Source organism: Vigna unguiculata, chromosome 7 (genome assembly GCF_037176805.1).
Source record: "Vigna unguiculata cultivar grain cowpea cultivar isolate G323 ecotype 2 chromosome 7, ASM3717680v1, whole genome shotgun sequence".
Taxonomy (NCBI): Eukaryota; Viridiplantae; Streptophyta; class Magnoliopsida; order Fabales; family Fabaceae; genus Vigna; species Vigna unguiculata.
This window is the reverse complement of record NC_140798.1, coordinates 31,390,693-31,457,284: the sequence shown is the minus strand read 5'-3', so window position 1 is coordinate 31,457,284 and position 66,592 is coordinate 31,390,693. Positions and strand designations below refer to the sequence as shown.

At 30.7% G+C, this 66,592-nt stretch overlaps 3 protein-coding genes across 3 annotated transcripts in view; 1 reads left to right on the top strand and 2 right to left on the bottom strand.

The window, feature by feature from the left end:
* Positions 1-2,432, bottom strand: part of LOC114190052 (ABC transporter B family member 11-like) — a 6,044-nt gene extending 3,612 nt beyond the window's left edge. Inside the window, exons 1-7 of the mRNA XM_028078807.2 lie at positions 2,064-2,432; positions 1,406-1,738; positions 1,254-1,308; positions 991-1,166; positions 696-917; positions 348-586; positions 1-200 (exon numbers count right to left, since the gene is read on the bottom strand). The exon at positions 1-200 is cut by the window's left edge and continues 326 nt beyond it. Coding sequence (XP_027934608.1) covers positions 1-200; positions 348-586; positions 696-917; positions 991-1,166; positions 1,254-1,308; positions 1,406-1,711 — 1,198 coding nt within the window. The 5' untranslated portion in view covers positions 1,712-1,738; positions 2,064-2,432. The remainder of the gene's footprint in view (positions 201-347; positions 587-695; positions 918-990; positions 1,167-1,253; positions 1,309-1,405; positions 1,739-2,063) is intronic.
* A 19,942-nt stretch (positions 2,433-22,374) lies between these two features.
* Positions 22,375-34,444, bottom strand: LOC114190121 (ABC transporter B family member 4-like). Its single transcript, XM_028078893.2, has 12 exons — positions 34,073-34,444; positions 33,480-33,534; positions 27,435-27,610; positions 27,125-27,346; positions 26,797-27,035; positions 26,183-26,708; positions 25,616-25,889; positions 24,463-25,328; positions 24,126-24,392; positions 23,764-24,027; positions 23,402-23,695; positions 22,375-23,322 (listed from the first exon to the last, which is right to left on the bottom strand). The coding sequence occupies exons 1-12, from the start codon at positions 34,352-34,354 to the stop codon at positions 22,966-22,968; spliced, it is 3,822 nt and encodes a 1,273-aa protein (XP_027934694.2). The 5' UTR covers positions 34,355-34,444; the 3' UTR covers positions 22,375-22,965.
* An 18,182-nt stretch (positions 34,445-52,626) lies between these two features.
* On the top strand, positions 52,627-54,903 carry LOC114189710 (calcium/calcium/calmodulin-dependent Serine/Threonine-kinase). The gene is made up of 4 exons (XM_028078365.2): positions 52,627-52,988; positions 53,172-53,746; positions 53,863-54,378; positions 54,477-54,903. The coding sequence occupies exons 1-4, from the start codon at positions 52,772-52,774 to the stop codon at positions 54,639-54,641; spliced, it is 1,473 nt and encodes a 490-aa protein (XP_027934166.2). The 5' UTR covers positions 52,627-52,771; the 3' UTR covers positions 54,642-54,903.
* Positions 54,904-66,592: the final 11,689 nt, after the last annotated feature.

Below are 66,592 nucleotides of genomic sequence, written 5' to 3'. Positions count from 1 at the left end.
ATATCAGTTCCTCAGGTCTTGCTGGATAACTGAAGTAAACATCCCTCAAATCTATTTCGCCTTGAATATCCTCTAGTATTTTTCCATTTGGATCATAGGCATCTATCTCTGGCTTCCTTTCAATTGTCTGAAACATTTTATAAGCTGCAGCTTGACCTGCAGCAAAAGCACTCATGCTTGGGGATGCTTGTCCAAGAGACCTATGATTTGAAAAATATAAGAATCATGTAAATAAGTTATGGATCAATTTATTTCTATATGTGGCTACTTTCTGGTTTTGTTTAAAAAAAAATGGACTCCCAAACTTCCTTAGCAGAGGAAATACTTTAAAATAAAATGCTACTTACATCGAAGCAGTTAGGAAGGAAATAATCACATTAATCACCGTGCCGCCATTATATCCTTTTTCCATTATCATCTTTGCGCCAAACCATACAGCCAAAGCATAACCACCAAAAACCACGAACATAACCATGCCTAGACCCACACCAGCTATGGAACCTTCACTCACTCCTGACTTGTAAGCATCAACAAGAAGTTTGCTATAATTATTTACAGCTTGCTTTTCCCCAGTAAAGGATGCAACCTGGAAATTATACAATGTCAAGACGTAAGAAACAAGAAATCAGTACATTTAACCGAGAAATTATAGAATTCCGCAGATATCTTCTCAGGCTTTTAACAAAACCACATACGGTTCTTATTGAGCCAATTGTCTGTTCGACTACATGTGAAGCTTTTGCATAAGCCGTTTGACCTCGAGAAGCCATCCTTCCTATGATTAATGCCACAGACGCTCCTGATAAAACTAGAAGTGGAAGAGTGGCCAACATGACACAAGTAAGAAGCCACCCTTTGACAAATGCTACAGTAAATCCCCCAACGAAAGTTGCTATTAGCTGCAGAAATTTCCCAACCTGTTCAAAGGCACAAATGTTGAGCATATTCAAAATTAACTATCTTTTGCAGGTTGCAGCATATGATAGGTACCTTCTCACCCATGGCATCTTGAATGAGAACTGTGTCACCTGACATCCTCCCTACCACCTCTCCGGTGCTTGTTTCCTTATCAAAGAAAGCAATATCTTGTCTCAGAATTGTTTTCAGATACAGTCCCCTAATTCGTGCTGCCTGTCTCTCCCCCGTGACCATCCAACTTGTCACCTCTGAAAAATGAAATGGTTCTCTCAACTTCAGCGTCTAGAGAAGTCAAATGGTCCAACACAAACCAAAGTGAAAGAAAATACACTTACGGAGAAACGCTGCCATCCCAGATCCTACTGCCAAGTATACAAATTTTAGAGAAACCTGTAGTTTTATCAATCAAACAAAGATCTCATTATAACTTGTAACAAGGCTTCAAAAGTCGATTTGCAAAATCAAAAAGAAACTTTTTGTGTTTTACCTTGGATACTGCTTCCACCACGTTAGCATTTTGCTGGTTACTACCGAAGGTATCAATCATTTGACCAAACAGCAACGTCATAATAGGCAAACCCATCCCGTTTCCAATGGCACCAATAGTCCCAACAACCATCAAAAGAATGTCAGTGGAGTCTGCAAAAGCGAACAGCTTGAAAAATGGAACTGTCTCGGGTTTTTCTTTCTGTTTACTCTTTTCTTCTCTTTCCCCATTCGTGCTGCTTTCTGCACGATTCTCTGACGTGCTACCGTCATCATGCTTCCTTTCTTCATCATTCTCCACACCCATGTCAGATCAGTGCTTTCTACTCTCCAACTACGCAAAATTAACGAACAAAATAAATTCAAAAATCACAACTCCGAAAACCTTAACACCTCAAAGCGTTACAAACCAAATAATTTGTAATTGACAACGTAGATTACGGACACGGTGATAGATTGGAATAAAAAAAAACGAAAATGATCGTTTTGACAAACATTTGGAAAAGTTGACAAAGTTACCATAATTTTTCATTTGTTTATGGAAATTACAAAATTAAATAAAGTAATAAAATTTTAGGAGTTGTTTACTAAAATGGTTGTTTGCGACTATCATTCATTTCCAAAAAAAAAATAAAAAACTAAACAACACACTTAAAGACCTTCTATTTTCCTTCTTGGAAAGAAACTAATTTCATTCTAAAGGAAGAATCTTGATCTATTTCAATGCAAATCAAGTTGCAGGAGCCAGCTAGCGTTCACCAAATGAAACTTCAAGAACGCGGAGACGTGAAGCAATCGTTTGCTTCCAAAGCGAGATTCATTCAGACTATCGCAAACAGAGCACTGAATGTAAACAAGAGAGTATGTGTTGATATTGATAACTCGAACAAAAGTTTCAAGGCAAATATATTGCTTCTGCAAACGCGCCGTTTCGGTAGTTTGAAGAAAGAAGAACGCACGCTTGAATTCGCGGATCCAGACAAGAAACAAAGGATGAATAACTCATTTCATTTTGTCACCTACCACAGTGCAAAAAAAAAAAAAAGAAAAACTCACATTCTCTTCTCCCTGAAAAGTTATAGTAGGTAACCGTTAAAGGGCGAAAGAAGAAAAATGGTGCATTAAGTCAAAGTTTCCCACCATATCATATGCTTCACTATTACAACACACACATGAGTAGCGTTTCCGGTTTCAAGTTTCAACGCATGAGTATGAACAGACAAAAAAAAACTGTGTAGAGAAAGAGAGAGAGGAAAAAAGAAAGGAAAAAGTTTATTGTATTTTTACCTTTGGAAAGAAAAGTGGAAGAGAGAAGCGTCTTTGTGTGTGTATATATATATATATATATATATATATATATATATATATATATATATATATATATATATATATATATTGTAAGGTGTGAAGAAAAGGAGTGTAGGATGGTTCCTACTGAGATCTGGCAAGTGTATTATTAAGAAGATTGTGCGTTGGAGGGTGGTTATGTAGACATGTTCACATTAATGCATATATAATATATGCCATTGCTTAAACACCAAGCATCATCATCTTCTTCTTCTTCCGTGACGCGCAAGGACAAGTAAGAATGAATAGATTTTAGGCTAGAAATTCAAATGTGAATCTATGTTAATGAGAAACTAATGTATTATATAACAATAAAAATTTATAAATTTATTATTTTAAAATTTTGAATTAAAAATAATGTTAATGTTTTAAAGTTTTCATTGATATTATATTTCTCCGATTAAAGTTTCTCTTCAAACCTAACATTCACGTGTATATATATATATATATATATATATATATATATATATATATATATATATATATATATATATATATATATATATATATATATATATATATATATATATATATATATATATATATACTCATATACCACAACAAATCATTTTATTTGTGTGACAACAATTAGGATCACCCGTATCCGTTTTGACTGAACCCCCACTTGGTCAACTATAATCAAACAAATACATGTTGCATGTTCAGAAAGAGATTGGTTAGTCAGCCGTTGCTTCTAATAAAGATTTTAAGAGTAAATTAGGTTTTAAATTGTTAATTAATTAGTCTCTTAAGATGTATAAATTAATTAAATTATTATCTTTATATTTATTGTTTTTATGGAACCAAAAATATATTGTAAAATTTTCATAAAAAGATTTATTTTTTTCTCTCCATGGTCAAGATTTTCTCTAGTTCATATATCATCTCAATACAAGAGTCAAGATTAGATTTGTCCCAAAAAATACTTTCAAGTGATACTTGTGTTAGATGATAATAAATATTGTAACAATAATTATGTCTAAATTGTGTAAGGTTATGTTAATACATTATAACTTTTAACCTCTTAATTATAGTTTATTTTTGCATCGTAATGTTCTTGTTAATATGATGTGGTCCTGTCTTAAAGATCTCACTCTTACACAATACAATTATAACTTTTATATATATATATATATATATATATATATAAAAGTATGTTTTAAATGTTCAATTAATGAAAATTTTTATTTTTATAAATAAAAAAGTATTTATTTGTCTCAATTAATAGTTCAATTAATTATTTAATAGTTTTAACGTTAAATTATAATTAGTATGATTGAAATTTAACTTATAATTAATGATTTACGTTATCATGTTATTCTTATTTAAATTTTACGTCTCTCATAACTTATTTTTGTATTTTGAATTGAACTTTTATTAAAAAAAATTCTATACATTGGTACTAAAAGTTTTTATATTTTTTGACTGAGGTTCTGCTGTTTAATTTTTTTAATTAATCGGATGTAATGATTAAAATAACAATACTATGCTTAATAGATATGTGATAAAGAATATTATTTAACATTAATTGTAATATTACTTTAAATTAATTATAAAATTACATAATTTTTAATACAGAAAATAAGATGATGAAACAAAATAACTTAATTACAAAAAATTATTAAATATTAAAAATTTAACTAAAGAATATAAAAATTGAAGTACTCCATAGATAACCAAATTTAATATACATTTAATTGAAAATATACATTTAATTGAAAATATACAAAATTACTAAGGACTTAAAATTTAAGTAAACCTTTAAATAATATTAATAAAAGTGTTAATGTTTTAAATACTTTTACTTTAATTTAAAAATATGATACATGGAGTTATATTAACTCACCATGGTCCCACATTCTTTTATCTTTATACGTCTTATAATACTTTTTGAGTTACTTCTTTTTAACGCATTTTTCCTATGCTATCCCTTGTTAGTTAAAATTGATTAACATGTAACTAAATAATAAATTTTGTTTAATAATACATAGCGCATTCAATTTCATGAATTGATTTTTTTAATAGGTGTTATTAGTATTTTTTATAAAGCTGTCGGATAATTCAACTTGCCTTGACCCATTACGGGTTGATCATCTAGTGAGCCAATTCAATGCGGCTTACTTTTTAGCGAGCCAAAAAAATTCAAATCTGGCTCAGCTTACCACGGGTTGGCAGGTTAAATAGGTTGGCTCACGGGTCCACTTAATTAAACAAAATACAACTTTTTTTATTTTTGTTTTGTCAAAACTAAATTATAATTCTAATTAAAATCTAAATAGACTTTAATACAATCAAAATACAAACCAAAATAAAAAAATACAAATTATTTATGTTTTGGCTAAAAAAACAACCTAACATAACCCAAATATAAAGTCCAACTTAATAAAAAATACTTGTGTGACCCTTTTATCTGCGGGTTGGCTCACCAACCCGGTTTATCACGGGTTCAACCCGGATGAGTCGGGTTCTAAATGAGCCGGGTCGAAAATCAACTCGTATTAAAATTTGTAAAAAAATTTCAACCTAACCCGACCCGAACTCGTGATGAGCCGAGTTGGCTCGCGGGTTCCAACCCATTTTGACAGCTGTAATTTTCTATAGTTTTATATTCTTCTCTTTCTACTATTTTTTTAACCATTTCTAATTATGTTCTTTAGAATTCGAAATTTTTAGTCAAAGAGATCAACTCTTACACTTGGGAATACCAATTTATCGTTTTTATTTAATTTACTAGATTTTAAAACAAAAGGACTAGTTAATTTAATTAGAAAGATTAAATTCATTTTATACACTTTAAAATATTTTTAACACTAATAAACATACCTTTACTCTCTTTTTTTAATGAATATTTAATTCTTTTAATATGTTTCGTCATTATTATATTTTTGCTTCATTTGTTATTTGCTGTGCAATTTTTCTTCTTTGGAGAATTGTTTTTATAATGGAGTGACAAAAGGAATTTTCAAAATATACCTCGTATAAATATACTCAGACATTGACAATTTTGACCAATAACATTAAAAACTAAAATAATATACTCAATATATATATATATATATATATATATATATATTATATTTTATATGAACATAATATTGTTATATAATATGATTATAATTGCAAAATAAAGTTAAATATACCTTTATGATTTTTTTATAAAGAAAAAGTATTTAATATTTTTAAATATAATAAATTATTTAAATTTTATTTAGTTTTTTTCTTAAATATTATATTGTTTTCCAGAAGGACTTGTAGAATATATAACATCAATTACACATACCTTTACCTTTTTATTCTTCTCTTCCAATGATATCTCAAAAATATATATAAAAAGACATAACTACTTCTAATCTCTCTTAAAACAAATAAAATTATGTTCTATTTTTTTTTTTCCAAAATATTCGAGCTTGAAAAGGTGTTTTCTTCTCGTATGTGGCATTTTTTTTTTTTTAATTATTGAACATAATATAAAGTTAAGATTATATTATTTGGAGTGATGTAATTTGGTAGAGGAAAAGAAAAGGAGGTCACGAACTTATTTGAATGAATTAATTTAAAAGGATTTGTGCAAATATAGATTTGAGGGGTGAGTTTGAGTCCTCTCATCCACGTAGAGATTAAAAAAAAAAATCACAATTACAAAAATAATTTTATATCTTTTTATTTTTTCACGGTCCAAATAATATATTTGCAGTTTCATATTTAATATAATTTTGTCAATTATTTTTTTCTTATCTCAAACTATCTCCCCTTCATCTATATTTTGTTTCTCTCAATTTCATTCGAATTTTTACTTTCTTAAATCCATCTTTCAAAACAAAAGAGACCCTAAATTTTCCAGAAACTAAACTAATTTACTAACATTACTTACTTCGAGTCAATGGAAATCAATTGAAGTAAACTCCTAAATTCAATAGTTTTCAAATACACAATCATTATAAGGAGAAAAGACACCTGTAAAAAAAAAAGCTAATAAATACTTTACAGATGTGTCATGATAAAGGGAAAATAATTCAACAAATTTATAAATATAACATCTCTTTTGTTAAAAAGAGTGACAGATTGCTTCTACCATTCCATTTCTAATTTCTTATCAACTTTCTTTTATGTATATAAATTTAGTTAAACTATATTTATAGGCTATCATCTAACATTAAACCCAACGTCTTTCAATAATTAATGAAATAGAATCTTTTTATGTTTAACATAGATATTAATGTAATAACTAATGAAGAATAAGAAAAAAATTGAAATAAGAACTTAATGTAAATCTAAAAATGAACAAAAGTTGAACACGGATTATCCTGGTTAAGAGAAATATTATTATATTTGGTAACCTTATTTATTGAGTTAATAATATCTTGGAGTGCAAGTCTTACAGTACTTACAACCGAATATCATCATTAAAAATATAAAAGACGATAAGGACTAATCTCACGTCAAATAATTTTTTCAAAATTTTAGTTTTATTTATTATTAAAATATGTAAATTTAGTTTTTTAATTAAATATTTTATTGAAATTATTTGACGTTTTAAATGTATTTTATAATAATATTTTAGTTAATATTAAAATAAAAATATATTAATCGATATAAACAATTTAAATATTATTATGAAACATATTTAAAACATTAAATAAATTTAAAAAAATTGATTAAAAAATTAAATTAAGTTAAAATTTTGAACAATGACTATTTCTAATTTTTATTTGAAATCAAATGACCAAATACATATTTAATTCTACGTAGATGATTAACTATATTTTTTAACGTATTACGTATATGTACTGATACATAGAATAATATAAATTTACTTAATTACAAGTTATATAGTATGACTATGAAATATTATTTTATATAATTATTTTTTTCAAAATTAGTTACTCAACAATATTTTTCCTTATTTCAAAATTTAGTCTCTAGAATTCTGTTTTATTAGAGCAAGAAACAATAATGATCCATCAAGATTATGAATTTCTCTATTTTATAGCAGAGAAAAAAAATTAATGCACACAATTTGTTCGGTGATTAGAATTGAACTATATTTTTTTTCACACTTTCCACGTAGATCGCTTCTATAGCGCCATTCCATTGTTAATGTAAATATTTATACAATATTGAAACATAAATTAGAGTGAGAGACGACAAATAAATTCATTTCAGTAAGAATTGATTGGGTATAAGTATGTTTATAGGTATAGAAAATCTCATACTTTTTGAATTTGATATGGGGATAGGTATAGGAATGTAGATATTCTTGCCATAATACTCGTTTAAATTATTAAATTATTCACAATTAATTAAGTAACCCTATATATGTATATACATGCTTTCTATTCTTTATTTCTTCTAATTATTTGGTTTGTCATCAAACTTATTCATATCTCCAATATATTTTTCATCTTATCATAACATTTATGTAACTATGTTAAAATGATGTATGTCAATTAAACAAATTTTATGTCTTACATTTGAATATTTATATTATTTTTTAATATTTTTATTTATTGTATATTTTTGTTTCCCATGATAATGTTTAATACTCTCAATTTAAGTATTTAAGATCATAAATCATTCATTTACTATGTAATATAAAAAAAAAATCTTTACTTATTATATTAATTTTTGTTTCATTTGATTAACTCTTTTGTTTCGCTAAAATAATTTTTGTTATTTTTCAACCACTATTGAGTATATATGTTAATATTTGAAAAGTTTTCTTAGATCTCTAAGGTATTTTTCATCTTATCATACTCCTAATTATACATTTGTTTTTTTTTTGTCCGATTTCTTTCAATAGTCTCTCAAATTATTTATAAGACACACATTCTTAATTTTTTAATATATTTATTTGTTGTTTATTTTCATTATGTAGAATACTATTTCGATATATTTTATCTAATTATTTTTTATTTTTTAACTTATTATCAATCATACTATAATTTTTTTACTATAATTGTATAAATAAATTTTATTTACCACAATATAAAAATTTAATATAATTCTCATGAATATTTTTTTTATCACCATCCAACATATATAGTTCAAAAGATACAAGATCTACGTTAACATTTAATTATTATGTTTATTATTTTTTTTTGCGTCATTTTGATCAAGTGATGTATTATAACTTTTATTAATGTATAAAAAAGAAATTCATTAGAATTTAAAATATCGAAGTAAACAAACATTTAAAATACATTTTAATTTTAATTTTTTTTCCTTTTATATTTTTTTAAAATATTTTTAAATTTTATCAACTAAGTTTCATTAATGTTTGCAAATTTAATAAATGTTTTGGTTCTCATGAAATTTTATTTGGTATTCTAATCTAAAATGTAAACAATTATAATTTTTCAAAGTATTTGATATCGAAGAAACAACCATCCTCCTAATATTGAATATTTGGTAATATTATGTTTCTTTTACCATAATTTTTTATTATTTATAAAAATTAATTAAAATTAATATTGAAGTAGTAAGAAAACGAGTACGAATATGGGTACGAGATTATACCTGCTACTTGGTGGGGATGGGGATGAGACAAAAGTTTGATACCCATTGGATTTGGATACAGGGATGGGGATTAATTTTTTTCTATAGGGATGTATATGAGATAATGAAACTCGTCTCGCCCCGCCCTGTTGCCATCACTCGAATTAAAATATATTACAATATAAGGTTGATTTAATTATAATTTACAATATAAATTTTTTATTTTAAGAGTTAAATATGTTTTTGATCCCTTAAATTTTAGTGAATTTTGGAATTAATCCATTTCGAAACTTTAAACCAATTTTGTCCTTCATCATTTGAAATACGTGAATTTAGTCATTTTCATCAAATTTTGTTAGGTTAATTTAATGTTTCGTAGGCATCTACTGTTTGACACATTTTTTTGCTTTAATGTTAAGTCGAATACTGTTATGAAACGCACTTAAAATATCAAATAAACTTAATAAAATTTGATTAAAAGAACTAAATTAAATTTACGTATTTCGAAAGATGGAGAACTAAATTGGTCTAAAGTTTCGAAATGGACTAATTTCAAAATTCATTGAAAATTAAGAGACAAAAACATATTTAACCCTTATTTTAATTATTATTTTAAACCTTATATTTAAAATAAATTGAAAGTGATAATCGATATACAACATCTCTTCAAATTAAAATCTTGCATCTTTTTTTATAAAGTGAGACAATAATTGTACATAGAAATTAAAGTGTTGGAGAAAAAAAAATGCAAGCACGTCCAATCAAGTATATTTATTTAAAAAACGAAAAAAATTATAACAAATGTATTTATCAATTATTTGAAATCAATAATATATATTTATTAAATAAATAGATAATCTGTTAAATATAATCAGTACTAACATATTTATTTTTTAATATAATAAAAAAATATAAATTTTATATAAATTTTTTTTAATCTTGTAATTGTATTTATTTAAATTTCATGAATAGTCGATGATAATATATTTTAAAATGTGTAATATCTCATCTAATAGTGTGATTACTAAATAAAGAAGTCCATAATTAATAACATAAACGGATAAATACACATACTTATATGGTATATTGATACTATATTGATTAAGTTATCTAAAAGGGATCTAACTATACAAACATGAGAAGAAACTTAAGGATTTAAATCACTAAAGATTTCTATCAAAATTTTACACATTTTTATTCAACTAACTCAAGCCTCAAGCTGAAGACTTCTTCACATCCACTGATGTATCGAGGTCTGGATCATTCCCTACTCACACCGCATTGGTGATCATAGCATAAGAAAACAAAGAATAAGATGATATAGATGCATTATAAAACAATATATATATATATATATATATATATATATATATATATATATATATATATATATATATATATATATATATATATATATACATATATATATATATATATATATATATACATACATATATATATATATACATACATATATATATATATATACATATATATATATATGTACATATATATATATATATGTACATATATATATATATATATGTACATATATATATATATGTACATATATATATATATATGTATGTATATATATATATATATATATATATATATATATATATATATATATATATATATATATATATATATATATGTATAAATTTCCATATTCAATGTATATAACACAATCATATTATAAATCAAACTCTTCTACCCTCAATATTATCCGAATACGTGCACTTGTGTCAAACTAGTGAAGTCTATGGTGATATAACCTGCTCTGCCGAATTGCTCTACCAAGCTACCACATACAAGGTTAATCCCTTTCACAATCATACGAATAATGGAATCATCCTTATGACAAGATTTCCTACTACTTTCACCACCTAACTATTATCCTCTACATGAGTATGAATAGCTAATAAAGTTTAGGATAGCCTCACAAACAATGAAACAATATTGACTGTCAAGACACACCCTAGTGAAACACATAATCAATGGAATTTTGTCCTCGGGAAATACCCTACAACCACTCAAACATACCTTTGTTTCATGATACAAACCAATCATACACTTTATTCATAATTTCACAATATTCAAAGAAAGAAAAACAATTAAACAGTGAAATCCATAAAAACATGCATTTGACGCTCAGCGCTAGTACTCAAGGTCTTTTGCCTCGTAAAAACGAACACTCAGCACCAATATACAACGCTCAGCATTAGGGAACTAAATTTCACAGTGCTCTACTTTCTCATTTCTGGCCAATGTGGGACTTAGACTCACAACTTAGATTCCTAACAACCATATTGGTACACTCTTTACCTGACAGTCACTTTACCTGACCCACACTGTTAGGAAGACTTTCGATACTAGGACTATACTGCACTCATCTGAGCCGGTTTTAACCATCGGCTCTGATACCAGTTGTCAGGTTTTACAGAGGGGGTTTCATTGGGGAGAACAACACCAATGAGATCTGAGCCTAACCACATAAGACATTGACACCACTTTCAACCCAAAACCTTAAGGCAATGGGTTTATGGGCCTTGATCCTTATATGGTGCTCTACTTTTTCATTTCTGGCCAATGTGGGACTTAGACTCACACTTAGATTCCTAATATCCAGTGTCAATGCCACTTGGCCAGGGCTCAATGCCAATCAACTCGTAAAAATGGTAAAAATGAATGCTCAACTTTGTATCAAATATCAACAAAAACAAATTTATAGTTTTGTGCAATCTAGACATGTTTCATAGCTCAAATTGGTACTCCCCCCCTTTGGTATTGTCTTAAAATAGTCTTTGAACCATAAAGTTGGTATAAATTTGATCAATAACTTAAATCCTACATTTCCCAATTACCTCCAAATAAATCAACACCATACAACAAAAATTACACTTCAAAGTAAACACAAAAATCAACCAGTAAAAATTCATACCAATTCAAACTTTAACAATCCAAGAAATTTCACAAACCAGAAGTCACTCAATTTAAACACAAATTTAAGGCTAACTTCCTTTATGGGATGAAATTTGCTCAACTGACTCTAAAAATGCCAAAACCTTCCCTAAGGCACAGGGTAATTTATCTACACATAGAAATACTACAAAAATGATCAAATCATATTCTCATGATCATTGATCAACAAAGAACCAAAGATAAAAACTAAAGGACTACATGCGACCTCAAATAAAGACGCATGCAAAGATTAACAATATTACAAAAAGGAAGAACTAAAAACAACTTACTCAATTTAACAAATTGATCATATGAATTTGAAGACCTCACTCACGCAAGGATCACACGGGCGGTCTCCGATCTTACAAAAATTGAACACAGGATGAGAAATCCTTGAGAGAAGTGAGAGAAATGATGTGTTTATAATAATGAAACTCGTTATAAAATTTCTATTTATACTTTAATATCTTAATATAAAAATTATCGAATATCATTATTTTAAATACTCTATCAATTCTAAAATATCATTTTTTTTAGGTCTTTACGAAATGAGTTAGGTTGTTTTTCTTATTATAAATTTAGGATTTTTAATGATTTTTTTAGTGTTAATTACAAATTAATTTATTTTTAACCATACATGTTAACATATACACCTCTAAGTTATATTATACAAATACTTCAATTTGAATCACATATACATGTCTGATACATATTTGTTTCTAATACTTTATAATACCTACAATATTTATCAATTAAATATTTACTTTATAAAATAGTAATACTTTTATAATAATAATAATAATTTATACTTTTTTTATGTTAATAATTTTAATAAATATGATTTTAATTTGGGTTTAGATAATAACAATTATATATTTATTATAAATTTAAAAATTATTATATAATTTTTAATATAAATATATCATATATCGAATTTTAGTATTTTTAGAATATAGACTTATCACATATGTATCATATTCGATACAAATATCTTATATCGTAGTTTCTAAGTAACAAAAGATCATTCAATAAAACATCATTCAATAGGGGATAATGATCGCTCTTATGAAACCAACTTCATGTATAACGTTCAAAAACAACTAAGCTAAATGTAAAAGAAAATCTCCTTAAAACCAGGATGACAACTGCATAAAAAACGTTATTTATTTTGTTAACAAGCTGGTCACTTGATTTGGTGATTCCGATTGAAATAATTTTTGGATAGAAAATATATTTTCGTGTTTCCAACTTTTGTATTTGAAATCTTGGTCTAAGCGATCATCGATTTATTTTTTCATCAATTATTAAATCAATAAATATGAACTCATACGTGCATATCTTCTCGATTAGACAACGGCATTTCGTTTATTTTATATAATAATAAATAAATAAAAATATAGAAAAGACAACTTCGAGGTAGATTCTTTGGATTCCTTGATCATAATTGTTTTACAAACATTTTTATCAAAGTATAAATATTTTAAAGATTTTTTTTATTAAAATGGACACTAACATAGATGAAAAATTCTAATTTTGTAATCGTTTTTCCCAATGGAGATAATGTATTAATGTAACACAAAATTTAACCCCAAACTCCATTATATATATTACTCGATTCTGGATTTACAGATCTGAAAGTATATACATATGCATCCCACAAGTTATAAAATAAATTACTATTATACTTATAATATATAATAAATAAAGGGTAAGTAATGGAAATAAAGATTATTATTACAATTCGAATCGGATATTAGTAAATATAACTATAAAATATTACTTATATATGTAAGATGGTAAATAAATGTGTTCCGTAAGAATTGTTTGAATTCATTTTTGAGAGAATTTTTTTTTCCATTAATTAGAAATACCATAATGAATTTTAATTTATAAATTAATCCAATTCATTACAGGTTCAAATTAAGTTAGATTGAAAAAAATTTACATTTTAATTTGAGAATAAATTGAACTAAACCCGGATTTGAGTTAGATTTAAGATAAATTGACTCACATAATTTATTAACAATTTTTTTATTTTAATTATTTAATATTTTTAATTATATATGTTTACAATTTCATATTTTTAAATATTAAAATATTATTTTATAATATTTAAATAACTTAAATATTTGATTTATTTATTGGTGAACTTATATACATTAATACTATAATCTTTAATTATTATTTTTATAATAATATTATAAAGATAATTCTATATAAAAAAAGCTAATCAAAACTTAAGAGAGAACGAGAATAAGAAGGTTTTCGTCTTTTTTTACTATACCAAATATAAATAATTAAATGACGTGTTACCGTATATATACCAAAATAAAACTTATTTTATAAAAGCAGCTAGCAAATTAATTTGTAAAATATATTGAAAAAACAATTGTTTCTTCATAAATTGTACACGTTTTTTTTATTGTCACATTCTTCGTTGACCTTTTTGATACATGGCGATCCTTTTTCTGGTACAGACTGTTCTATCACGTTTCAGCGTTTGCAAGTTTACTTATCTTTACTTTTTATATTAATAACTAAATAGAATTAACTTCACATATGTACTACTATATTTTATTTTCAATAAATGACCGCTTGCGTCTTCCTACCAGATTCAGTTATACCCGACTTTTCTGTGTACAATACTTGACTTCTTATTTCTCTTTAAAAGGTTAAGACTAAATATCTGTCACATGGTTTTATCATAAATTTTGTAATATATAAATTACATTACATTATTCTGAAAAGTAACTTTAACCTCTACAATTATAAAAATAACTATTTTGAACGGTTAGATTAAAAAAATTACTTTTAAAATAATTTCATGTCTCTTATTATATGCGTAGAATTGCTAATTTACTCAAAAGCCCAACAACTATTTTTTCAATAATAAATTTAATTTAGAGATATTATTCTAATTAAAAAAAAAACTATTTTTGTATCTCTTCTCTACACCTTGTTGGAAAAAACTTTCAAGAACCAATTTATTAATAGATAAATAAAAAATAAACACAAGGAAACACATAAACAATTTTCTCATGTCAAAACTCACAAAGCTTTTATTATAAGAATAATTAAGAAGAGTCAAATACAAACTTGAAGTGTCTTTGACTCGGGACGAGGAACATCATAGACTTAAAGCTCATTATATAGTCACTAACACCCACCCCCTTTGTTGTCCTAGGCGATATGAGATTTTTCAAGACATGTTATTTTCATCACCTCAATATTCTCCACCCTGATTAAAATAAACACATCTTCATTATCTATACCAACAATCATACTCCACCATAAGGGGATCACTTGGAATCAAGTCGTCCCAATAATTTTCACCTGAAACCTAACTATCCCAAGAATTTCAACTTGAATCAAATCATTCCAAGAATTTCCACTTGGAATCAAACCATCCTAAGAATTTCCATTTGGAATCAAACTATCCCAAGAATTTCCAGTCGGAATCAAACCATCCCAAGAATTTTCACTCAGAATTAAACCATTCAAAGAATTTTCACTTGGAATCAAACCATCCAAAGAATTTCCACTTGAAATCAAACTATCCAAAGAATTTTCACTTGAAATTAAACCATCACAAGAATTTCCACTTGAAATTAAACCATTCCAAGAATTTCCACTTGGAATCAAACCATCCCAAGAATTTCCACTTCGAATTAAGTCATCCCAAGAATTTCCATGCACCCTACATCAATGCTAACCAATGTCTGTGTATAATCACCACACACCCTTGCATACATATTAGCCAATACTCGCGCATAAACACCATACACCCTTCGTCGAAACCATGTTGCAACCCACAACGCAAAACCACAGAACATTGCGAAAGCCACAGATCGAACATCTGCACTTCGCAGCCACCGTGTCGTTTGACTCCTTCGTCGAAGACGCAACAACTGTCGATGTAGCACCTCCATTGACTCTTGTCGAAGCATATCTGTAAACCATAGAGCACTTCCTTACGCACATGCCATAAATTGTGACACACAAATCAGATCTCCATCGTGCATCACTCATTGGACCATGTGAGAACCAACTACGACGTCCTTCGCAGATCCAGAAGCATCTCGCCACACGCGAACTCCACCGTAAATCTAGCACGACTCACATTTCTTGCACCTCCACAAACCCAACTGCAGATTCACCGCGTCAACACAACACTGACATTAATCTTTCCATCAAATTTCTCATTGCAACTTCAGCTACCAAGGATGATTCTCCAACAACAAGGAATGAAATTAACTTTTGCTGATGTGGAAGATCAAACTAAGTTGCAACCATAGAAGAAACCAAGGATGATTCTAAAACAACAAGGAATAAAATTAATCTTTTCTGATTGGAAGATCAGACTAAGCTGCAACCATAGAGCATACTAAAAAAAAAAAAATCCTACCGAACCATAGCTCTTGATACCACTATTGGGAAAAACCTCTGAGAATCACTTTATTAGTAGAGAAATAAAATAATCACAAAGAAACACCTAGCTCTCTCATGCCCTTTGATCCCGAGTACTCACACTTTCCAAAACAATAATTTAACACAAATTCTCACAAATAACGCTCTTATTACAAGAGTATAAAAGATAAGAAGAGTCGAGGTGAGGAACATCATGGACTTAGAACCCATTATATAGTCATTAATACTCACCCTCTTGGTTGTCCTAGACGATGTGAAACTTTTCAAGATATTATTTTCATTAGTCCAACACACCTCACATTCTTTCTCTTCAATCCCAATACCGATCCATGGAAAATGTCTTATTTGGTATTCTACCGATTCTCGCATACTAAAAGAAATATAACCAATATGATAAATTTTGATAGCGTTAAAATAATATCAAGCTACCAGAAATCACACAAACTATTGAGTACAATTAATCTTTTCTTTGCTGATTTGAGATAATATTTTTTCAAAAATCAAATTTATTAAAAATTTTACATCGAAATAATATAAATTTACATTATATAATAAAATGCAAATCTTATTTTATAAACTAATTTAAAGTTCATATCATAAGCATCCAAATTCTATCTTAACCATATTTATTAATATTGAACCTTTCATATTATCTATTATAAGATCTAAACTTTCATTCACGTCTACTTCACATTCAAATAAAACAAATTTACTCAAATTTCATAAGAATTAATTTTTTAAATTGAAACAATTTTATAATAAAATCACACGCTTTTTGAAATCAAATTCTCTGAATTTTAAGAGGTTAAACAACAATCGTTGCAGAGTTTTCCACGTTTAGTCGTACAAAACCTTTTATTGGTTTAACAGTAGTGCCAATTCATTAAAGAAAGGAAGGAAACTATTAGGAAGAGAAAATGTAAAAAAAAAAATGAAGATTCGACTTCAAGCATAATGTTTCTTGCGTACAGTAAGAAGAAAAAGACGGAAAGAACAAAATTGTTGAAAGCTCAGGAATCGGTAGAGCATGGAAGATGCGAATATCATGTGATCTCCTTTTTCTTTTCAAAATAGAACGCATGAAAGACGAATCATCAACTTTTTTATTATAAACACAAGTAGCAACATTAAAAGGTTCCAATTTACCTTAACACGTGAATTTTTAGGTAACACAAATTATATTAATCTATCCAACATATCCAACACAATGAAGAATATTCTAGTCTTAATTTGCATGCTTTAGGAATACAATGCCTAATTTCTTCAAAATACAACTAATCAACCTATATGTACTAGGTGAATTAATATTAATATTAATATACCACACAAATGAGAAACACGAGCATAAACTATTAACCAAAAAAATGTTGTTAAGACATTCTAATTAAATGTCAGTTCAACTTAGACACACCGTTCATAATCTATTCAATTCTTTATCCTTCTATCATTCATATATATATATATATATGGATCTTATCAATAATTTTGAAGGAAACATAAATTTTATTATTATCACTAATATAATAAAAAAAATATGAAAATAATTATAAAAGAAATATTATATATATATATATATATATATATATATATATATAAAGATCGTTCTTCATTCTTTAAATTCCTGAACTCATCAATAATTAAATTATAACTAAAATTTGTAAGTATTTATTTTTCAAATAAGTAAGCACATTGTCCACAAGGAATTCATTTTGTTTTATTTTTGCAAGCTTGCTTTGACAATTTTCATTGTAGAAAATAATCTTTCTATTGTAGCTGTATAAAAAAAAAGAGTAAAGATGAAACAAATTAAGTGATCGACAAACAAAATTAATTTCTCTTTGTAACATCCCAATTCAGTACATTTATACTATTATAATTGAATTATTACAATTTAGGTATCAAGCAATAAACCAAATATATAAGCATATAATATGTATTTTAGTGTATCGGTAGGAGCTATACTCATTGTTTCGCAACTCTTTTACCTACACCTCCTTTGCTCACATATAACAATATGATCACAGCAAGCGGACAGACCACAAACAAACATAGAAAATAGGGTAAACTAGTGTAAATTTAAAACTTCTAAGTTTTAAATGAAAAGAGAATAGACTAACAATTCATAAAATAAACACATAGCTTTCATAAATCATACAATCTTTATCAAACCTAAAGGCTTTCATGGCCCAATCATATACCAATAACCACGTATAAAACTTCTAGAGGGTTTGTGTATTGACTAACACCCTAAGACCTGCACTTGCCATTGCTCATTCACTCCCACCTATTATATATTCAAGCCTCCTCCTGATCCATAGAGTATGACAGGGTAAATTCTATATCTCATAAGCTATGTATGTAAACTATCATCTACTCTCACAACTAGTTATTTTCATCTATATGAATCTAATTACTAGTAAAGTGACGATGATCTCATTTCAGTCCCTATCGTCAATACACCCACACTAAATCATCATTATAGTATTCCCACCCTCGAAATAACTACTTCATCATTCCATTCATATTCGTCTTAATTCACATTAACATTACCAAATTGGTAAATATAGTCAAAAGAAAATAGCCAAAAAACAACATATCATATATATCTCATTCATTACATTCTCATATAACCTTAAATCATCACACCATATCATACCTATGTATTTTACCTCAATCCAAACACATCTCATAGCATAAATCACCTATTTTTTTTATTTCTATTTACATGTTAATAATTCATTATTTATTTTTTATTGCATTAGCATAATATTCAATTACAATATTTACATTAAGTATATCAAAACTGCGAAAAGAATTTCTCTAACCACAGATCTCTAATCAAAGATCCTAATGATCAAAGTCAAGATTCATATGTTTAGGACCATCTGTCACAATTTTAGCTTGATCCAACGATTAACAAAGCGAGAATCCCCATTTTCCCAAGATGACTCGAAAGAAGAAACACAAACTTTCCCAACAAGAGGTTGGCTGGCCCAATGTGAAAGCCTCCCTTGCCTCTCTATTAGACTCAATTTAGGCAATCGCTTGGTGAGCTGTGAGCTCGCCTAGAAAGTTTGCATAAACCAGACACGAAATTCTATATAATAGATAGTACCACTCAACCATAATAGAGTGCTTTTCTCGAGTCAAAATAGGGCCAATATGGTTAAAATGGCTCATTGGAGCTAAGAGTTTAACTTCACTATGCCAATCCCAAAAATCATAACTCAAAGACCAAATTTATAGTTTTAATCCACAACTTAACCTATTCGCACATTTTTTCCTTATTCAACAAAATTAACAGATGAAATTACATCAATTCAACAATCAATTCATAGAGTACCAACAATCAACCAAATCAACAGAAACCAACATGCAAAAATTATGAATTACCTTCCCTTACTTAGTGTAGAAAAAACCCTAAAATCAAAAATGCTTCTAGTGCTCTAGTTCTCATAGGATGCTCTAACTGCATATACATATATAAGATCACATATCTAAGCATATAATTATGATCAAAATTTAATAGAGATTCACTTTAAGGTATTTTGAGTCACATGTATGGATCATAGAACTACACGCACATCAAAAAGCTAACCTAACTCAAAAATAGAGCAAATAGTGGCCTGATTCTGATTGACATTTTGATATGTCAAAAGTGTAGATGTCTCCGCCATGTATCCACTGGTGATCTCTATTCATCAAACAGGTGAGAGACAAGCCTAAAGTTAGAGAGAAGGCAAATGAAGTTCTAGAAAAAAGTTTATAGAGAAATAATGGTTGTTACAAAATGAAACTTGATGAACGTAAACTCTATTTATAATTGAATTTTTTTATGAATAAAACAATTGAGTGTGTTACTACCGAAATCACGATGAGATGTGAAACAAAAAACTCAATTATATAAAAAAAGAGGAGTCACCATTATAATTCGGGAGTCAGTTACGTGTGAAGAAGATATTAAAATCCCACAGCATTTTTTTGAATACGGTTCCCCATAATAAAAATATGCAAAATTAATGTAATTTTTAAATTAATAATTTTCCCCATAAATCAAGCTAAACAGACAAATATGAAATAGTAAGTAAAATATATTTTTTTTTTCATTTTGGGCCGACAAAGATTAACTTTGTTCCTACTTATTCATGTTGAAAATTAAGTAATTCAAAAGTTACGTAGTTCTTTTGAAACTATTTGAAAAAAATGAATTTTTGTTTGATTGAACTCGACAAAGATCGACCTTACTCATACTTTTATGTATTTTCATTCATAATGAAATATCAAGAATTACATAATTTTTAATAAACTATTTGTTGGTTAATATTTTTAAATTTGAAATGTTACCAAGTAAATACCAGACTCAACTTGACAAAAAATTGTAATTATCAAACAAATCCGAGATTGACATGATAATTAATCATTTTTTAAATCATTGTGAAATTTTAATTATTAAGCGAATCTGAAATTTAACATAATAATACATTTTTTAAGATTTTAAGTGAATGAAAACTTTAATTACCAAATAAATTCAAGACTCAATATGATAATTAAATTTGTAAAATTTTAAACAAATAAAAATTTTAACTATCAAGTAAATCCAACATAAAAAAATAAAAATTTTAAACTTAGTAGAAAATTTTAATTATCAAGTAAGTTCAAGAATTAACATGATAATTAAAAATTATCGATATTAATAAAATGTAATTTGTAATTTTGATTTAAAATAAAGAAAATGGATTGTATGTGAAAATGTGAAGCGACAGAGAGTATGATTCTTGTGAGTTTAAAATAAATTGAAACAAGAGTTAAAATAAAATAAGCCCAGCCCAAATAAAAAAAAAACAGATTGAGGGCTGTAAGAATAGTAAAATATAGGGGTTCAAAGTAATGATTGTGAAGCATAAAGATAAGGAAAATGTAGATGTGTATAACAAAACTTTTACAATAAATAAAATGCGGCCTAAGCCAAGAAGATATTAGAAAAATAAAGTGGAAGTGGAATAAATGAATAATAGGGGTGGAACTAGCAGATTGAGAGTTAATAATATGTGATGTAGTGAGCATATTGAAGGTGCAGAAACGGGTTAAGCCCATGTCCAATTTCTTCTTCAACATAAAATATTTTATTTTATTCTATTTCTTTTTAGGTTTTTCTTTTTACTTTTTCTTTTCAAAAGTTTCTTCTTGCTTTCCTATTATTCATCCAAATATGTTCTCTCATGGAGATAAGATATTGTCGGCATAAGCTATGGCTTCACAAGGCTCAACCAAATTCGTGAGCGATTATGTATTTTTATTTGACTTATAATCTCCTTTGTCATCTTCTCAAACACGATATAAATTCTAGTCCCGATTCACAATCATCTCACTTAAGACACTGTGGACAAGACACCACCAACAACATGTCATCGTTATCGTCAATACACCCACACTAAATCATCGTTATACTATTCCCACATTTGGAATAACTACTTCATCATTTCATTCATATTCGTCTTAATTCACATTAACATTACCAAATTAGTAAATATAGTCAAAAAACAATATATATATATCATTCATTACATTCTCATATAATCTTAAATCATCACACCATATCATACTTATGTATTTTACCTCAATCCAAACACATCTCATAACATAAATCACCTATTATATATTTTAATTTACATGTTAATAATTCATTATTTATTTTTTATTACATTAGCATAATATTTAATTACAATATTTGTATTAAGTATATCAAAACGGCGAAAAGAATTTCTCTAACCACAGATCTCTAATCAAAGATCCCAATTATCAAAGTGAAGATTCATATGTTTAGGACCATCTGTCACAATTTTAGCTTGATCCAACGATTAACAAAACGAGAATCCCCATCTTCTCAAGATGACTCGGAAGAAGAAACACAGTCTTGCCCAAGAAAAGGTTGGCTCGCCCAATGTGAAAGCCTCCCATGCCTCTATGTCAGACTCAATTTAGTAAATCACTTGATGAGTTGTGAGCTCACCTAAAAATTTTGCATAAACCTTAAGCGAAATTCTATATAATAAATAGTATCACTCAACCATAATAGAGTGTTTTTCTCCTTTGTATGAGTCAAAACAGGACCAATCCGCTTAAAATGACTCATTAGAGCTAAGAGTTTAACTTGACTGTGCCAATTCCAAAAATCACAACTCAGAGACCAAATTTATAGTTTTAATCCACAACTTAACCTATTCTCACAGTTTTTCCCTATTCAACGAAATTAACGGATGAAATTACACCGATTCAACGATCAATTCATAGAGTACCAACGATCAAGGTAGTTATTCCAAACAAAATTCAAGGTGTCGAAGAACTTGTGTGAAGTTGGACTAAGGAAGCGTAAAATCCACCACTGACGTTAATAAGTGTTTCATGTTTTCCTTTCTCCACTATGACTCCATTTTTGATAACAGCAATCACATCTGCATTTTTTATTGTGGATAGACGATGTGCAACCACCACAGTGGTTCTGTTCACCATCACTTTGTCCAATGCATCTTGAACAACTCTTTCTGATTCTGCATCTAATGCACTCGTCGCCTCATCGAGCAGCAATATCTTCGGATTTTTTATTATGGCTCGTGCAATGGCTACCCGTTGCTTTTGGCCACCAGATAATTGGGTTCCTCTCTCCCCCACCAAAGTATCATAACCCTGCCATAGTAGAAAACCAACGAAAGTTCTTAACCCAACAACAGAAAGCAAGTTTTTTTTTCTTGGTTAATTATTTTACCTGTTGTAGGCCACTAATGTATGTATGTGCATTGGCCAATTCTGCTGCAGCTATGATCTCTGCTTCAGAAGCATTGCCTTCTTTTCCATAGGCAATATTGGCACGTATTGTTTCATTGAACAAAACTGGCTCTTGGCTTACAAGGCCCATCTGCTGTCTAAACCACTTGAGTTGCAACTCACGAATTTCCACACCATCAAGTGTGATTTGCCCTGAATCAGGATCATAAAATCTTTGCAACAAGGAAATCACTGTGGATTTCCCACTTCCACTTTCACCAACAAGAGCCACCGTCTGAAACACCAAATTTGGCAATGAAGTATTTTCTACGTACAAAGTTATATAAAAACTCAAACACTTACCTTGCCAGAATGGATACCCAAGCTGAGGTCTTGGAAAATGGGTATCTCAGGCCTAGATGGATACTTGAAGCTCACATGACGAAGCTCAATTTCTCCCTTGACGCTGTCCAGTGTGATGCCAGACTCATCACTCGGATCTATTTTCGACTTCTTATCAAGCATTTTAAATATGGACGCAGTGGCTGACTTCGCTTTGCTCGAGTCAGGAGCAAGGGATCTTGATTGGCAAATACCAGCAGTTCCCATAGTTAATGCAAAGAAAACCTGAAAAGCATGAAAGCAACTACATGTTCAAGAAGGAAGAAAAAGTGGAATGCAATACCCGGAAAACATAAATGTTACAAACATGACACAGTTGATACCCGGAAAACATCTGAGAATGACGCCTTCCCAGCTTCCACGAGTCTAGCTCCTGCGTAGTAACTGGTTGCGTGAAAACCATACAACGAGAAAGCCAAAACCGCAAACGCTGCTCCGTTGATCAATCCTCCTCGTATCCCTGCTTTGATGGGGGCCTCACATTTTTTCCTGTATAGTTCCATAATCTTGTCTTCAGCGCAGAAAGAAGCAACCGTTCTTATGCTTCCAACTGCATCATTAGCAACTTGGCTCGCTTCCTCATACATCATCTGTCGCAACAAACATATAATCTCAATAATTATATAACTTTGTAGTAATGGGAAAAAAAAAAAAACTAACCTTTACATCTGCACTGAATTCGTTCGAGAGTTTGTTCTTAAGGTATATATTGATTCCAAAAAAGGGAATCAGGACAAGAATAACTAACGTCGTCTGCCAAGATGCAGTGAAAGCAATAATGAATCCAGCCAATACAGATGCCGAATTTTGAACGAATAGTCCCAGCGCGTCACCAACAAGGGCACGTACCAAAGCCGCATCTGCTAAGAGTCTCGCACTGAGAGCACCGCTTGAGTTTTCAGCTTCATCAAACCAACCAACCTCCATGTTTACAACCTTCTCAAAACACATTAGCCTGATACGCTGGATTAACTTGCATCCCGCCACAGAAAAAAAGTATCGTTGTCCGACATTTGTCACAAATGCTGCAATACCAACGACAGTAAACATCAGTGCCCAAAACTTGGAGTCTTTTTTCATCTGATCAAATGGTTCATAAAATGTCTTGATGGCCATGGAAACCAGCAACCCATATATTGGATATATAACACCATTTGCTATGGCAGCTACACATCCAATCAAAAGGACATGAATCTCTGGCTTATTGAGGGAAGCAAGGCGGCTAAGTGGAACCTCTGGAGCTTGTTCTTTGGGTTGTGAGTTTTCAAGTTCAGGATCAGAGACATTGACTCCTTTGGATAAACCAAAGGAAACCGAAGGAGAGTGTCTGCTACTATTCCCTTTGGATGAACCCCTACTGATAGATCTTTCAAGTGATCTCCTTTGACTAGATTGTCTAAACGATTCTACTGAAATTTCACCCTTGCTGTGATGATCAGCATTTTCTTCTGAGTCATTGCTTATTTCTTGTAGGCGTATAAGTTGAGAGTAAGCTCCATCACCCTTTGATAATTCTGAGTGTGTTCCTGATTAATAAACACACATTCTAAGAGTAAGCAATTCTAATTCAAGATACTTTTATATTTAAGTATTTAAAAATATAAATAGTTAGAAACGGGTTTTTAAGTCCATAACTCAATCTCCACAAAACCATCTTGGTGCTTTGCACACTTTAAATATAGAAACTTTAAGTACTCTAATATATATTATATTAGAGAATGGGATTATTAGAGAATGGGATCTGATTCAAGTCCAACAAACTGATTTGTAAGGTGAGGACAATTTTATATTAAAAAATGAACTCGCGTGGTACCTTTCTCAATCATTTTCCCTCTGTGAATGACAGCAATCGTATCAGCATTCTTCACTGTGCTCAAGCGATGCGCCACCACAATAGTAGTTCTGTTGATCATGATCCTATTTAGAGCCTCTTGAACTATTCTTTCTGACTCTACGTCAAGTGCACTTGTGGCTTCATCCAGAAGTAGAATTCGAGGATTTCTCAGAATTGCTCTGGCTATGGCAATGCGTTGCTTCTGCCCACCAGATAGCTTGCTTCCATGATCACCAACCACTGTGTTCAATCCCTGCATGCAGAGGTAAATGAATGAAGTACTCTGCTGAGTCAGAAATAATAATTAGAAAATGAAGTGCTGTAAAGAGATGAGAGGATATGAATTAAATATGCATCAAGAGGAGTTATTTTTATGTAACTATATATTAAAAGGGTGATTGACAGTAATCATAACTATTTAACATGTTAAGTGAAAAGTCATTAATGATCAACGGGAATTGTAGTGTAAATAGTATCAATCCAATCCATTTTCACAAATGAAATAAAGTCTCCCTCACTAATTTTCTAATAGGTTGAACATAAAACCTGTGGAAGCTTATGAATGAACTTAGCAGCATTTGCAAGTTCAGCGGCAGATCTTATCTCTTCAATTGTTGCACCTTCTTTTCCATATGCGATATTATCCTTAATGGTAGATGCAAACAACACAGGCTCCTGGCTGACAAGGCCTATTTTTCCTCTGATCCACCTTAGCTGAAATTCTTTGAGGTTAATGCCATCAATAAGAACTTCACCAGCCTGTGGATCGTAGAATCTTTCTACCAAGCTGATAACTGTAGACTTTCCACTTCCACTTTGTCCAACTAAAGCTGCAGTTGTACCACCTGCTATACGAAGACAGAATCCACCAAATATCAGTTCTTCTGGTCTTGATGGGTAACTGAAATAAACATCCCTTAACTCTATTTCGCCTTGAATATCTTGTAATATTTTCCCATTTGGATCGTAAGCGTCTATCTCTGGCTTCCTTTCAATCGTCTGGAACATTTTGTATGCTGCAACCTGACCTAAAGAAAAAGCATTTATGCAAGGGGATGTCTGTCCAAGAGACCTAACATATGAAAAAAAGAAAAGCTATATGAACTGTCAAACTTCCTTAAAAGACATAAATAAATACATTAAAATAAAATGCTACGTACGATGAACCGATAAGTATGGCAACAATCACATTTATCACCCTGCCCCCACTATATTCTTTTTCCATTATCAACTTTGCTCCATACCATACTCCCAAAGCATAAGTCCCGAAAGTAACAAACAAAAGTGTGCCTGCACCGATTCCATGAATGCAACCTTCTTGAATTCCTGATTTGTAAGCATGTGCAAGATCTTTGTTATAACTAGATACTGCTTGTTTTTCCCCAGTAAAGGATGCAACCTGGAAATATACACAGGAACAAGAAATATCAGACTATATGGAAGTATAGAATGCCATGGTTAGGTTTCAAGTTTGAACAAACAACATACGGTTCTTATTGAGCCAATAGTCTGTTGGACAAGACGTGCAGCTTTTGCATAAGCTGTTTGAGTTGTGGAAGCAATCCTTTGTATGGTGAAGGCCACAGCAGCACCTGACAAAACAAGAAGTGGAAGAGAGGACAGCATGACAACAGTAAGAAGCCACCCTTTCACCAACGCTATCACAAATCCACCGGTGAATGTTGCTACAAGCTGCACAAATCTCCCAACCTGATAAGAGAAAATCAAGTTTATTATGTGAACACATTAAAATTTATCTCGTGCAAAAGTTGCAGCATATGCAATGTATGGTAGGTACCTTCTCACCCATGGCTTCTTGTAAAAGAATGGTGTCACCTGATATTCTCCCTATCACCTCTCCGGTGTTTGTTTCCTCATCAAAGAAAGCGATATCTTGTCTGAGAATAGTTTTCAGATACAGTTCCCTTATTCGTGCAGTTTGCCTCTCCCCCGTCACCGCCCAACATGCCTCCTCTGAAAAATTTTATGTTTCTCTCAACTTAAGTTTTGTGTTTCTTCATGTTCTTTCATAGTGTGGTAAAGTTACTCTTTTCATAGTTTACTTCCTTTCCTAGTACTATACTAAACTCAATCTGTTTATAATTTTAGTAGTATTCATATTTCTTAAATTTTTTTACTCATCCCTTTTATACTTATAATAGAATGAAATATCATATTTGCTAAAACAGAATACGATATTAGGAAATTAAGATACAAGGTTTAGCTTATAAAAGTTAAAGAATTTTTATGACAAAAAAATAATTTAATTATTATATATTAAAAATATCAAATAAAGTATGCTATCTCTAAATTATTTTTAAAATAAAAAAGTTATATTTTTGAAAAAAAAATATTTTAATATAAAATAAATAAATAATTATAAAATACATCATTAAATTTATTAACTTATTATTATTTTGATCTATAGTTTCTATATAATTATAAATGTAAAAGGATTTTAAATGATATTTTATTAATAATATAAAAATAATAATTATCTGTAATAGAGTTAGATGTCATATTTTAGTTTTGTAATGATTTTTCAAATATAGCAACTTGTTTTCATGTGTTAAAAGTGATAATTAACTTTATTTTATTTTATCTTTTATTTATTAATGATATATTTGTTTAATGAAATGGTTTGACGTAGTATATGAATGGTATAGATAACGTTACTTCCATTCTAAGAGTAATTTTAATTATTCTTTTAGGTTTTAGTGTATTAAGACCTACTTATCACTTTTACTTAAATAAAGAAATATTATAAGTCTAACATTTCTTTATTTATTAAAATAAAAATGTTTAACCCACCCTCTCAAACTTATATAATTGAGTATAACCCTTTTTAATTAAGATACTCTAAAAATATAATCAAATTTCGAATTTGGATAAAAGTTGAAAAAAAGAAAAGAAAGATGAGATGAGATGAGTTAAAAGAAAAAATAATAATAATATTTTGATAACTAAATTTTAATAATTTTTTCTTCAATTTTGTTTTTTAAATTTTGAATTTGAGGTGATATCTCTTAGATGATTTTGAAATATAGAAAAATGAAAAAAGACAGAATGGAAAGTCACTTAGAAAATGTCACATCTGATTGTAATATCATGTTGTAAAATAAAATTATCAAAATTTAGTTATTAAAAAAATATTTTTCAAGAAAAAAAAAGAGGGATATCTCGTCATGAATTTTTCTATTCTTATCATTCTGAAACAAGAAAGAGAATTTTATACTTCTCTCTTCTTCTTCTTCTTCCTCTCTTTTTCTCTAACACAGTGTTCGTTTGAGGGTATTGTACTGTTTAAGTAAATTTGGGAAATCAGATTTTGGTACGCGAGCGCGTTCGTTTACATGAATTGAAGGGATATGCGAGAGGCGATTTGGGGGATGGATGGATTATTCCATCCCCTCAAAAGTGCAAGGATACGCGAGTATACTGCATATGTTTTGTATACATTACGAAACTACCCTTCAGTTTTGTTTCCCGTTTCCAAAATCATGTGCATGGAGGGGAAGAAGATGAGATGGTTTGGGGTGTGGTAGTCGAGGAATGCCATGAAGGGTGGTCGTGCTTTGTTGAGGTGGTGGGTAGTGGTGTGGTTGGACGCAATGGCAGATTATATATGGAGCAGGGAGGGACCTTGGCCCCCCAAAATATTTGTGATTTTTTTTTAAATTATGTATATACTTTTGATTTTTTTAATTATATATATTTTTAATTTTTTTAAATTATAAGTAATGTATTTTAAAAATTGATAGAAATTTAAATTGTGTCTTTTTAATTTTTTTATAAAGCATAATAAATAATAAAATATAAAATTTAATATAATAAAGGGTAAAAATATTTAGGGTTAATTATTTTTTTGTCTTTGTTTTTGTCAAAAAAATATCAAATTTCGACTAAATCAACTTGAGGACCAACTTACATTTTTGGAAACAAAAACCAAAATAGTAATTATAACAAATATTTATTAAAATATTTTTTATTTTATTTCTCATTGTCTTTTTAAGTTTTCACAAACTTGTACTCATCTTTCAGCCTCATATGTTTTCTTTTTGGTTTTGAAGAAAAAGAGAAGTTAGACACAAACTCATTACTTTTGCTCTCATTTATCATTTGTTATCTTCTTTCCTTGATAAAAAAGGTAACTGTCTTGTCTCACTTGATAATGAACTATTAGTTTAATAGTTATTAATATTATTTTTTATTTCATGAACTTTGTATATTCCTTTTTTTATGAATATAGAAGAAAAAATAATGTATTATGTGTTTTTTCAAACCGATTTTGTGACTTGATTATAATATATTTTTCTTTTAATAATTACGACTCTCAATTTCTCATTAGATTATGATAACTTATTTTTTAATATTAATTTTTTAAAAAGTATATTGATGAAGAATAAAACCATAGATTCATTCTTTAAAAGTGATAGAAGAGAAGTGGTTGGTGAAGATGAAAACAAGATATATTTTACTTCTTCACATATTTTAAAGTATTGTACCAATGATCAAATTGTTATGTTAGATGAGTTATTTTTTAAAGCATTATACTAATGATCCAATCTAATAGTCAAATAATTATATTGTTTTGGTCCCTCCAAATTTTATAGTCAAGATCCGCTACTGGTTTGACGCGTGGTTGGTGGTTATATGCACCAGTGTTACGATGTTGTGGTGTTTTGAAAGGAGGATGGCACCGGTTACGTGCCTTGGTTTATAAAGGACTGACACCAGTTACGACATCAGTGTCAATGCTTATTATGTTTTTTATTTTTTACTTTTTGTTTTATTTTTTTTACTTTTTTTAATTTTTTTAACTTTTTTTTAAAACTTTTTTTAAAACTTTTTTTTTAACTTTATATAAATTTTGTTTAAAATTTAATTGTTTAAATTTCTTTTAAAATTTAATTGTATAATTTTTTTTACATTCATAAAAATTTAATATTTTTTATTTTAAAATTTTATATAATTTTAATATTTTTTTAATTCGTATTAATTAATTATAATTATTTTTATAACATCAAATTATAAAATCATTCTCTTTTTCCATCAAGGGTATTTCGGTAACTATCTAATTCTATCTATTTTTACAATTTATTTTATCTATCACATCAATCAAATACTTCACTGACTTTCATAAAACTTATCTCCAAATTCACTTACTTTACCCTCTAAATCCACTTAAAAAAATACAAAAATTCATCCACCCAAATCTACAAAAATTCATCTTCACATTCTCCCTCGTATCCATCCCCAAGGAACACACACTAAAGAATCCAACTAAATAAAGCTTGCAAAATTATATAGACTCTATAAATAATTAAACTATAAACAATAATAATAATATTATTAAAAAGGTTAAAAAATACATTGAGATAAATATTTTTCATTTAAATTTTATTATATATTTTAATTTAGCTTAGTGATATTGAAAATATGTAATATATTAGATGTTTAGTATTAGGTTAGGTTGTTTTACTTCAGATGGTACTTTTCCTCAAAATTAAATTGATTGGACAAATTTTACAGCCTGGTTTTAAAATATCTTTAATAACACATAATGTATAGAGTATAATTTTTTAATTAATAAAAATTATTATATAATATAGTGTTTATAAAACTTATAACTCGTTACGCTACTAAAATTTTTATATTACATGAAATTTTTCTTGTAAATTTGTTAAAAAAATTTGGAAGATTTTTTTTTCTGTTATTTTTTCTAAAAAATTTAATTAGCAGGTAATTCCTTCGTAGATAATTTCCTACAAAATTATAAAATTTGTAAGTATTTTCTACAAAATTTGTTGTGAAAAGTGTCTCATATAAAATATTTTGCAAAATAATTGGCAGCAATTTCTTGCAATTTTTTTCATAACAAAATTTATAAGTATTTTTTTAATAATGTTAAAGAGCACGGGAAGAATATATAATGCAGTATAATCTATATGAAAACAACTCATCAACTCATAAGATTTTACACTTTATTTGCTTAAAAAAATTACAATTTGAAAAAAAACACAATATTAATTTTGAATTATTTTATTTTGAAAGGTTTAATTTTTAAATATTTTGTTTCAAGAACATTATTCAAATTTACTAATTTTTTTATATAGTATTTTAATTACTATCAAATACAAAAAAAAAGTATTATTTCTACAAATATCAATCAAAAATAATTTTGACCTATAATATGAAATGAAGATTGATGTTATTAATAGTATTTTTAAAGTGTTAATTGTTAGTTTTACTCGTCACCGAGCGTTTTAATATTAAGAATGATTAAATACGAATATGTATCTTATGTTACTAATAGTTTTGATGTTTTAATATGTATGTTAAATATTAAGAATGGAATCACATGATGTATACATTCTTATTCTTAATATGAAATACTTTTCAAAAAACATCATGTGACAAATTATATTGTGCATCGAGGACGTGACTGAGCGTTTTAATATCTTGTGTAGAATGATTTAGTATTAGGGCAATGGTAATATCACACACCAATATTCATTTGACATGGTTTTCGTAATAAGAGAATAAAAAATAATGTGTTAAATGAAGAGGTGCCAAATATACTTTTTCTTAGTATTATTATTCATTGAAGGTGTTGTTGAGGAATACCTTTAATTTTTTTCTCACAAATATTATTTTTTTATTTAGTTTATATTTCACATGCATTTAAATCCGTGGAAAGTTATATTAGGTAGGAAATTTATAATTTATAAATATTTGTGGCAAATAATTTATGAAAAATACTTGTTTTACTCGTACATAAATTTTGTGGAAGATAAGAAATGAGAAATATTTGTTTTATCCATAAAAAAGTATTTGTGGAAAGTAATGCAAGGAAAATATCCAATATTTTACTTATAAAAAAATATCAATGGGAAATAGTGTATGAGAAATACTCATTTTTACCACTAAAAGATATCCGTGGAAAACAATGTACTGTAAATATCTGACTTACCAAGAAAATGAATATGTAGAAAATAATACTGAAAAATACCTTTTTACTTATGAAAAAATGTCCACTAAAAATATTGCGTGGGAAATACCTTTTTTATCCCATGAAAAATATCTGTGAAAAAAAAAGTACGGAAAATACATTTTTTATCTATGAAAAAAACCTGTGAGAAATAATCTATGAAAAACACACTTTTTATTCATGAGGAATGAAATTTTTTTCTTATAGTTTGTGATGTGTAGGTATGTGTGTTATATATGTATCATGTGTATGATGATTATAATTAAATTAGCTCACCCTAATGGCTAATATTATAGTGACGAGGATATATATATATATATATATATATATATATATATATATATATATATATATATATATATATATATAAGTATCTTTGTTCATGACAATAGAAAAATGGTGATAAATTTTAACATGTAAACGAATTTGTCAATATTAATTAAAAACCAATATTTAGTTGATGATACTTTGACATTAACCAGGTCACGACTTGATTGAAAGTGAATTGATGATATTTCAAAGTACAACATAATAAAGAATAATAAAGAATGTAGAAGAAAAAAGAAAGATGAATTGAGAGTTAAAAAAAAATAATTCTTATTTTTTAAGTAAAATTTATAGCTATCAATTTAAATTAATTAAATTATTCTTTATAAATTTTAAAAATTTAAATTTTTTTCTTAAAATTGTTTATTTAAATAATATATTTTATCATAAAATATTTTAATTTTTCTATAAAAATAAACTACTCTTTTGAAAATCTTAATACAAGCTCAGTAAAACAAAGTTCAGGTAACTTAGCTGTGGAGATCGTGAATAAATATATAATTTATAAATAAATAAAGTACTTACGTAGGAAGGCTCCTATTGCAGATCCTAGTGCCAAGTATAAAATTTTAAGACAAACCTGCATTTGTATAAATCACAGCAACCAAACATTATCACAACTTGTAAAAAAGCTCCCAAGTCCTTACAAAATCAGAACAAATCTCACTAAACTACTAGCATCCCTTCATTATTTTTGTTTACTAGATTTTGGATTACGGATTTGACCATATGATATATATATCTTTTAATATATTTTTTTAACATATATGTACGTAAATAAAATATCTTTTTAAAACATTTTAGTGATATTAAAATTATGAATTCCGTCTTCAAAAATATTTAGTGAAATTTGAATTCATTATGAATTTTGTATTTCCTAACAATAATACCCGTGTGATTTTCTTAAGTAAAAAATTAAATATAGCGGATGTAAAGTTATATATATTTATATAATAGTAAATCGAATGTTGTTTAATATCGTAGGATATATATATATATATATATATATATATATATATATATATATATATATATATATATATATATATATATGAGTGAAATAGAAGAAAATTGATTATAAATGATGGATGTATGAGAGAGGTGATTAAGATGGTTACCTTGGAAACATCTTGGAGTAGATTTGGGTTAGTGGCGCCGAAGGTATCAATTATTTGACCCATTAGTAATGCCAAGAGAGGGAAAGCGACACCGTTTGCAATGGCAGCAATGCTCCCAACAGCCATAAAGAAAATGTCAGTGGAGTGTGCATAACCGAACAGCTTATAAAACGGAACTCTCTCTATCTTTTCTCTTTCTTTCTTCCTTCCTTCTTCCTTTTTCCCATTCTCTGATGTGCTTGCCTTATCATCTTTTATCTCTTCTCCGTTCTCCACACCCATTTCACAGATCACTGCTCTCTACGTCAACAACAAGAGTGTTGTGTTAATAACTCCGACAAAACTTTCTGGACAAACAAGAAACAAAGACACACAGGAAATGAACACCAATATCAACAAATCGAAGACATACAAAGTAGGGAATATATATTCTACCTTAACAATAGAAAGAGCAAAGCACATACACTAATGTCGCTACCTTGAGTTATTTGGATAACTTTTTAAGACATTTAAAAAGAAAAATATAGGTTCATATTACTTACAATTATAAAAATAAGCAATTCGTATATAAAATAGTTTAGTTATTATATGCTAAAATAAAAAATACAAAAAGTTAATTCGCTATTTAAAAAAACAATTAATGTTCTTACAAGAAGTTGTTTTAATCAGTTTTGGTTATAGTAAGATGTTACATCAAAAGCTGAGATATAGCAAATAAAAATATTGATTATGAGTATTTGATAAAATAAATTAGACGGGCCTAATAAAACAGGTTTTCTAAAAACTAAAAATAATAACCTAATATTTTATTTTTATATTAATTAATTTTCAATTATAAAAAATATACTTACTTTTTGTTCCGCGAACATTTAAAATTTTCATTTTTAGTCTTTATAGTTTAATGAATATGCAAATTTAATATAATAAAATTATAATTTTATATTCAATTAAATTAAATTAAATTAAATTATTTTATTTTATTACTAATATTTTATTGAATTATTGATAAAAAAGTGTTAAATATTCTTCAGAAATATCAGTTATTTAATCATATTAGTTAGGTTTAACAAATTTTAACCTGTGTTATTTCTGAAAATATGTTAATATTTTTTATTAAAAACTAGGTAATATATTAATCATAAATAAAATTAATTAATTTTAAAAATTAAAGAACTGAAATACAATAAAAAAAATAGAGAAATAAAACATATGGCTATGCAGAAATGTTAATGTACATTTTAATGGAGGGACCTTATTATAGCTTCCGTGATTGGCACGGGAAATTAACAATGCATTAATTGTTTGGTCTAACAATTGGGTCACTTTATCATAGGTGGCAATTAGGGTCTGGCTCGTCAAGTCGGTCTGCAGGTCCGTGAAAAAAATGCGGTACGAGTCAAGGTAGTGAGTTTGTAGGTCCGCAGTAGCTCGACCTGCATAAGCCCGCACTCCGCGCGGGCCGACCCTCGGTCCGCAAGCCCGTATAAAAAAACTTGCACTTGTTTATAATAATTATTTTTTTTATGGACTTTTGCATTAACATTTCAAATTTTTATATAACTGGAAAAGACAAGTATTATGTATTTAATGTGCTAAAATTTAAAAAATACATTGTGTATATCATAGTATGAATATGAATATGATGAAAATGTTGAATTATCAATTTATCATCAAACTCCCCAAAGTCTTTACTTAATTTTGTGAACTTCTTAAAGTTTCTCAATTTTTAAACATTGAAAATCTTATCATAAAAATTATAAAAAAAAAGCGGGCCAGTGATTGCAGCACGCATAAATTGTGCGGGACGAGACGGACCTTATGCGGACTGGACCTAAACAGGTCGGGCCGGCCAGCATTGCCATCCCTACTTTAGCATAAAGAATTTGACACACATAAAAAAATTATCTTCTAATGTGTTTAGACATTTTAATAATGTACATGCAGTTATTTTTATTTCAGGGAGTTTGAGATGTTTTATGACACATATGTTGTTTAATTAAGAAATTTAGAAGGAAATTAAAATTTTAGAATTTAATGAGTAATTGAATTACTTCAATTTAAAGTAATAATTTCTAATATTTTATATTCTAAGATTTATATTTTGCCTTTTGCAATTCGGGTAGATCTAAGTTTGGATTGATTCATCTTTAGTTAGATTTGAGTAGAGTTGACTTAAATTAATTTGGAATTAACCCAACTTAGTTTCACATTATTCCTTACTTGATGTCGTCAGGCCCATTTCGGGTCGTTAGGCCCGTTCGGGTCGTCAGGCCCGTTCGGGCAGTTTGGCATGTTCGGGTTGTCGGGTTCATCCGGGTCGTCAGGCTTGTTCGCGTCGTCGGCCCGTACGGGTCGTCGGGCTCGTTCGCGTCGTCAGGCTCGTTCGGGTCGTCGAGTCGGTCTGGGTAGTCGTGCCCTTTTAGGTCGTCGAGCTTGTCCTGGTCGTTGGGTCTGTTCGGGCGTCGAGCCTGTCTTGGTCGTCGGACTCGTCCAGGTCATCGGGTCCGTCCAAGTCGTCGGGTTCGTCTGGGTCATCGTGCCTATCCCGGTCATCAGGCCCGTCCGGGTTGTCGGTCTCGTCCGAGTCGTCGGGCTCGTCCGGGTCTTCGGGCCCTTCCGGGTCTTTTGGCTTGTTCGGGTCATCGGGCCCATCCGGGTCTTCGGGCTCGTCCGTGTCATTTGGCCTATTCGGGTCGTCGTGCTTGTCCGGTTCGTTGGGCCTGTCCCATAGATAATAATACAATTTTCGTGTTGAAGATGAAAGCTCATGGATTGGCCCTGACCCACAGGGCTTTTGTGGGGGTTTTGGCCCTGTGGGCTTCTTTAATGGGGCTTTTTTTCAATGTGGGCTTTTTTGGCCCTAGCCCACATGGGTCAGGGCCAAGCCCTTTGGGTTGGGCCAAATTGACACCTCTATTGATGTTTGAGTCTAACATATGTTCAACTTGACTTAGCCAAACGTGACTTGATTGTCTCAGTCCCACTTGGGCCTAACCTGACCTAGACTTAGCTTGAGCTAGACATAACCAAAGTTGACTTGACATAGGTCTAACCCAACTAGGTCAGGCTCGATCTTGATCGGATTGGGCTTGACCTGAGGCTAACCCAACTCGACTAAACGTGCGACTTAAATGAGCATGGACCCTCCTTGATTCGATTGAATGTGGGATGCCCCATATCACCTCAAGTAAGCCCAACTGACTTGACTTTATCTAAATCTAGACCGGTTTGACTTTACCTAAGTATGAGTTGACTCAGCTTGACCTGGGCTTGGACCAATTTGGCTCGAGTTGGGTTCGGGCTAACTTGTTCAACTTGAGCGAGTGGTAACTTCGCTTAACTAGGGCCTAAGCTTATTTAACTCAAGCTAGGTCTAAATTGACATGATCCAACTTAGGTTTGAGTTGACTTGACTTGACTTGACTCTAACATATGTTGACTTGGTCTTACCTTACATGAGCGTGAATTTGTGTTATCTTATTTGAATTTAGCTTTATCTAACATTTCGTAACTTGAAAATAATCTTATTCCACATGAAATTGCGAAAATATTCTACAAATATAAAATGAAAATGTGGAAGAACTTCAATGGAAGAATAACATAAACTAAATTTCAACTTTGAAAAATTATCAATATTGGTATCTTTAATTACCAACAATTGTTTGGTATTTAATTTTTTTTATTTGATGATAATTAAATATTTTAATCAAATAAAAAATTAAAATTTACTATTTTTAATTTATTTTATTAAAATAAAACATTAGAAAAATAAAATAGTTTGGAATAAAATTAATTTAAATTAAATAGTAACATTACCTAACAAATACAAGATTATTTTTTTCTTTCTAAAATTCATCTTCCATATGATAAAGTAATACTAAAGCAATCTATGAATACTTTATTTAGGTGGTGTAATGAAAAGTGAAAATAAATCCGAATTTTATTGTTAAGAAGTTACACACAACATAGAAAAAATATTAAAATAAAATTTCATTCTTATTTGTTTTTCGTTTTAGTGTGATTTCTTAAAGGTTCTTTTATTATATTAAATTGGCCCTTTATTAGTTTACTACATTCACATTATTAACTTTAATTAACGTGAATTTTTTCCATTTATTATTATTTTTTGACTAATTGATTAAATTAATGAGTAAACATAATGGAAAAATAACTTATCGATGACATTTCAAAGAGAGTCAAGTAAAAGTTTATAAAACTTGATAATCAAACTAAAACAAACGTAATTTATTCTGGTTCTTATATTTACTTTTAACTTAATTGAACTTAATTTTTTGTTAAATAGAATCCTTATGTAAAAATAACATTAACAACGGTTAGTGTAATAAATAACTTAATTAGTAATTATTTTTTCTTATCATTGTAAGAAATATGATTATAATCTACGTCAATAATTTATAGGTAATGAACAATTTTCGTAAGTAATTTGATGTTATCTACGAATTATTTACGAAACAGATTTCGTAGATATTCAACTGGTGGGTAATTTTATCTACAAAATATACATTTAGATCCCATGCTGCTCAATCACCACATAGCTTGCGGTGGTCACTACGGCTAAGAATAAAGCCCTTTATTCATTACATTTCCACTTCTTTAGTTCCCATTTTGAAATTAGGGTTTTTTTTTCCTCTTCAACAAAATTTCAAGAACCCGAAAGGATCTGCAGAGGGTCCTAAGAGAATAAGTGGAGGAGAAAAACCTTAACCTTAACGACTATGACACTCCCTAGGGTTGCGAGCAGCGATGATTATGAGACTTAGGACCATCAGGGTTGGGACTGTGAGGTGTATAAGGTTGTCGAATTTGGGGAAAATCTTCAAGTTGTGAGTTAGAGATTTTTTATTTTGAGGAAGAACTTATGAGATCCAAGTTCGATTTGCTTGTTAATTTCTTGTTTGAAGATGAGGATCGTGAAAGTGGCCATTAGAGAAGGAGGCAGAGGTCATGAGAGAAAGTGGCAAAGGTGGCGACGAAGGTGGAAAAGGAAATAAGAGAAGTTGATTTGCGTAAGTAGAGGCGAGATAAAACCTAAGGTAATAGGTAAAAAGGTATGCTATGCACGAAATTTGAACATAGATAACATAATCTTCTAATTAAAATATATATATATATATATATATATATAATTATTATATACGAACTTTCTTTTCGTAGGTAATATTTTTTAAAATAATTTTTACTTGATTTTTTGTAAAATTTATTTTTTACGCATTTTTTGGCAGGTATTTTTTGATATGAAAAATTCACGTTAATGTTCATTATACTTATCTAAAAAAAATTTGTAGCTAATCTTTTTTTTGGTTTACTTACAAAAATTGATGTTATTTGCGAAATATTTTCGTAGATAAAATGAAATTATCTATGACAAAATTCGTAGATAATTTTTCATAGATAATCAACAATTTTCTTGTAGTGTATTCAGTTGAGTCCTTATATTTTTTATATGGAGAAAAGTGATCCTTTTTTGTCAACACCATCTTCCATGGATCTTAGGAATGAATCCAAAAGTCACAAATGAGTTCATGTGTGTATATATGACGATGCAGTAGACAAAAACGAAGATCTTAAATATGTAATCTTGGATTTAAAGAAGTCGATCTTAAATTTGAATAAGACAATTTTAGTGAGTGACGTAAGTTTGGACTCACACATAGTCACATACTAACAATATTAAAATTGATTTCACAAAAAGAATCACATTGTCTCTACTTAAACAATACACATACATTCAAGGATTGAAGTGAGTAATAAAAATTATAGAAACTAAATTAATCATTAAATATTTTATTAAATTTAAATGTGCTGACCTTTCTGACAACTTTAATTTCAATTTAAAAGCATTGTATTGACTCCATTTAACAAAAATTATGAAATCGATTCAAAAATAAATATAAAGATCAAATTAAATAAAAAATTTAAATATAGAAACAAATTATTAATTAAGCTATAAAAAATGTGAAGACCCAAATTTCAGCTCCTTAATCTCTCTTCTCTCTGTCACCCACACCACAGAACCACTTTGCACTTCACTGCACCCCTTCTCCCTCTTCTTTTCCTCTGCCTTCTCTTTACCAAAAGAGAATTCTGAATCACTTTTCCTCTGTTGCAGAATCCAAACCTGAGACCAATTTAGGGTCTTCCCTCTTAGCTTCAACTCCTCCTTTTCCTCTATCTCACTAAGTGGTTCAACTGAAGTGCTCTTGGGTGGGAGGATCCTAGCTAATTAGAAAGATATATAGAGGTAAGGGAAGTTAACCAATCTCCTTAATTTGAATAGAAAATTCGTAGATGAGCTTGAATTACATGTTTGATTGATAAACTGTTGTTTGAATTGCATGATTTGATGAATAATGGATTGTGATTGAGACAAACTGACCCACGCATGTAGGAACAGGTTCGTGACATGGTATTTTTGCCTAGGCGAGTGAGGCTCGCCTGAGCGAAAACACCAGGAGACGCACCTCTGTTCCTGCGCGAAGTCTCGCCTAGGCGAGCTGGGGTCGCCTGAGCGAGAGACGATCTCGTCTAGGCGAACCAGCCTAGCCTGAACGAGAGTTCGCCCAGGTTTTTATCTTTTGCCACTGTTAGTGTCTCGCCTAGGCGAGACTGGCTCGCCTGAGCGAGATAACCTCTCACCTAGGCTAGACTTTCTAGCCTGAGCGAGAGCTATTGTAGTGGTAGTGCTCCAATTCTGTTTTCTTTAGTGATAATGTAAGTTTTAATGTGTTCTTGTGAGACTTAGACTCTGTATGATTGGAATGATACCATTGATGTACTGTATGATGAAAATTGGATGAATACAAATTGTGAGAAGATGAGGTTAAAATGGAATTTCAAGGGAAATCCAAGTGGAATTGTAGTATGTGTAAGGATGTAAGGAATCTATAATGGTTGGTATCCTAAAACTCCAATAATCATTCAAGCTCAGATAGAGCAGAATGGATTATGTCGTGAGGAGTAGCAGGAGGTCCTCGCCGTCGGACTTGATCAAGTCTTAGAGGTGAAGGGGACTTACCCTGGGAACGGTCGGGTGAATACCCCATGTGTCCAGACTCTGCAGAGTCTGGGAACCGTTACAGGTGCAAGCCACCAAGAGCTCCAACGTTGCTTACACAATCCGGATATCGAGTCTAGAAATTTTGATTGAATTATTTGCTATGAATGATATCTCTAATTACGAAGTGTATTGATGTTTTTCTTTCAGTTAGCTTATCCTTCTTGTTTGTGTTGTCTGCTTTTGCATATTATCCTTTTGCAATGATCACCTGTGTTTGGTGGGAGCAGAGCAGAAACCAGGTGGAGATACCCCTCCTGAGTAGGAGTTGGAGCCTGGCAAGGAATGTCCGCTATAGTTCTAAATCTTTGGCTGTACATTTTGGAGTTGTGTAGTTTAGCATCCTTTCCACCTTCTCTTACTTTGTATATATATATATATATATATATATATATATATATATATATATATATATATATATATATATATATATATATGTAGATGTAACAGTTCAGAGGACTGTACTAGATTCATATGCTATGTGTATATGACTATTATCCCGACTATCTGCTACGTTTGATCATGATATAAGGTTTTGTTTGATAGTGTAAAAAACTATTAAATGAGATGTTACAAAAAATATTATATTTTAGAAAGAAAAAAAAAGTATTTCATTTGCTTTTTTTTTTCATTTACATAAAACTCTAAAACTACATGGGATGACAATTTGCAAGTGATGATGATAATAAAGCTTCATAAACAATGAAAACCTCTGACCCCAACTAGAGTGCCTAATTTCTGCTAGCGTCTTCAGAAAGAAAATAAAAGGTTTTAATTGCTGGGCTATATAATGCGGCAGCAGGTTTAATTGCAGGCCGAAGTATCTTAGGTTAGGTTTATCGATGTAAATGGTCCCAAAGGAAACGAATACTGGTGAGAGGTAATGTTGACAACATAAAATATGATTAAAAACATTATTTCTGTTTTTAACAGTTTGAAGGTAAAGCATTATTTTAGTTTACGTGAACATACATACAAAATGTTATCGTATTAATTTTTAAAAATAATCTTTATCGTAATTATCTATTTCTAAATTTAAATACTAATTATCATTCTAGTGTTAAAATTAATTTTATTATAAAACTCATTTCAAATTTCAAATATTATGATAGATCCGAATATGATTTAATAAAATATGATAATTTATGACTTATGAAAAGTTATAATAAATTAAAATAAAGGTAAAACAAAAGTTAAGTCGATGAATATTGGTTTATAAAAAAATCATGGTTCTCTCCCTGATTATAAGATTATTTCACAAGTAATCAAGAATGTTGTAAGAGGATGTTATTGAAACACTCGGAGAAAACTGTAGTTTTTCTTGTTGCTGCATTTATTGAAAGCTTTGAATTGCATGCCTTTGTAATTGCAAATTGAATGAAATTTGTTTTATTTAATGTCGCAAATTCTATTAAGGTGAACTAATGTAAACACAGGTGTGATAGTGTCTGTGTATGCATTTTTTAAATATGGGTGATATTATATTAGTATGTGATAATATTGTAATGTTATTAAGTTATTATATAAACTAAAATTATATTTATTAAAAATAAAATGAAATATATCAGAATATATGAAAGAATAACTATTGATAAATAAATAAAAAAAAAAGAAATAAAGATAGCCGATTTTATAAAAAACTTGTAAAAATAACGGTCAATTTTTTAAAATTTAATAAATTATTATATTTAAAGAGTAAAATTGGTATTTTGAAATGTATATATAAACAAAGAAGAATCCCCTTTTATATATTGTTATAGATTAAGTGCCTTAATTGCATATTATGCTTTGAATCCAAAGGCTAACATTATGTTACGGCGTGAGTTGATAAGTTTTTGGCAAATTAAATGCTTTATTTACAAATTAATTGGATTCAATGCAGTGATCTTTTATTGCTTTATGTCAACCATATGGACTGATGTTGATATTTTATTTTGTAATAATATATATGTTTTGTTATCCCTAAATTAAAATGAAGAAAAATGATATGTATGATTTATAATAATTAAATGTATATTGATGTATTCGAAATCAATAAGTTTTGATAGCGAGTAAAGTAACTAAAAATATATAATATGAATATTAAATTATGAATAATTGATTTATAGATTAATTGAAATTTATTATTATAAATCATTTCAAGTTCGTCTAAATGTTGATTAATTGTTTTTATAATTAATGAGCATAATTGAATTGTAGATCATTTTGTATATGTCATTCATTAGTTTTATTTATTTATAACAATATATAAATATGATTATCTCTTTTGTGTCCACATTTCGATTTTCAATTTTATCCTTAATTTTTTAAAATTAATTATTTTATAAATAGTTAATCTTTAACCGTTATTCTAAAATCATCTTTCAATAGTTATTTTGAAAACATATTTTATGTATATATTTTTGTTTTTTCAATTTTACTTATTATTTTAAAAATCAATTATTTTATAAATAATTTAACTTAATCCTTATTTTAAAATCTTCTTTTTGTTCTTAAGTTTTTTAAGAGTTATTTTATTTAACAATTATTTTAAAAATTAATTATGTATTCTAAAAATAAATATTATTAATCTTAACATAAATTTTTATGAAAATTTAAAAATGTGAATACACAGTCGCGATAACGCATGTGTATTCGCTAGTAGACCTAAAGCTACGGAATGATTCTAATTTATGCATATTTTAATTATCTTTAATGTTATATAATACGAGTAACATCATTATGTTTGTGTCTTAGTGTATGTTTCAAAGGAGAACATTAATATACATAAAATGATTATTTATGTTTAGTTTTATGACTTAAAGCATTAATGTTATGCATGTGTGAATTGCACGTTCAACACCTACAAGAGCAAATCGTGAGCCTCACCGAAACCATTGTGACAATAGCAACTCAGTTTCTCCACCGTGCACGTACATCACCAAAGTCATGTGAACCACCGCGCTCAGATCTGAAACATAACTACACCATCACCAAACGACCATCATGTTTGCTCACATGTCAATCACCGCTCTCCGTCATGCACCACACACGTTGCCAAAAAAAAAAACACGCTCCATCCAACCCAGATCTACACCACACCTACAACTCCAACCACTATGAGCTCCACCATACGCAAACACCGAAGATCATCGCACCGCATTGAAAGATGCAAGCCCAAATTGTCTGAAAACACACTTGAGCATATCAACACTTACTAGAGCTCTAACCATCACATTTGAACTCCACACACTTCACTTAAGAAGAGCACCTACAACAAATCCAAATGCATCCACCATTGGACCTCCAAGCGCACACCACGCGAGCTCATATATATGAGCTACACCGCATGAACAACCAAAACATATTTATAAACCACATAACAAATCCTCCATGAACCTGCCACATATTGTGACTCACACAGATAAGATTTCCATCATGAAAAATATATCTACACGATATGATCCACCTCGAGCATTAACCGTAACCTTCTCTGCAGGTCCAGGAGCACCCTCACCAAAAACATGCAAACTCCACTACAGATTAGTGTGACTAATAATCATTACACCTTCATGAATCTGACTGCATATTCATTGTGCCAATACGGTGCTGATAGTGATCATTCCATCAAATTCTTCATTGCAACTTCAAAAAATAAGGATGATTCTCCAACAACAGGAATTTAATCTTTTCTAATATGGATCAGACTGAGCTGCAACCACAAAAGCATACTAAGAAAAAAATCTTATTGAACCATAATTATGATACCACTTGTTGGAAAAACGCATCGTCAATGAACAACATTATCGTTTTTACCCTTGAAAATCACCCTACTAATAGAGAAATAAGATCAACACTATGAGCACAATAATACAACGTGAAAACTTCAAAATCAGAGAAAGGTCATGATCGTTGTCTAAAGACAACAAGAGAATAATACTATATGAAAATTTTTACTATACATAGACTACCCTCCCATGCCCTTTGACTCCAAGTACATTCACATTCTCCAAAGCAAGAATTTAACCCAAACCTCACAACACTCTATTACAAGAGTATAAGAAAATTCAAATATAAGCTTAAAGTATTTTTAACTAGGACAAGAAACACCACGGACTTACAATTCATTATATAGATACCAACACTCACTTTCTAACCTATCCTAGATGATGTAGAACTTTTCAAGACGTATTATTTTCATCGGTCCAACAAATTCCTACATGCCTCCAAATATGAAAAGAACGAATTGTACTTTTTAAAAAATATTATAGAATTGTAGTATAAGAAAGAAACTTCCTTTATAAACACTTAATTAATTTTGAATTCTTAAGAATACTTTAATTAAGTTGTTTATTAAGAATATTAGATGTGATGGTGATACATTATTCTTATTTCCATTCTTACTTTTAACAAAATACAAAATGTACACCGTAAACAATTCTTGATTAGGGATGACAACGGGGCGGGGCGGGTATGGGTTTCGCTATTCCATACCCATCCTCGTAGAAAAATTCATCCTCATCCACATATCCAAATCCAACAAGTATCAAACTTTTATCCCATCCCCATTTCCACCAGGTAACGAGTATAATCTCATATCCATACATATACACGTTTTCTTCGCTATCAAATACTTTAAATAAATTGTAATTGTTTATATTTTAGATTATAATACCAAATAAAATTTCATGAGAATCAAAACATTTATTAAATTTGCAAATATTAATGAAACATAGTTGATAAATTTTAAAAATATTTTTTTAAAAATATAAAAGGAAAACAAATATTCAAATTAAAATATATTTTAAATGTTTGTTTACTTCAATCTTTTAAATTCTAATGAATCTTTTTTTATACACTAATAAAAGTTATAATACATCATTTGATCAAAATGATACAAAGAACAAATAATAATCATAATAAAAGTTTAAAATAAATTACAATTATTTACATTTTAGATTATAATACCAAATAAATTTTCATGAGAACCAACACATTTATTAAATTTGCAAACATTAATGAAACATAGTTGATAAAATTTAAAAATATTTTCTAAAAAATATAAAAGGAAAATAAATATTCAAATTAAAATATATTTTAAATGTTTGTTTACTTCAATCTTTTGAATTCTAATGAATCTCTTTTTTATATACTAATAAAAGTTATAATACATCATTTGATCAAAATGATACAAAGAATAAATAATAATCATAATAAAAGTTTAAAATAAATTATAATTGTTTACATTTTAGATTATAATACCAAATAAAATTTCATGAGAACAAACACATGTATTAAATTTGCAGACATTAATGAAACCTAGTTGATAAAATTTAAAAATATTTTTAAAAAAATATAAAAGGAAAAAAATATTCAAATTAAAATATATTTTAAATGTTTGTTTATTTCAATCTTTTAAATTCTAATGAATCTCTTTTTTATACACTAATAAGAGTTATAATACATCATTTGATCAAAATGATACAAAGAACAAATAATAATCATAATAATAAAATTTTAACATAGATCTTGTATCTTTTGAACTTCAATTATGTTGGATGGTGATAAAAAAAATATTCATGACAATTACATTAAATTTTTATATTGTAGTAAATAAAATTTATTTATACAATTATAGTGAACAAATTACAGTATGATTGATAATAAAAAATAATTAGATAAAATATATCGAAATAGTATTTTACATAATGAAAATAAACAACAAATAAAAGTATTACAAAATTAACAAATGTTTATAAACAATTTGAGAGACTATTGAAAGAAATCGCACAAAGGAAAACAAATGTATAATTAAGGGTATGATCATATTAAAAATACCTTAGAGATCTAAGAAAACTTTTCAAATATCAACATATATACTCAATGGTTGAGAAATAACAAAACTTATTTTGGTGAAACAAAAGAGTTCTTCAAATGAAACAAAAACTAATAATCATAAGTAAAGGATTTTTTTTTTTATATTACCTAGTAAACGAAATGTTTGTGTTATTAAATATGTAATTTGAGAGTATTAAACATTCTCATGTGAAAGGATAATATACAATAAATAAAAATATTAAAAAATAGTAGAAATTTTCAAATGTGAGACATAAAAAAATTTAATTGACATACATCTTTTTAACATAATTACATAAAGGTTATGATAAAATGAAAAATATAATTGAGATGCGAATGAGTTTCATGACAAACCAAATAATTAGAAGAAATAAAAAATAGTATATATATATATATGCTTAATTAATTATGAATATTTTAATAATTTAAACGGAAACGGATATTATGGCGAGGATATGTAGATCCCATCCTCATCCCCATACCCAATCGAAAAAGTCGGAGATTCCCCATATCCATACCCAGTCTGCGGGGATTCCCCCGTCAAAACGGGGATGGGTTCGGACAATACCCACGAGGGCAGGTTTATTTGTCACCTCTATTCTTGATGATGAAGGTATTAATTATTCAACAATAAAATTCAAATACGAAATGAGTTGATAATAAAAGTTTCATAACTCATAAATGGATAATGATCTTAGAGTATATTTAATCTGACTTTTTTTTCTTGAAAATAATAAGTTACATACTTTTGCTTATAAATAATTTTTTTAAAATCAAAATAAGTAATTTTTACAAAATCTAAGAAAAGAAAACTAATATCTACCCAACTAGTAATGGCATAAGGGCGAAGCATGGACGGGTTTCGCGATCTCATACTCATCATTATAAAAAAAATTCATCTACATCCCCATACTCAAACCTAATGGGTATCAAAATTTGTTCTCATCCTCATCTCCACCGGGTAACAGATATATTCTCGTATTCTCATAGCCATACTCGTACCCATACTCGTACGCATTTTCTTATGATTTCAATATTAATTAATTAATTTTTATAAAATAATACAAAATTACTCTAAAGTAAACATAATATTATCAAATATTTAATGTTACGAGGAAGGTTGTTTCTTCGATATCAAATATTTAGAAAGAAATTATAATTGTATATATTTCAAATTTCAAGTAAAAATACCAAATAAAATTTCATGAAAACCAAAACATTTATTAAATTTGCAAACATTAATAACCTAGTCGATAAAATTTAAAAATATTTTGTAAAAATATAAAAGGAAAACAAATATTAAAGTTAAAATAAATTTTAAATGTTTGTTTACCTCAATTTTTTAAATTATAATGAATATTTTTTTCTATACACTAATAAAAGTTATAATACACCACTTTATCAAAATCACTCAAAAGGCAAAAAACAAATATTAAACTAATAATAATAATTAATTTTTAACATAGATATTGTATCTTTTGAACTTCAATATATGTTGGATGGTGATAAAAAAAATTAATGGCAATTATGTTAAATTTTTATATTATAGTAAATAAAAGTTATAATACATCACTTTATCAAAATCATGCAAAGAACAAATAATAAACTAATAATAATTAAATTTTAATATAGATCTTGTACCTTTGGAACTTCAATATATGTTGGATCACTACTAAAAATTCTCATATTGCATAGGATTTTTCTTACAAATTTGTTAAAATAATTTGGAAGAAAAGACTTGTTTCTACTATTTTTTTAAGAATCTTAATTGGCAGGTAATTCTTTCGTGAGTAATTATTTTTTACAAAATTATAAAATTCGCAAGTATTTCCTACAATTTTTTTTTTTGTGAAAAGTGTTTTATACAAAATATTTTACAAAAAAATTGGCAGCAATTTCTTGCAATTTTTTTTATAACAAAATTTATAAGTATTCTCTTAAAAAAAATCAAAACAAAATTGGTAATAAATATGAGTTCTTTTACTAGTAGATGGTGATAATACAAAATTCACGACAATTACATTACATTTTTATATTATAGTAAATAAAATGTATTTACACAATTATAGTGGCAAAATTACCGTCTGATTGATAATGAGTTAGACAATAAAAAATAATTATATATAATATATCAAAATAATATTCCACATGATAAAAATAAAAAACAAATGAAAATATTAAAAAATTATCAAATGTGTCTTAGAAACAGTTTCAAAGATTATCGAATGAAATCGTACAAAGGAAAACAAATATATAATTAAGGGCATGATAAGATGAAAAATACCTTAGAGATCTAAGAAAACTTTTCAAACTTTTCAAATATCAGCATAGTTAATAGTTGAGAAATGACGAAAATTGTTTTAACGAAACAAAAGAGTTCTTCAAATGAAACAAAAATTAATAATAAGAGAGTAAAGAAGATAATTTTTTTATATTATCTAGTAAATGAAATGTTTATGCTATTAAACACTTAAATTGAGAGTGTTAAACAATATGATGTGAAAGGAAAATATATAATAAATAAAAATATCAAAAAATAATAGAAATATTCAAATGTGAGACATAAAAAATATTTAATTGACATACATAATTAGATAAAGGCTATGATAAGATGATGAAAAATATAATAGAGATGCAAATGAATTTCATGACAAACCAAATCATTAGAAAAAATAAAAAAATAGAGAATGTGTAATAATATATATAAGGTTAATTACTTAATTGTGAACATTTTAATAATTTAAACGGGGACATTAATATGGCAGGGACGGGTATAATGACGGGTATGGGGACGGGGACGGAGTAGATATGTACATCCTCAAACACAGTTGAAAAAGTTAAGGATTCTCCATACTCATACCCATACCCATACTCAGTTAATGTGGGGATCCCCCGTCAAAACAGGGACGAGTTCAGTAATACCCACAGAGACAGATTTATTTGCCCTCCCCATACACAACCAAAGTTCTTTATATATAAGAGGTTATAAAGAAACAAATTGAAAAATAAAAATAAGCGTCTTTATTATGTAGATTTTATTAAATTTCAAAATTGTTTAATCCTTTTATAACATCACTTCATTTCTAACCTAACAATGTTTTTAGTTAAATATGTTTTTAGTTTCTAAACTTTGACGTAAAATTGAGATTTGTTTGTTTTCCAAACTTAGATACAATTTAGTCTCAAACTTTAAAAAAGAAATATATATATATATATATATATATATATATATATATATATATATATATATTTCTCATAACTTGACTACATCAAATTTTTTAACTTGTCAAACGACATCTCAATCTAATGTATGAGCTGTTTACAACATTTGAAACGTTTTAACTCAAATGACTGCCTCTGAAATTTTATTTAATGTGTAAAAACTAACATTGTTGAGTATGACTATATATTCATTAAGGACTAAATTATATCAAAATTTAAAATTAAAATTAATTCCAATTTTGCATTCAAATTTAGAGATTACAAACATATTTATCCCTTACGATTAAGTCAATATGTAAATTTATTGTAGTTTTTTTAAAAAATTGTCTTATTTATTCTTTAAATAAAATAAAATATTCAATTATTCATTGCTTTTTTAAAATTATTTAAAATTATTTATTGGATCTAATAAAATGTTTTTATAAACTCATTTTAGAAATACTGAAAGATACAATTTAAAGTTGATGAAGAATTATAATTTTATTCTAAACTTAGAAGTATATATTATATAATTTTATTCTTTATTTGTCTAAAACTACCTTTTTTAAAAATCTAAATTTTCTACCTTCTTTCTACCCTTTTTTTTTTCTAAATTTTCTTAAACAATCCTTTACTCTCTTTTTTTTTTCCTTTTAAAAGATAACAGCTAAAAGACAACTAAGAGTAGACATAACTTAACTAATAAAATTTTGATTAGGATATATTTATTATTTTCTTTTATTTTCAAATTATCCTTTCCCTGTATGGTTTTGATGTAATTTTAGGGTTTTGATGTAAACCCTAAACCCTATGCATAAAAGATTAATATTTATTAGTCTATGTTTGCATTAGTATTATTGTTTCTTGGGTTTAACTTCTATGTTCAATTCATTCTTTTATTATTGTTTGTTGGGTTTAACTTTTATGTTCAATTCATTCCTTTTTAAGAAGTAGAGTTTAAAAGGTAAGATGTGAGTCCATTCTTTTATGTGATGTAGTCTGTTTTTGTATTTAATTATTATTTAAAAATAATTAAATTATATTTAATTATTGAATATATATATATATATATATATATTAATTACAATTTAATCCATCTTAATATTTACAGAAGGAGAATAAATTTTATTTATTTACTATTCATTATTATTCTTATTGATTTTTGTATGACAGTTAAGAACAAATTAATAAGAGTGTGGATATGTTGGTTGGAACTACACAAAAAGTGACTATATTTGTCCTTTTAAAATAATTGGAATATTTATGGATCATAAAAGTAATCACTTGAAATGTTACATAAATATTAATAATATTCCTATTCTAACTTGTTTTTGACAAATATGTTGTAATCATTGTCTAGAAAGAGTTTGAAACATTTGGCCACTCTATCTTTTTAAAAATAAGATTTTTAAATATTACTTTTTATACACATAATAAAATACAAAAATGAGAAAAATATAATATAAAATCATAATATATCAAAATAAGATAAAAGATTTTTTCAAATCCTGAAACTCCACTTTATCATTCTTATAAAGAGTTAAATTAATTTTAAAATGATTAGTATGAGGAATAAATGAGTTTCATCTTAATTAAATATTTATACCATCTTTATTTTTCAAGGGCATAAGAAATTAAAAGGTAACTCTACAAATAATTAATACAAAAATATATCCAAATCTAAAACATAAAAATTTTTTAATTTTGTTTATAAATTCGATTCTAGAATTAAATACATATTTAATTATTTAAAAAAATATTATCGCATTAATTGTTTTTTAATAAATTATATTTGATTGTTAAATGTATTTTTATCCACTTTAAAAAGGTATTTTCTGTTAAAATGATGACCAATTCTGTCAGTATTTGCCAGCTTGAGATTATTTAAGATCCTAATCGTGAATGTTCATATCGAAGAAACTTATTTCACAGGTTCCATTCCTCACATACCTGAAACAATAATATGTACTAGTTAAACAGCACTTATACTAATTTATCAATAAAGACAAAAAATAACTAAAACTTCATCAAATAGAGCAAGAACATATGACATTCACCAAGAGAATTGTAACAAAAACTTATAGTAAGAGGATTGAGAAAACAGATACTAAATTTTTTGATCATCTGAGATTGTCCAAAATCTAGATAATCTGAAACATGCAAAAAATGGGCTCATCGATGCAAACAGAACTGAACTATAATTAATTATGGTTCATTATACAATAAACTTAGCTGTACAAAAGTACCGTTAATGACATGAGGACTAAATTGCAATTTTCAATCTACTCATTCCAAATCTACCCAGCAAGTTCTCAATAAAACATCCACATCGTTTATTCCGATAAGGGAATATTTACATCCGACGGTAACAACTGGACTTATCCTAGTCTCTCAGTTTGACAGAGATCCATATGTGGTTATAAATATCTCATTAACAACACCTATTCATTCAGTACTCACAAAATACAATAATTTGGTGAAGAAGTGGCACTTAGAAGGTAAGAAAGTTTCACCCGAAACCAGAAGGAGAAAGTGCTCCTAACGTTGGATTAGACCCTCTACCATGCTCCTCTGCCTCTGAACCCCAAATGGAGAAAATGTTGATTGTGTTGTTCATGAATGTGCTTGTGTTCAGTGCCTCTGTTGTGTCCACAGAGCAGAGTCATATCTCAGCCGTAGGAGACCCAGGAATGCAGAGAGATGGTCTGAGGGTGGCCTTTGAAGCTTGGAACTTCTGCAACGAAGTTGGGGAAGAAGCTCCTCACATGGGTAGCCCAAGAGCTGCTGACTGTTTTGATCTTTCGGGTAAACCAAATCACCTGACACACAAACAGAATCATATAAATTTTCTTAGTTCAGTTTTTTGCATGTTTGATCTTCAATATTGTGTCAGATATTGTGCATGTGATATTTCTTCTTATTCTGTAATTTCCCACATACTTTGTTGTTTTTTTTATGAAACCATCATTGTGTGGTTGTGATGGCCAGATTCTCTGACTCACAAGGTCACAGAAGCTGATAACAGACTTGGCGTGGGAGAGTCGTTTCCTGGTCTAAAGTTACAAAATATCAATAATACAGACCTTTATGCAGCGGAAAAGGAACTGTATCTGGGTTCTTTGTGTGAAGTTGCAGACACCCCAAGGCCATGGCAATTTTGGATGGTAATGCTGAAAAATGGAAACTACGACACCACGTCTGGGTTATGTCCCAAGGATGGAAAAAAGGAACCCCCTTTTAGTCCGGGACGGTTTCCTTGTTTTGGAAAAGGGTGCATGAACCAACCCATCTTGTGCCATGAAAGGACACAGCTCAAAGATGGAAGAATGTCTGGGGGATTCAGGGGTACTTACGATTTGGATGCTGGTTGTGGGGGTGAACAAGAAAGTGCATCTTACTATGAGGTAATTTGGGAGAAGAAAGTTAATGTTGGAAGTTGGGAGTTCAAACACAAGCTAAAGACTTCAAAGAAATACCCTTGGTTGATGCTGTACCTTAGAGCTGATGCAACCAAAGGATTCTCTGGGGGTTACCACTACGACACAAGGGGAATGTTAAAAACTGTGAGTTCATCCAGACCAACATTTTGTAGTCCAATTTCAAGATTTTAATTTCTGTTTAATTCTTAAAATGTGATGATTAATTAAACCATTTGGGTTGTTGTTGGTGGGTGATTCAGCTTCCAGAGTCACCAAATTTCAAGGTGAAGTTGAGGATGGATATCAAGCAAGGGGGAGGTTCCAAGAGCCAATTCTACCTTCTAGACATGGGAAGCTGTTGGAAGAACAATGGTGCTCCTTGTGATGGAGATTTACTCAGTGATGTGACTAGATACAGTGAAATGATCATCAACCCTGAAACCCCAGCGTGGTGCAGCCCCAAAGGGTTGGGTAATTGTCCACCATATCATATAACTCCAGACAACAAAAAAATCCACAGAAATGACACAGCCAATTTCCCCTACTCAGCATATCACTTTTATTGTGCTCCTGGGAATGCTAAACACTTGGAGCAACCAGTGAGCACTTGTGACCCTTACAGCAACCCTCATGCACAAGAGATTCTTCAGTTGCTTCCTCACCCTATATGGGGTGAGTATGGGTATCCCACTAAAAAAGGTGATGGTTGGGTGGGTGATGCACGAACTTGGGAACTCGATGTTGGAGGGCTATCGAGTAGACTCTACTTTTATCAGGTCAATAATTGAACTACTACTGTAGTATTATTTGGAATCTAATGAGTCGTCATGAGTCACCACGCATTATATTAACTTTTTCTTTTCATGTGATGCAGGACCCAGGAACTCCTCCTGCCAGAAGAGTGTGGACATCTCTTGATTCTGGTACTGAGATATTTATTAGCGACAAGGATGAAGTAGCAGAGTGGACTCTTAGTGAATTTGATGTCATTCTAACAGAACCAGGGTCCAACGTTACAGATAAGGCTGAGAGAAAGTAATGAGGAAAAATCATTGTAATCAAAACTTTTGGGATTTTAGATTGTCAACAAAGTGCAGGCTTCTAAATCCTAGAGGTGCTAGAACTTGAGAAAATATACATAAAAAATAAATTTCATTCGTCAAATAAATAATTGTTTCGCAAAATCTTAGCTTGGTAGGGTTTGGATAACATTTTTGAATCCCAGATTACGATTTGGTAGAAATGGAAAAGAGTTGTTTTATCCCAGATTATGGTTTGGTAAAGTAAAATGATTTCGATAACTTTTTCTTATTCCAGCATGCTTGATGTTTGGTTTTCGTTCTGTTAATGTTTTTGTAAGTATTTTTAAAGATAGTTGCTTTATAATTAATCTTGCTGGTGACGAAGAAACAATTACCACATGCACAACAACTTCAGCATTTAAAAGTCGAGCAGTTTTACGATTTTTGTTTTCTGAGTTTGTTTTTATTTTCCCATATAACACACGGTTCCTAATATATACCTGAGTAGCGTGATTTTAGTTTTTAGTTTTCAAAATTCAATTTTTGGATAACGGAATTCTGATTTACTCGCCTGCATACGCCGATTCCGAGCTAGATTTTTTATTTGTTTTTTTCGTTTTAATTTAGAAAAGTACATTTTAAAAAAATAATATAATATTTTAAGATGGGAAAAATAATATAGTAACATTTGTAGTGTGATTTGTAAAATTTGGAAGATAATAAAAAATGTATATACATATATAAGATGAAAAAGTTTTATATTTATAGTTGGATTTTGTAAATTTTAATTTTTGAAATGTTTTTTTAGTTATATTTTTTTATTAAGAATAGTTATTAAAAATTAATAATAAGATGAATGAATATTTTGGAATTGATGAATGTATATTTATAAGATAAATATATACTTTGAAATTTATTATTTAAATATTCAAAATGTTAGTCGTTAATATATACTTACAAAACAAGTAAAAGAATTACTTATACCTAGTAAAAAGGTTTAATATTTTTTTTTCATTTTAACTAATTTATTGAAATAATTTATATTTTAAATAAGTTGTTTTTGTTACATTTTTCTTTTTACTAATATATTTTTTATTAGAGAATTTATAATAATGAAATTGAAAAAGTATAAGTGAATAAAAAATTTATTTATTGGATGAATAAAAGTAAAGATGTGTCTTGACACATTGAGTCAATTCATGAATCTTAAAACACGTCAAATTTAAATGTACTTAAAAGCAAATATATATTTTGACATGTCTATCCAATCAAGATATTAAGTTTTGTCTTTATGATAAAACGCACGTAAGAACATTTATTGAGATATTGAATTAGTACATATATAGTAAAACACATCAGATTTAAATATACTAAAAGCAAATATGTGTTTTGATATGTTTATCCAATAAATATACTTTTCCTTTTTTTTTCTCAAATTTAAAATGAAAAAAAAATTAAAAAACAGTTCAGAATTCAGTTCTGAGAACCGAAATCCGACCGCTGGCCAAATCATGCTACAACGAAGGTCAGGATTAAGTTTCCTGTACTCCTGGCTGAGCCGATCTTTACTCGGTCTAATCAGCCGAACTTTTCGCAACGCATCAGCTTGGGGGCTTGCTCTTGACCTATCTGTCACGTCGAGAAACCGAAATACTCGGTATATTCGAAAAAGCTGACCATTACCTCCTAAATCCTTGGTAACTTACCCTCCACGATGTTCGGGGAAACCGGACACGACCAGGGGCGACAAGGATATAAAAAGGGGAAAGGGGAACCCAGGGGGAGGACAAGAAACCGGTCGAGAAAACACATACTCTATTCAAGGAGGACTTGAGGCAATCCGATAAGGTCTCCTTCCCCCCCGAGAACAGATTGGCGCCCACCGTGGGATTGGTAAAACTGATTCCCAGGCCCTATTTCTTACATATCCACCATGGTCAGAAGTCCGAATACCAGCGAAGATCCTCCAAATCATTCACCACTCAATAATGCATCACCTCCCACCGTAGCGGAGCTTTTACAGCAGATCAATGAATTAAGGCGTGAAAATGAGCGAATACGACAACGAGCAGATGAAGCGCATTATCGGGCCAATGAGGTCCAAGAGGAGCACGCCACAGCCCGTCAAGCAGCCGAAGACGACAGGCGCAGAATAGAGGACACCTTGCGCGAGCAAGACATCGCACGACGATCCAACGAAGACCTTTTACGCCGCCTCCAGGTCCGAGAGGATCGAATACGAGGTCGACGTCTGGCCGAGATAACGGACGAGGAAAACCATCCTTTTTCTCCTACCATTATGTCCGAGCAGGTTCCACATCAGTACATCATGCCCAAATTACCCCCTTACATAGGCACCTCAGACCCCGAGGCGCACTTGAAGGCTTTTGGAGCCCAAATGCTGATCTCCGGAGGAAGTGATGCCATAAAATGCAAAGTTTTGTAGGTACACTAGCCCACGGAGCACTCAAATGGTTCGGAGGGATCCCTAAAGCCACCATCACATCCTTTCAAGTTTTTGCATGACTATTCATTGAACGGTTCGCAGCGAACAAAGCGAAACCGCCACGAATTGCAGACCTCTTCGACATAAGGCAAGGATCAGACGAACCCCTCCGAGAGTATATAAACCGCTTTTGTGACGCCAGCACGAACATCTCTAATCCAGACGAAGAAATTTTGGTAGACGCTTTTCTCAAAGGTCTGCGCGCCAACTCCTTTAGTGATTCCCTAGTCAGAAATCCGGCCGTTTCATTAGCTGAAATTAGGGCCAGGGCATCTATTCACATAGAGGCCGACGAGGTGATGCGCCACAAGCGACGTCTAGAACGTAGGTCGGAGGGCGATGCCAAGACAAAAGCCCCTCGGAAAAGGTACGACGATATCGACAAGGTCAGACAACCGGATTGGAGATATACACCTTACGTCGCCCAAACTTCCATTGTTAACCGAACTGGGCGAAGTAACAACTTTCGTTCTCAGCTACGACTCAAATCCGCCAAAACCGACGTTCTGAAAGACGTCGATGTCAATGTACATCTCCGCTTTCCCAAACCAACCACAAGAACGTTGGGCCGTGATCAGAAAACCTGGTGCGAATTCCACCAAGCCTGGGGCCACGACACATAACGATGCTTTACGTTGACAGAGCAGCTGCTACGGCTAAAAGATAAGGGATACCTCGATAAATACCTCCGACCACCACAAAAAGGCAAGGAAGCATCCCAAACCCAAACTCCTCAAAAAATCCCTGTCCTAGGTGATTTATTAACAATCGCAGGGGGATTTTCTGGAGGCGGCACTACATCAGCAAGCAGAAAGCGATATTGTAGGAGTATAATGACGACGGCTATGATACCTGCTCGATCCCCAACACCAGAAATCACGTTCTCTGATGCCGACCGGTCAGACATCGTTCCCCATGAAGATGACCCTGTGGTCATATCCATAATCGCGATGGGAAGAAGGGTCCACTGCGTCCTAGTAGATCAGGGCAGCTCAGCCGACGTTATGTTCTGGTCAGCCTTCCAGGGCCTCAATATACCGTTGGATCAACTAAGACCGTTCGATGGCGTGCTGGTCGGTTTTTCCAGCGATCCCGTAGCAGTGAGGGGATACGTTGATCTGCGCACCACATTCGTTGCCGACGAGAACGAGGATGCTTCAAAAACCATCACCATACGCTTCATAGTCGTCCAATCACCTTCATCTTACAATGTCTTGCTAGGTCGACCGTCGCTTAATCGACTCGAAGCTATCATCTCCACCAGCCATCTCAAAGTCAAGTTCCCGACTACCGAGGGCAAAGTCGTCACCTTAAAGGTGGACCAAGCCACCGCTAGGAAATGTTACGAGAATAGCCTCAAGATGCGGCGATCTACTTACACTATCGCCGTCTCCTCCAAGGCAATACTTCCCGCCGCCGAATCGCAAGGATCCTGGAAAGAGCGCAGACCCCAGCCAGTGGGGGGAACCAAGCAAATTGAAATCGGCAAAGGGCACGTCGTCAAAATCGGAGATGACCTAGACGACGATACTGAGCGGAAGCTCCTGGACGTCATCCGGAGCAACTTGGCCTCCTTCGCCTGGCAACCTAGCGACATGGTCGGGATAGACCCGGATTTTATGAGCCACAGGCTAAACGTCAATCTCACGGCGAAACCTAAAGTGCAGCGCAGAAGAAAGATGTCACCAGAAAAACTTGAAGTCGTCCATACAGAAACTGCGAAGCTCCTGTTAGCAGGCCACATACGTGAAATCCAATACCTAGAGTGGTTAGCCAATGTCGTCCTGTTTAAGAAGAGTAACGGAAAATGGCGCATGTGCGTAGACTTTACGGATCTCAACAATGCCTGTCCAAAGGATTCGTACCCTCTTCCAAACATCGACACGTTAGTGGATTACGCTTCCGGCCGAGGTATGCTCAGCTTCTTAGACGCATACTCCGGCTACAATCAGATAGCGATGCACCCCGCAGACGAAGACAAAACAGCTTTTATGGGCGAGGCTTCCAATTATTGCTATAAGGTAATGCCTTTCGGTTTAAAAAACGCTGGAGCCACTTACCAGAGGCTGATGGACAAAATTTTGAGCCCTCTGATCGGACGCAATGTTCAAGTATACGTGGATGATATGGTCGTTACCTCTACGCAACCAACCGATCACTCCGCCGACCTATCTGAGCTCTTTACAACCATCAACAAATACGGTTTAAAGCTCAATCCAGATAAATGTGTATTTGGTGTGAGAGCAGGAAAGTTTCTTAGTTTCTTACTGACGGAAAAAGGGATCGAGGCAAACCCAGATAAGTGCACGGCCATAATAAACATGAGGAGTCCACGCAATATCAAGGAAGTCCAGGGGCTCACAGGACGCATGACTTCCTTATCGCGGTTCCTACCCCGAGGAGGAGATCGAGGTCACCCATACTTTTGTTGTTTACGAAAAAATGTAGGCTTCCAGTGGGATGATAAATGTGAAGAGGCTTTCCAACAGCTGAAGGCCTACCTGGCCTCCCCACCCGTCCTGCGCCGACCTATACAAGGGATCCCATTAAAACTATACTTCACCATAATCGACCTGGCAGTCAGTACAGTGCTTGTTCAGCAACAAGAAAACGAACAAAGACCGATATACTTCACCAGCAAAACGTTAAGAGGGGCAGAGGCACATTACCAAGGAATCAAAAAAGCAGCTTTGGTGATCGTGTTCACATCGCGAAGGTTACAACATTATTTCCAGGCCCATTCTATTATTATCATGACCGATCAGCCGTTGAAACAGATATTACAAAAGCCCGATATCTCCGGGCGTCTGGTGAAATGGGCAATAGAGCTCTCCCAATATAACATCAACTACGAACCTCGAGGACCCATTAAAGCACAGATCCTCACCGATTTTGTAGCCGAGCTTACGTCGACGACCGAGCGGACGAACACCCTAGAATCCGAATGCTCGTGGACTCTCTCAGTAGATGGTGCGTCCAGCACTAAAGGCAGTGGAGCAGGGGTCATCCTAGAGGACCCAGAAGGCAACATGATAGAACAAGCGCTGAAGTTTGCTTTCCGAACTAGTAACAACCAGGCCGAATACGAGGCCCTTATCGCCGGAATGCTCCTGGCCAAGGAACTCGGGGTGTCACAACTACTAGCAAAGACCGATTCCAAGCTTATCACAGGTCAGGTGTCTGGAGAGTACCAAGCTCGGGACCCTCAACTAGCGTGCTACTTGAAGTTCGTACATCATCTTAGTTCGTTCTTCTCATCCTTCAAACTCATACACGTTCCACGAGAACAAAATAGTCGCGCCGACCTGTTGGCGAAATTAGCAAGTAACTCCCGACCCGGACATCATAAGTCGGTAATACGAGAGACTCTGATTACTCCACGTGTAAACTCGAGCATAAACTTTCCCCAAAATGGACAGGACCGTTCAGGGTCAAACAAGCCCTCGGAAAAGGCGCTTATCATCTCGAAACGTTAGACGAAGCTCGTATACCACGCACATGGAACGCTAGGAATTTACGTTTCTTTTTCAGTTGAAGTTTATGTATTCTCACCGACACTCTTTTTCCCTTTTTACTAGGAACAAAGGGTTTTTTAACGAGGTCGGCAGACAAATCAAATCAAATAAATTTAGTTCCTAAAATTGCATTCGACAAAATCCCCTAAGCTCGGCTCGGGGTTGGATTTAAATCCGTATTCGACAAAATCCCCTAAAGCGTGGCTCGGGGTCGGATTTAAATCTGTATTCGACAAAATCTCCTAAGCTCGGCTCGGGGTCGGATTTAAATCCGTATTCGACCAAATCCCCTAAGCTCGGCTCGGGGTCGGATTTAAATCCGTATTCGACAAAATCCCCTAAGCTCAGCTCGGGGTCGGATTTAAATCCATATTCTACCAAATCCCCTAAGCTCGGCTCGGGGTCGGATTTAAATCCATATTCGACCAAATCCCCTAAGCTCGGCTCGGGGTCAGATTTAAATCCGTATTCGACCTCTCTTGCTCGGTTTTTAATCCACACTGAGGGTTACCACACTGAGGGTTAAGTTTCGCATTGAAGGTTATCAAGCCTGAGGGTTACCAACCTAGCTCGACGACAGAGTCCGACATCAAAAATCATCAAAACGCAAGAAAAATTCTCAAAAAACGGAGCCCGACATCAAAATCATCAAGACGCAAATAGAATTCTCAAAACAGGTACGATAATACTATATTATATATATATAGCATGTTCTTTCCTATTAGATATACGACATAGGCACTAGGAACATTGTCAAGGTTTACAAAATATTAAATAAAGAGCATGTTCTAAAAGATTTACTCCTCCACCAAGCGACCGTCACGGACAATCTTGCTGGCATCAGCCGCCGAGACATCCGCTGAAGGACACAGCAGCCGTACCTGCTCCAGTGCAGCTTCAAAACCCACTCCGTACGTAGCAGCAGCTTCGTTCACCAGTTTCTCCTCCAGGCCCAGCCAAGACTTCTCCTTCTCGACAAATTCTTCCTTCACTTGCTGCAACTCGACCTCTAGCTCTTTTATCCTCTCCCCCCGCTCTTTCAACTTTGCCTTTAGTCCCTGCAAACTTTCCATCTCACTGGAAAGCCGAGCCACCTCCTCTTTCGCAGTGTTCAACTGCGCTTTAAGCAGAGCTAACTCCGCAGCTCGATCCTTCTCCACAAGACTCGCACGACTTAGCTTGTCACACAAAGCAGCTACTGACACCTCAGTCTTATGGAGGAACCCGTCTATGTCTTCTTGAAGAACGTCGACCTCTTGATTCAAGAGACAGTGCAGATCACCATAAAAAACGTTATGTGCTCGGTTATGCGCTCTATGGTTAAACTGAGAATCCCAAAAGTTGTAGCATACACTACTCGACCCCTCCTGCAGCCGCGGACCTTTTGAGGACAAAGTACGCTCGGACCGAACAGAGACCCCAGCAGTCTCGTCCACCACCGCTTCTGCTCGGCTCAGGGGGCGTCACCTTTTAAGGTTTGGACCAGATTGAGTGGCCTCCTCGTCGGATACCACTGTCACGTCCTCTTGAGCAAGAGGAATCGTCTGTGCAAGTGAAGTCTGAGAAGAACTTCTCAGGGCCCTGAATCGTTTGGCTAGATCCTGTTTTGACATTCTCATCCTGGAATCTGCAAAAAGCCACAAATTACGTCAAAAAACAAATAAAATCCATACTGATGAGTATCTCGCAAACATATACCGATGTAACGCTTTAGACTAGTCGGTTGAAACTCCAGCTCCAGGAGCTGCTTGGTGTCAAAGACAGCCTTTAACTGCTCTAACATGAGGCAGTACTCTTTCTCTGCCGATGTAAGATCGAATAGCTGCCGTGCACTCGTGTTATTTGGATTCTGTGTCCAATAAAGAGGGAATCCCTCCAATAAATCCGCCTTGTGTGGGGGAGCTCTTATCTTCAGAAAGCCATCTTTAAACCCTTTGTACGATGATTGAAATAAATTCAGTAAACCTCTACCCCAACGCTACTCAATGACGACCACATATGCTTATGAGGTTTCTTCATCTCAAAGAAATATAAAAAGGCGTTAGACGTCGGAACCACGCCAAAATGTGTGCACAACACATAAAATGCCCGAACAAAGGCCCAACTATTTGGGTGAAGTTGAGCTGGAGCAACGTTCAGCACTGTTAACAACTCCTTTTCAAAGAAACTCAGGGGCAAGCGCAAACCCACTTTTGAAAACAAGGTCGAATAGAAAAAGCAGAAGGGGCCTGAAGGGTCAGTGGAAGTGTCCGCGCAGACAGGCTCATCCAACTCGCATCGAGCTACCAAGGCGTCCTGCTCGTTACTCTGACATAGTTGCTGGCCTCGGCGATACCGAGTTATGAAGTGATCCGAGGTGAAGCACGTACATTCTCGCCGAAGAGCTAGGGGCGCCCATGGATAGAAATCGTCATAGGAAGTGGTCATCGCTCCAATCAAAAATCCTGTCAAACACTCGAAGCCAAAAGAAATCTCACTCTACCCAATATCGCAGTTAATACCAGTATCGAGAGAGCATTCCCCTCTCACGAACAACGACGAAAAAGAAAACTGCAAAACCACCAAAACAGGAAAAATCGCTAAAGCCCATCATCTATGAAGAGACCTACAAACAAAAACACGAAACACTACTCCAACGAAACTATCCCCTCTTTTCCCCAAATGCAAAACCCTAGTCGAAACAACGTCCCCAAAAGCGAAACCTAGTCGAAGCCACACTACCACAGTACCCAGTCGAAACCTCTAACGATTCTCGTATCATGATGGAAACGAAGAGAGAAAGGAATAAGAGAGCATACCTGACCAAAGTCGTTTGACCAAAGCAAAAGAAGCAAGAGAATGCAGAAAATGAAACTTGAAGGAGATGAAAGGGCACCAACGAAGAAAATGGGAAGAAAGAGCATTTGAAAACCTCTTATACAGAGTCATAAATGCGGACAAGACAAAGCGGCGGTTACAGATTGCAAAACAGAACAACCCCCATCAAACATAGGACACGTGGCATCCCGTCAGTCAATCACAGTCAAAATTTTGAAAATCACGCGCCAAGGAAGTTGTAACGACTCTCTCATCCACAACAGTTGAGATTCAAGGTCGGAGGGTTAATGTACCCCTGGCTGAGCCGATCTTTACTCGGTCTAATCAGCCGAACTTTTCGCAACGCGTCAGCTAGGGGGCTCGCTCTTGACCTATCTGCCACGTCGAGAAACCGAAATACTCGGTATATTCGGAAAAGCTGACCATTACCTCCTAAATCCTTGGTAACTTACGCTCCACGATGTTCAGGGAAACCGGACACGACCAGGGGCGACAAGGATATAAAAAGGGGAAAGGGGAACCCAGGGGGAGGACAAGAAACTGGTCGAGAAAACACATACTCTGTTCAAGAAGGACTTGAGGCAATCCGATAAGGTCAAATCATGCTACAACGAAGGTCAGGATTAAGTTTCCTGAAACAGAATTTCGGCTCCCGATATCGGAATTGTGACCTGAAATTAAATCGATGCTACGTGGACAAATATTAATAATAATGTGCCATGCTGGAAAAAAAATCGCAATTTTACATCTATTTCAGTTCCTCGCGTGTGTATGAACTTATTCAAGTTATCAATTTTTTTAGAAATAAAACTTTTTGTTTAAACTAGAGACAAAAAAATCTTCAAATTTAATTATTCAAATAAACCCATCCGATATACATGTTTCGGTATTCGGTTTTTAGGAAGATAGAGTGTTGATCCACTGGCGCCAAAAATAGGCCGAAATTGGTTTTTTCCGAAACCATAATGGTTTCCTATTCTTTTTACGAAAAAAATAATAAATAAGAAGAATTATAATAAATAAATAAATAATATTTGTAAGATGTTAAACAACGTATACTGTTTTGGTAAGTTACCAGCGTTATAAATTATAGTTTAATTATTTATTTATTAAATGATTAAAAAAGTTGTTCACAAAACTTAAAAATTAACATTACAGGAGTAAATAATCAATATAAGAGGCTGAAATATGTTATTAGTGTGCACTGATAATTTGACGTTTAAATAGTAAATTACATTTCTAATTAATATACGTTTAATTGCTATAAAACATTATCTAACAAAAAAATATTATTATATGTTTATTTAAGTATAACTTATTGAAGTAATAAATTAAAATGATACAATTTGAAAGTGCGTTTCTACTTTTAAATAATTATATTATTTATTTTATTCTATTATTATTTTAAAAATAAGAGTTAGAAAATGGTATACTTTAACTCATATAATTAAACTCATGTTAAAAAAATCAGTATTTTATGTTGAAAAAACTAATTAATTAAAAAACATATTAATTAATTATATTAGTTAATTATTAAAAATATATTAGTGAAAATACATGCGTGGGTATTATTTTTTTATGAAAATAAAATCTAATAAAATTATTATTATTATAATTATAAAATTAAATTTAAATAATCTTAACAATTTTATATAAGTAATTTTTATATATTTTTTACATAACTATTTCATTATAAATAGTTATTTTATTTTAAAATAATAGTTAAATTTTAGAAAAAATGGTTAAATAAAAAAACTAAATTTTAAAAAATAACGGTTGTAAAATTGATAAAATAATTATTTTTATTTTAAAAAATACAAAAAATTAAATTTAAAACAAAAGGTTTACACCAAAAGAGTGAATCTCTTTATATACAATTTTAGAATTTGTTCCTCTCCAAAATTTTGATACATTTTGATCCTCAAATTTTAAAGATAAATGAATATAGTCTTTTTAACTCAATTACATTAAAAAAAAAATTTACGTCTCAAACATATCTCATACTAGCATTTGAGTTGTTTACACTATTTACACATTCTTGCTTAATGTAAGCTAAAAACGTGTTTGACATGTGAAAACAATTTAACATAACTGGATTAAAATGATTTTATCCATTCATTTTTAAGGTGTGGGGACCAAAATGTTTAAAATTTCAAACAAATAAATTTCAATTTTGTGTCAAGATTCATGGACTAAAAATTTATAACTGTGTCATTTAATTTATTTCTAGTTAGGCATTGATTATGTTTGTTAATTTATTTATGTGTGAAACAGTCTTCTACACTGACATTTGAGCTAGAATATGTCAACTAATTTAAACAACTCAAGTCCCAACCCAACACGTCATTGACACGTCAAATTTTTTTTAATACAATTGGATTAAAATGACTATATCCATTGATTTTTGGAATTTGAGGATAAAATTATATCAATGTTTTTGACAGAGATAAATTTCGACATGTGTTGAGTTCATTAATATTGATAGTTGAGACCAACAAAATCTCCACTCCTTTTTGTGTGTGTATATTTGTACGAGTAGAATGAAAAGTTGCTCAATAAAAATTATTAAGAAAAATGTTGAGTAATCTTCGTTAATTTATAGAGAACTTATATTAATATTTAATATATTAAATATGTATATATAGAATTATATGATGATTGATATTCTTTGTAAGAAAATTTTATTACATACAAAAATAATTTACTTATATTTTTTAATTAAATAATAAGTATATATATAATAGTCAAGAAAAAATAATTTAAATAAAAAATAAAATAATTTAATATATGATCCCAATTAACAATAATTAAAAATAAATATACTACATTAAAAATATAAATTTCATAATAATGTAAAATAAAATTGTTAAACATTTAAACACATTGTTTGGAATAGATAAAAAAATTATATCAATACATATTAATAAGGATAATAATATATTATTAATAGAAAAAATAAGAAGAATAATTTCAATAGAAAAAAAAAAACACAATCCTTTTTTCTTTAAAGGGGCAGAGGAGGGTAGAGGGTAGGAGTAAAATGTTGCACATGTTTCAAAAAAAAATTAAATTGCTATCATTTCTATTGAAACAGTGCACCTTTTACAAAATGTAGGTGTAGAACTTGAGT

What these genes read in the sequence shown, in the direction of transcription:
- LOC114190121 (XM_028078893.2), bottom strand. Translation starts at nt 34,354, where the DNA reads ATGGGTGTGGAGAACGGAGAAGAGATAAAAGATGATAAGGCAAGCACA. An exon ending in GCCATACTTATCGGTTCATC is followed by an intron (nt 26,709 to 26,796) that starts GTACGTAGCATT and finishes TTCATATGTTAG; the next exon opens with GTCTCTTGGACAGACATCCC. An exon ending in CATTCTCAGATGTTTTCCGG is followed by an intron (nt 24,028 to 24,125) that starts GTATCAACTGTG and finishes CATGCTTTTCAG; the next exon opens with GTTTTCTTTGCATTAACTAT.
- LOC114189710 (XM_028078365.2), top strand. Translation starts at nt 52,772, where the DNA reads ATGGAGAAAATGTTGATTGTGTTGTTCATGAATGTGCTTGTGTTCAGT. An exon ending in TGACTGTTTTGATCTTTCGG is followed by an intron (nt 52,989 to 53,171) that starts GTAAACCAAATC and finishes TGTGATGGCCAG; the next exon opens with ATTCTCTGACTCACAAGGTC. An exon ending in CAAGGGGAATGTTAAAAACT is followed by an intron (nt 53,747 to 53,862) that starts GTGAGTTCATCC and finishes TGGGTGATTCAG; the next exon opens with CTTCCAGAGTCACCAAATTT.